Genomic DNA, 72,089 nt, shown 5'->3' with positions numbered 1-72,089 from the left:
TGGTCGATTTCAGAGGCCAAAAATAAAAAAAATAAAAGTTTGAAATTTACCACTGTTTGTATCAAAGCTATTTCTTAAAACACCAATAAAACTAACGGTAAATACGTTTTTGCTCTATCCCATTCGTAGGGGCTACGAAAAGCGAGAGAAATGAGACAATAGAAACACGCGGAATGTGCAGTGGAAATAGCTTAAAAATTATCTCTTATAATTAATTAAATTGTAATATAAAATCGTGTTTAATCCCCATAAATCGAAATGAGTATTGATAACAAAGGTATATGTTATATAAAAAGTGGTTTTCATGTAATAATATGTTGTTTTATTATTTTAAAACAATTGTTTTATAAGTGCCCTTTTGAGAGGTATGTTTTTCTTTATACATCGATTTAAGGTATACAAAAAGTTGTGATCCCTGTCTCGCCATCAAATGAATCAAGTTTGTTTATACTCGTATCAGTTAATGGTTTCTAAATCTAGGCTTTTGATTTCAGCTGCAACTTTTTGCAACTTTCTTTGTTATTCGTGTTATCCTACCAGGCATGCGATATGATTTTTTGTAAACCTCGTACTGAGCAGTTGAGTTAGCGTCTTTCTCTGAGTTTATAGCTATTCAAATAGCTCTCTTTCGGTGTTTTTTTTTTTGCACTACGGTCTGCTTACTTAAGTAACGCGATTTATTCTTATTTTAAGTGAGAAAATTAAATCCAATACTTATTTAAGTGTATTATAATTTTTCCACTATGCCCCCGGTGGGCTTCCAGTTCAGGGACAACAGGTTTGCTGCGCTGGCCCAAGGTCCCCAACCAAAACGTAAAAAATCGTATCAAAAACTGCAAGATGCTTTTCCTGACTTACCGCCAATAAAAAGTGATGACCCAAAGTATATTGTGATTAAATCCGACGAGAATTCTACACCCCTTTCGAAGGTTTCTTGTTTTCGTGTTTACAATGCCTTACTTACCGTGAGCAAAGATATAAACAAAATTAGTGAATTACGCGACGGCAGCTGCTAGTGAAAAATAAGCAAGTAGCAGAAAAGTTTATAAAAACGAAATGTCTTTTCAACATTGGCGCTGTTAGCGCTAGCTATCATCAACATCTTAATTGCAACAAAGGCACCATTTATGCACCGTTTTTAAACGATGTGCCTCAAAGCGAAATAATAGAAGGACTGAGTTCTTACGAAGTTTCCGCGGTTTATAAGTTCACTCGCAAAGTTGAAGGTGTTATAAAGCCTACTGGTGTTATGCTAATATCATTCAACAGTTATTCCCTTCCAAACAAAATAAACATCGCATGGAGGATGACCTCTGTGCGACCGTACGTGCCTAATCAAATGCGCTGCAGGTCATGCCAGAAATTGGGTCATACGCAAAAACATTGCAAAGGTTCCCCAACATGCGAAATTTGCAATTTCCCTTCTCCACACGATAATGACTGCATCCGACTTACGTGTGCGAATTGTTCTGGCGAGCATCGCTCTTCTGATTATACGTGTCCAAAGTATATGCAAACCAAAGAAATTTTAAAAATAAAGACACTAGAAAAGTGCAGTATGCACGAAGCCTTCAAAAAGTATAGAGAAAATACTTCCCTCCCTTCCCTCACTGCTAGCTTTGCACATGTGCTTCAACCTACAAAGAGGTATCCTCTGTATCCAACACACCAACAAAAATTTTAGCCATCAACAATTCCACAAAATCTAAAAATACTCATACAACTGCCGATTATGACTTGCCTAGTTCATCAAAACAAAACGCAGAGGTCACCTCTGCACCCAACTCATCAATAAACTCTTTAACTAGCAAAAATCACTCACCTAACGCCAACCATAAGCATATTTCCAACAACAAGCCTGCATCGATCAATTCAGACTACAACAACGTCTCTCATTCAGCTAAAAATATCAGCGACAACTGTACCCAACAAGACTCTTTCTTATATCCCAAACTTTTCAGTCCAGCAACAGCCTCTTTCATTTCTAACTTAAATAACTCCTTAAACTCGCTTAATAAATATACTGACTTCAACAACACTACTACCAACACTACTGTGCAATCTAATCCACCTAATCACGAAAATCTCTTTCCAACAACAAGCATTTCCAACAATAATCAATACCCTACTAAACATACTGAACAAATAGAAATTGGCTCTGAATAAATACGCTTAGCTTTTACTCTCTTTTGAACTAGTACTCAATTGGTGACACTCAGCTTCAACTGACTGCTCATACGAGTTGATATTCTAGCTCTCTTCTGCTTCCCTTTTCTTTTTTTCCTACATACATCTTATGATTCCAATATTGCAATGGAATTTAAACGGCTACACTAATAATTACAATGAGCTGCAATTATTAATACAAGATCATGCCCCAGCTATTATACTCTTAAATGAAACTCACATCTCTTTCAACTTGTCGGCTTTTACTCCTAAGCAGTACATTGGCATGTTTCACAATCTTCCACATATTAGCACAGGCAAAAGAGGTATTGCGATTCTCATAAGAAGAGATATTCCACACAAAATTAATGCCATTCAATCAAACTTGCTGGCTATGTCGATCGAAATTATCTTAGTTAAAAAAATCGCCATTATCTGTACCTATATTGCACCAGATGAACATTTTACCAGTACAGACATCCTGCAATTAATCAACCAAGCTTCTACTCCTTTAATTTTCGCTGGTGCGTGGAGTCCACTATGGGGCTCTCCAATAGCCAACAAGAGGGGCAAATGCATTGAAGACGCTTTACTTTCCTCTAACTTAATATGTTTGAATAACGGATCCGCGACACACTTTTCCACTCACTCCACTTTTTCCCATGTAGATCTTACAATGTGCACCGACACACTTGCCACAGAGTGCGAATGGAGTATACTCGATCACCTGCATGGAAGCGATCACTTCCCCATTGTACTAAAATTGCACCTAGGTTCAACAACTAAAAACCACAAAATAAATAAGGTATTGAAAACTGATTACGCTGATTGGGAGAAGTTTCAGATACATTGCGAGATAAATGGCAATAATACCCCAATATCTGACAACGATAACCAAGAAAGTGCGAGGTTAACAAAAATTATCCGTTCAGCAGCGAATGTTAGCATTCCTCATACAAAGCCAACAGCAAGTTCAAAGAGTGTTCCTTAGTGGAATAAAGAAATCGCTGAATTGCGGGCAAAAAAACAGACAGCTTGGTATGAATACAAACGCGCTCGATCACTAGTCAACTTAATATCTTTCAGGAAAGCCAATGCTCTTTTCCGTCGTTCCGCGAAACAGGCCAAGCGTAAGTGTTTTCAGGATTTCACAAGCAAAATAAATCCTTCGTCTAGTCCTAAGTTAATATTGAACGCTTTAAAAAAACTTTCTGGAGTGCCTAGAAATCTAACCATTCAATGCGTAAAGGGGCCAACAGGTTTGGTAACCAATCCATCCGATATTTCCGAGTTATTTGCAAACCACTATTCTGAAACAAGCTCAGATATTTCATTCAGCACACAGTTTCAAACCTCTAAAACCACCACACTGTCCGACACTTCCTACTCTGTCTCCCCTCTTTCTTTTTCTGCTAAACAAATAGAAACCAGCATTTCACTGTCTGAATTCGAGTTCGTTGTATCTACCGTTAAGGGTAAGTCCCGGGGCAAGATAAAATTTCTTATCCAATTATCAGACATATGCCAAAAAGCCTCAAGCTCCGATTGGTAAAGCTTTATAACAAAATTTTCAATACTGGTGTCTACCCCCAATTTTGGAAAACGTCCTGTGTATCATACCAATACTTAAACCACACAAATCCTCCGATGAACTTGCTAACTATAGGCCGATTTCCCTCCTTCCATGTATGGGCAAAATTTTGAAAAGATCGTGGCTAACCGCTTGATGTGGTATGCTCATCGAAACAAGTTCATATCACCGAATCAAGTCGCCTACAAAAAGGTCAAGGCACGTTAGATGCTTTAATCCAACTAGACTACTTCATTACTAACGCTTTTGTCCAGCAAAAACCACGTGTCCATACTATCTCTTGACTTTCACAGAGCTTTCGACAATATTGGAGCCCATATTATTATTCGACAACTAAGAAAATGGAAAATAGGCCAGAATATGATACGTTTATTACTAACTTTTCACAAACAGAAAACTCAAAGTCAACGTAAATGGTTTTCTTTTCTTCAACACTCTGCTTTCTAATGGTACGCCGCAAGGCTCACCTCTTTCAGCCCTCCTTTTTATCATTGCTTTCGATGATATTAGTAGGATGATAAAAAATTACAAAGGAGTTGAGCACCAGATCTATGCTGACGATGTCCTAATCTACACAAAAGTCTCTGACGTTAATTTAGCTCAATCCTTATTTACTAATATACTCGCCAGAATTGAGACTTGGTCACTGGAGTCTGGTGCTTCACTTTCCTTAGACGAAACACATATCCTTCATTGCAACGGTATTTCACTTACCCACAACCAAACTAACATCGAATGTAAAACACTGCTGAAAATACTAGGATTAATTTTTGACTCTAATTACAACTTTAATGCTCACTGTAAATATGTCAGAAACTCGTTAATGACACGATTAAATATTGTTAAATATCTCTCGTCTAAGCATTCATTTATTCATCCGAACACACTAATCAGTGTTGTCAGAGCTTTGCTAACTTCAAAAATAGATTATGGGCTCCCCATCTATGGCAATTGCTCCAAAAGCAGTATCAACCTTTTAAATGCACCATACCATTGCGCAATACGGCGAAGTCTCCGGGCCTTTCCAACCTCGCCAATAAAAACGATAATGGCTGAATCTGGTTTACCAACTATTCAAAATAAAATTATAGATTCTTCGCTCCAAATTCTTGCGAAAACGGCTGAGAACACCAACCCATTACTAAATACAAATATCACGCATGCCACGAAAAAAAGAAAAATTCCAAGAATATAATCGGCTATTTCGAGATGCTTAAGTTTCGCTGCAGAAAATAATATTTTACGTAACGCAACATGCAAATTCACCTCTCGACATCCTCCGTGTCTGATCAATGATAAAATCTTACAGAATAAGCTTATGTTTTTGTCCAAGCAAAACACACCAAACGAAGTCTTTCAACAAACCTTTGCTGAACTGGAATCTAATTACACAAATAATGGCTGGAAGTTATTGTTTACGGATCGTCTGTACGGACAGCAAATCGTGTATGTCTGCAATAACGTCTCCTTCCAATCGCAATCCCATAATAGAAGTTATCAGGGACCCCTCAGAAAATCCAAGTAATGTGGATCCCTGGCCATGCTGGTATTACAGGCAACCACTTTGCAGACCTCGCTGCGAAAAATGTAGCCAGGACTCCTGCCTTAACATACTACGTCTCAACCAAGCAAGACATTTCTAACCTTATTAAGCACAAAAGGCATCAAAAAAACGCAAGCGAATAGAAAACGTTTAAACATCACTACGCGGTCATAAACCCAGCCAGAAATCGAATAATCTACTCGTCAACAGTTCCAACTAGCGCAATGAAGACATATACTCGATTAAGGATTGGACACACTATCATATCACACGCCCACTTACTATCGGGTAAAAGCCCATCCATTTGCCCCTTTTGCGATGACACCGCTACTATCAAACACTTACTCACACTCTGTCCGATGCTTCACTCAACAGCCCACAACTCTGGCAACATTGATCTCATAAAACTACTAAGTGAACCTTCAGAAAAAAAACGTTATGATTGTATATAGATTCTTAAAAACCAACGATTTGTTAAAACATATTTAAGCAACTTACATCTTTACTAACCCTTAGCAAATAGAATTTTTCACCTAGTTATAATTACAAGACGACTGAAGGCCTCGTAGACAGTGCTGCGCTTATGTATTTATATAATAAAACTCTTTTTTGTTATATGAATTATTATAAATAAATAAATTTTTTGTATTTATGTGCATGTATTTTCGTGCATATTTTATTGTTTTTTATGTTTTTTTTTTCATCATACATATAAGTATGTACACATATTTGAGCTTTGGTTTTCATTTTATCATTTTCTCTCTTTTATCAAATGTTTGTTTTATATGTACTTTTATTTAGGCACATCATAACTTTCACGCTTATATATAATATTTTATTTTTTAATTTTGGTGTTTAGAAAATTTGTGAAGTAATATCACTTATCACCGAAGCAAATTTAACAAAGCATCAGTATCTACTCATTAGAAAACAGCTTTCCTAAGCAAATAAATGTCTCAGAATCTGATGCTGAAGTTGAGATAAAAAAATTATTGGACCACATTGCGTCACAAAAATTTAATTAATGAACGGAATGAGTTCTCTAATTATCTATTATCAATTGGAATATGTAGCTTTGTTGGCAATTCTCAGAGCGAGCATAAGCAGAAATTTGAAAATAATAATTTGTAAGACAATAATTTGTTTGTCACGACTTATGTACTATGACCCTCTATAACTAATAATAAAATCGCAAAATGATGAAGAGCAAAATAAATTTGGAAAAACTGCAGATCTTCGTCCACCCGCTATTGCCGTCTTGTTCGAATCGAATTTTAAAAGGAATCAGTTTATTAAACCCTAAAAGCACTGGATTTGCGCTGGATCCTGCAAAGGAATCAACTTCAAAATATTCCTGGTATTATCGTCCCTCATCAGTCCGTAAAATTGTAATTCACGCTCCCATTGTTATTCAATATGCAGCAGTTTCAATTGGAGAGCTCTCATAAGAGCTGAGAACTGAGTCAAGCAATAAGGACGTTAAGATGTATCGACTCCATCATATACGAAAGAACTAACGGATCGCTACAAATCAGGACTTGCTAAACCGAATGCTTTTGAGCTTAGATCCTTTCATCACCAGTCAAAGAAACTATCATGCAAAAGTAAATAAATTTTATTAAAATCAGTTTTTGATTTAGTTGACTAATATTTAAAAAATTCCTTTTTTCGTTTATCAACTTTTTTAATTTAATAGAATTAATTAAAATTTGGTACCTTCGGGGGTTGGCGAAGTGGGAAACGAAAGATTTTAAAAAGCTTTGGCAAAAGTTTCATTTTTATTTAGGCAGTGGAAGTATTTTTAGCCACTGATTCCATACAAGACCGACCACTGTGCAATGGCATAAAGAAAACGTGGAAAGTCACATAATTCAAAAAGCGGTGAAATAAAGATAGAAATGTGAAATGTTAACTCGCCTACTCAAGTCGCAATAGCGGTGTAAAAAAATTTCGAGGAAGTTTAGGATACATTTTATTAAGATGCTTTAAGATCTGCAAGTGTAAGAATATTGTGATAACAGATGTTCCCACAGAAGAAAGTGTCAATGAAGTGCCGACTAGTTTAAGTATCATATCGATTTAAAACGTTTATTTCTTGCTGAGAAATTTTGCTTTTCTTGTGCTTATCTAGAGCTTGTATGTGTATTCCCACAAACCTTTAAGGGCAGGCGCTTCGAGATACTTTCGTGTATGTAAAAAGTATTTCGTTAAAGATAATATAAATTTATAAAACTATATGTCATATTTTCAACCCTCTAAAATATACAGTGAAGTCCACACTTTTAATAAAGGCATCGTTAAAAGTGTTCAGCTTTGTAAGCTTTTCCACTACTAAATATTTTTCAGTCCTGGTAATTACATAAAAATCAATATAGGGTATGTACTTACATTACATGACTGAAAGATGTTGAGTTTTTTGAACTCCACAATTACCAGAAAATAAAGTGATGATTACATTGAAATTATTTTGTCATTATCACTTGTTTCCGCTATTTAACAATTTCTTGTTTGCTTTCCTTGTACACGAAAAGTTGTGTGCAAGTTTTATGCAAGTCGATAAAAGTACCGGTAAGGCATTCGCAATGGCAAGGGACTTGCATTTTGTTGTTCTTGGAACCATTTAGCTTTGTGTTAATAGTCTAGGATGAATAGTGTCTGCAAGTGATTCGCCCAAAATGCACCTTAATCAATATATGCCAATTAATAGCATTAATAGTTGCGATAAGCGAGCAGTCATTAATAAGATAGAATTTGTGATTGCATTGCTTAAGTAAATATATTATGTTAAGTGGTTTCATGAAATTTTGTTAAAGTTTATGTTTATTCCTTTTGATTTAAAAATTTATAAATTTTTCGTAAACTTTTTTTTCTCAAAGTATATTAAAATAAAAATAACATATTGACAACAATACAGATTTTAGCGCCAGTATTATTTGAAATATACAAAAAAAGATTTTTCCTAAAAATGTTAATACCCCATTAGTAGTGTATATACCGTACATACATAGGTGAAACTTACAGACTGTAATTGATAATGATGTTTTCCATGAACAATGAATTGGAAAAGGGAAAATATTTTGATTAGGTTGGCTAATTTCAAAAAAAAAAATGTTGATGTTAGCAAAGACATCTTATTTTTTGAAAATTATTGATTCTCGAAGCTGCTTTTTTAGCTGGCCTTATACACAGAAATATCTTAAGCTTCAGCAGTTTCACGCCTGAGTTGTGTATATATTTATATTATGGTATACATTCTCTTACAACTGTGAGATTGAATTCAAATATTTAAATTATTTCAATCATTTAAATCTAATTTGGCTTTTCTGTTTAGTTTGATTTTTAAATAGATGTTAAACCTTTCATAAATCATTGATACAATTTATTTCCAAGGTTACAATCTGCCTTTGTTGGGTTTGCCAAAAAAAATCGTTAAAGATAGTAGAAATTTGTGACATGCTACAGCTTTAATTATAATTTGATTTTTAATATATAGTATATTAGCATTCCATATATACTTAATTATCGTTATCAGTTTACTTAACTTATGTTGAAAAAAACAGAACTAAGAAATATGATTGTCTATGTATTTAAATGTACGAACTACTAATTAATGTCCATTTAGTACTTACTTTGACCAATTTTCCTCAGTATCAGAAAATCAGGAATTAACAGACGACCGGCTAACCGACTAAAGTTTTCATTTTTAGCTTATGGTTTAAGATTGTATAGCGTTTTTTATGTTTTAGTGAATATGTGCGAAATTCTAAAATATTATATAATTTTGTCCCTCACAATTCATCCGAACGTCTGATTCCTGGGTAATTGGCGAGCTAAAGTAGTTGAAATACATAGTGTTGATAAACCACAAACCGAACCGTAATCACAGACCAATCGAGCAATCACCAACCCAAAAAGAAGCAGAAAATAAAATGAAGTTCTTACTATATTATAAATGCGACGTTGCCATTTTGGCTTTCAAAAGTAAGCTTGCTTGATATGCGAAATTGGTTTGAAGTTAATGTGGTTAAATGAAAGTCATTTTAAATAAGTAATATTTTATTTTGAATATACTCCTTAATAATCAGGGAAACATTTTTAGGTTTAGGTAAAACTTTGTTTAACCAAATACTGCATACGAATTCAACATTAATTATTCAACGAAACTATAAACGAATTACAATCATATGTATATGGTGTCGTATTCACTTATTTTTATATTAACTTTAAAGACCCCCAATAATTTACCTCAGTATTTTACGCTGACTTTATACTGATAATATTGGATTACAATATACCCGAGCCGCTGTTTAAACTACTGTATTTATTAATTTATGATAGAAGATTTAGAAAGTTCGTTTTCTGTTTGAAACGGTGTCTCTCGATCATTTACAATATTATGTTAATAATAAATACTTCATGTTACGTTTATTTAAGAGAAAAAAACGATATCTCAAAAAATGACTAACTAGTTCCCGTAACTACTATATGAGGACAGAATGAGGGTCTTCAGTATTTACTTCTTGGAAAAACTTAATATACACGCATAAGGGTATATTATTAATTTTAAGCAGAAATCCATGTATACTTTAAAACTGACTTTATTAATTTTAAAATCTACAGTAAGGTAGTTTAGATACCCCCAAAGGTGATCTAGTGACCGATGCCCAGAGTATACTTAAATTATGGAGGGAACACTTCTCCAGCCTGTTGAATGGCAGTGAACGCACAACGCCAGTAGAAGGCGAACCCCATTCCCCATTAGATGACGATGAAGCAGACGTTCCATTGCCCGACCAAGAAGAAGTTCAAACAGCAATTACCCGTCTGAAGAACAAAAAGCGGCGGGGGCCGATGGATTACCGGCCGAGCTATTCAAACGCGGTGACGAAGAACTGATAAGGAGCATGCATCAGCTTCTTTGTAAAATATGGTCGGACGAAAGCATGCCCAACGATTGGAATTTAAATGTGCTATGCCCAATGCATAAAAAATTGGGATAAGCCTCATAAGGTTCTATCGAGCGTATTGTGTGAAAGATTAAAGCCCACCGTAAACAAACTGATTGGACCTTATGAGTATGGCTTTAGACCTGGAAAATCAACAACCGACCAAATATTCACCATGCTCCAAATCTTGGTAAAGACCCGTGAAAGGAGAATCGACACACACCACCTCTTCGTCGATTTCAAAGATGCTTTCGACAGCACGAAAAGGAGCTGCTTTTATGCCGCGATGTCTGAATTTGATATCCCCGCAAAACTAATACGGCTGGGTAAACTGACGGTGAGCAACACCAAAAGCTCCGACAGGATCGGGAAGGACCTCTCCGAGCCGGTTTCAGAGAAGCCGACTCTCTATCGTGCGGCTTCTTCAACCTGCTTCTGGAGAAAATAATTCGAGCTGCAGAACTAAATAGAGAAGGTAGTATCTTCTATAAGAGTGTACAGCTGCTATCGTGGCAGTGAACGAGGGCAAGACGAAATATCTCCTGTCATCAAACAAACAGTCGTCGCACTCGCTACTTGGCTCTCACGTCACTGTTGACAGGCATAACTTTGAAGTTGTAGATAATTTCGTCTATCTTGGAACCAACGTAAACACCACCAACAATGTCAGCCTGTAAATCTAACGCAGGATAACTCTTGCCAACAGGTGCTACTTCGGACTGAGTGGGCAATTGAGAAGTAAAGTCCTCTCTCGATGAACAAAAGCCAAACTCTATAAGTCGCTCATAATTCCCGTCCTGCTAAATGGATCAGAGGCTTGGACGATGTCAACAACGGATGAGTCGATGTTGCGAGTTTTCGAGAGAAAAGTTTTGCGAAAGATTTATGGTCCTTTGCGCGTTGGCCACGCGAATATCGCATTCGATGGAACGATGAGCTGTACGAGATATATGACGACATTGACATAGTTCAGCGAATTAAAAGACAGCGGCTACGCTGGCTAGGTCATGTTGTCCGAATGGACGGAAGCACTCCAGCTCTGAAAGTATTCGACGCTGTACCCGCCGGGGGAAGCAGAGGAAGAGGAAGACTTCCACTCCGTTGGAAAGACCAGGTGGAGAAGGACCTGGCTACGATTGGAATATCCAATTGGCATCACGTAGCGAAAAGAAGAAACGACTGGCGCGCTGTTGTTAACTCGGCTATAATCGCGTAAGCGGTGTCTACGCCAACTAAGAAGAAGAATTAAATTATAAGACTAATTTCCTTCGATTTTCTTTCCGTCCCTCTCTGTTTTGGATTATAAACATGGGTATAACTGTTAGGGTAAAAACAACTAAATGTGTACATGGTGTATTGTCAAAGTAGGTTTGCATGTACTTTGGTTGAAATTTTTGAAAATAACGTTAAGACCTATCACTGATAAAAGTAGTAACTTTCGTTTTGAAATTTTTCTTTGCTTAAGGCTTTGATTACTTAACACAACTAACTTTCCACTTATAGTATGTCTACTTCACTCAACCAGCAACATATTTCTGAGTTCATGCCAATGAATAAAATTGTGAAATGAACTATTTTAACGAGAAATTCAAATGTCACAAATTAGTCTTTAATGCTGCGCATGAAAAGGCTCAAGATTCATGCTTCAAAATTAATTTGTCATACTGTCAACACAACCGCAAAAAGATAGCAAACATATACTAACTTGTACAGCTGAAAGTTTAAGTGTAGGAAGTACAAGTATGGGCAGCTCGAGTTAGTTAGAGGCCTGCAATTTCATTATTTAATGAACATGTTATTTCTAATAAAAACTCCTGTAATGTTCTGACAATGAATGTACAATTTTACTTAGTTTCTAAAATTTAAAATAAATTTACAAAACCGATCGATTAAAGTAAAAAATAGTTAAAGCAAATAGCAATTACATTTTGTGGGTGAGCTCATTTTGAAACATCTGAAGTGTCAAAAAAAATATATACTTGTTTGTGTTAATATTGATTATCTTCAATACCGCTTCTGTGAAATTGAATTTTGCTTCCTTCTTTGCTCTTATGAATCGTTCTATTTTATGTTAGGTATATTGATTGACATTTTCATATGCAGCTACCGTTTTGTGTGAGAACGAAGGAATGTATAATCAGATTTTTATTGGACAGTAAATACTGCTGAGCTTAAAATTAGGAATTCTGTTGACGCAATTTATGTGCAAAAGTAAAGTAGACAACTCAATTCAATGAACTCTAAGCAAAGTTATTTTATTACTCGACAGTGTTACTCCTAGTTTGGTTCCACTAATTAGCACCAATCTGATTTCTAATATTTTAAGCAGGACGACGAAATCAGATGTAAAACAACACCGCTATCACTATTTAGCATAGTTGTTGTCACTAACTTCATTATAATTTTCGTGCTTATGTATTTAATGCATAATTTCCTCCTTTCATCAAGGCGGTTACTTTGAGTCAAGTGGTGTCAATTTTTTTAAGCAATTTGCTGCACTAAGTGGTTCAATGGATGTTGTCATAGTCAATAAAGGAGATGCGAAAATGTAAGCTTTGCCAGATCTTTAGGTAAAATACATAAAGTAAAACTTACATCTGAAGCGGATAATATACAAGCGTATATTTGTACCAAAAGATATTTCTTCATATTTTGATATGGTCCACAAATAAGATTGATCATTATAGTACTAATAAAATTTTGAAGTCAATAATATTAACATTAAGAGGTAAGACAAGGCTATGTTGAAATAATTATAATAATTAAAACCGACGAAATGGTTTCGGGTGTTGGTAAAACTTTATATTAAAATTAAAAGAAAAATGCTGGGAAGGAATTTAGCATTCATTGAGCGACGAGATCTGGAATTATTTCCAATCATTTTAGCTATCTGTTAACTTATATTGTAGGTCGTATACTTAATTTATAAACTCATTTTGCTTCCAGTTCGAGAAGTTTATATGTAAATCAATTGGGATACTCTATGTCATTTAAAACTAAAGCAAACAGGCTAAATGTGATAGGTTAGCGGTATAGGCTGAAAACATTATTATATTAACTCTTGACATCATGACACAGAAAATATTTACAAACAATTTTATGAAGTTAATTCGCGCACTAACCGATATATTCGGCATAAAGTCTGCTAGAATATCCAATTATTATAGTTATGCATTGAACTATATTGTATTCAGTATTATTTTGATACAGGGCTTTCTTAGAATCGCAATACTGAATTGCAGTACTCTCGGATTGACCAATATTTTCAGTTGTGTATCAAATTTGGTGGAAACTGGTAAATTACTTACTGATAAATCATTAAACGTCTTCGATTGGCGTTGGAGTTCTTTGGTGATCAAAACTAGTCATCTTTAAGAATAGTGCTTATAAATGGTATTTTTCTGCTGTTTCACATAACAATATTTTACTGAGAGAATTCCGAAGCTTAAAAATCTTAGCTTACAGAATAGTAATGTAATTTCCTGTTCACAGTTGGACAATTTTGTTAAATATATTAAATATACGTCAACTAAAAAGTGTGTTCATTAAACCGCAAGTTGTCACCACTGTAAATTCCAGTTACAAGTATTTTCACAATTACAAGCCAGAATATATGGATATAAATTACAAATTTTGAAACATCGACATTAAAGTTTAGCAGTGAGCAGGTTTTTTGTTTTACTGTCATAAAGGATTGTAACATATGCATATTTAGTAACAAGTAGGTACATATGTATACTGTGCCCAAAAGATAAGGTTATTTTGAAAATTCTTTATTTATTCTTCCAAATCAATTTCATCCCCTTCAAAGTAATCCCCTCCTGATGCAATGCACATATGCCGACGGATTTTCCAATTTTCGAAACACCGGTTGTAGTCACTTTCTGGGATGGCCTGCAGTTCCGTCTTCGCTGCGACTTGAATCTCCTCTATCGTATAAAAACGGTGTCCCCGAAGGTCTTTTGAGCTTGGTGAACAGCCAGAAGTCGCACGGCGCCAGATCTGGTGAATAAGGTAGTTGCGGAACGATATGGGTTGTTTTTTTGGCGATATGATCACGAATTACGAGGGCAGTATGGGATGGTACATTATCGTGGTGTAAAAACCAAGAATTGTCTTTCCACAATTCCAGCTTTTTAGGCGGATAGCGTTACGCAAACGACACATAACGTTCAAATAATATTCCTTGTTGACTGTTTGACCGGTTGGAAGGAATTCATAATGCACAACACCACGATAATCGAAGAAAACAGTCAACATGACCTTGATTTTTGAGCGACTTTGGCGCGATTTTTTTGGTCTCGGCTCTCTTTTGGCACGATATTCGCTCGATTGATCGGTTGTTTCGGGGTCGTAAGCAAAGATCCAAGTCTCATCGCCAGTTATAATGCGTTTCATAACACCCTGGTAGTCGGAAAGCATCGTTTCACACACTTCAACGCGACGCCTTTTTTTCCAAAAAATTCAATGTTTTCGGTACCAGTCGAGATTTGACGCGCTTGAGACCCAAAACATCCTTCAAAATGGTATTGGCTGAGTCTTTCGATATGCCAACTTCTTCAGCCAGGTCTCCAATTGTTAATCGACGGTTTTTCAACACCAAATCTTTGATTTGTTGAACGTGAGCTTCGTCGGTTGATGGTCGCCCTGGACGCTCTTCGTCTTCGACACGTTCACGGCCGGCTTAGAACTCACTATACCACTTGTAAATATTTTTTTCAGACATAGCCTCATCACCAAAGGCTTTTTGAACCATCCTCAACGTATCCGCAGCAGAAAATTGATTCCGTAAACAAAATTTAATGCAAATTCAATTTCGACATCGCAAAAAACGAAAAACTCACTTTTAACAGCTCACAAAACGACACGTATCTCAAACACAAATGAATATTTTGACATTAAATTTGACATAAATGTGACTGACAGTACTACCAACTTAAAAAAAAATAATTCTCCAAATCATTCGACGCGCGCAGTTTAAATTCAAATGTCATTTTATTTTTTGGATGCAGTATGAGTATTATTATTAGATATTACTCTTAATAAAAATAGTAAAAGCTCAATATCTTTATAACATTTTGGTCCCGTTAACTAAATAGTCTGGAAAGACATTGAAAATCAGTCATATTCGCTCAACATTACACAAGTAGATGCAGTTAGCGTATAAGTAAGACGGATGGAGTTTTGGTTGGGAGCTAAAGTTAAATAAATGAACAAGATATATAACTTTGAACAAAATATCTACCAATGGTTAGACTCATCACTAATAAATAAAATCTTAATAACCTAAAATCTTATTAACAACAAACAATTTTCTCTGGTCAGTTTGTATGGCAGCTGGATGGTATAGTGGTTCGATCTAAAAGATTTGCAGTATTGCATGTCAAATTTTGTGAAGATATCTTGTCAGATAAAAAGTTTAATGTAACGAAAACGTACGTGCGTAAAATTCTAGTTAAATATCTCAAAAAATTAAGAAATATTTCGTGTACATATAGACTGACAGACAGATAGATATCTATGGCTAAATGGACTTAGCTCGTCACGCTGAAACCGGACAAAATTGAACATTACAAACTTCAGCGATGGTACCAAAATTGATTATTTTTGGTACCTAAATAACCGTTCTACAATGAACCGACTAAATGAATGACCTTCAGGCTGCTATATTGCCACACAAGTGGTCGGAACCTAGACTTCGTTCAGAACGCACGTGCTTACTTGCGAAAATCTCCATTGTTCCCGAAATTGCAAGTGTTTTTTTATTGCGTGAACGGAATTCTTGAAAATATTTTTTATGGATTCAGGACAACATGGTGTGTATTGAATATTCTTCTCCTTCTTAATTGGCGTAGACACCGCTTACGCGATTATAGCCGAGTTAACAACAGCGCGCCAGTCGTTTCTTCTTTCCCCTACGTGGCGCCAATTGGATATTCCAAGCGAAGCCAGGTCCTTCTCCACTTGGTCCTTCCAACGGAGTGGAGGTCTTCCCCTTCTTCTGCTTCCCCCAGCGGGTACTGCGTCGAATACTTTCAGAGCTGGAGTGTTTTCGTCCATCCGGACAACATGACCTAGCCAGCGAAGCCACTGTCTTTTAATTCGCTGAACTATGTCAATATCGTCGTATATCTCGAACAGCTCATCGTTCCATCGAATGCGATATTCGCCGTGGCCAACGCGCAAAGGACCATAAATCTTTCGAAAACTCTTAACGTCGACTCATCGGCTGCCGTCATCGCCCAAGCCTCTGCACCATAAAGCAGGACGGGAATTATGAGCGACTTATAGAGTTTGGCTTTTGTTCGTCGAGAGAGGACGAACATTGGGTATTGAATATTAGTTTATGTAATATTTTGTTTTTTTTTTTTTCGGGAAAACAATGGATCAATAAAAAAACTAAATTTTTTTTTTAATTTTTTAGAAATTAGTGTTTTTGTTATAGTATCGGGCGAGGTCGAGTTATGAATTATTTTTCGGAGTAAACTACAGGGTTTCTACTTAACATATAAGCTTAAACAATCCCCGTCTTTCCCCCCACCCCCCGCCTAAAAAAAAGTGCGTTGAAAAAAGTTGGTCAGTTGCATAAGACGAGTATTGATTTATTAATTTTTTTTTAATTAAATACTGAAATCCTGCTTAATTATTCTATACGGATGGTATATGGATTGTATTAGAGGGCTCTATCTGAGCTCGTGTGAAAATTGGACAATGGGCGTGGCACCGCCCACTTTCTGATTAAATCCCATATCTCGGGACCCGACTGACCGATTTCGACAAAATTTGGAATGTAACATTATTTTCATTTTCCTGTGTCACTCTGTGCAAATGAGCGAAATCGGACGACAACCACGCCTACTTCCCATATAACAAAATTTTAAATTCCATTTGATCCTTTCACTTTCCAGTACACAAATAAAGAATTAATTAATATAACGGAATAAAATTTTGCGTAATTGGTAATAATTCCTTTAAAGTAAGCTACCTTTTGACCAATAATTGTCTAAATCCAACTAAAACTGTTCAAGCCCCTAGGTACCGAATATGCGAGCCCGATACCAATAGTTGACTTTTGACCGAAAATATCGTTCAATGTGTGAGATATGAAATTGAAATTCACACAGAATCCTTTTCTGACAATAGTATTTCATTGCGTCAAAAATGGGTTGAATCGGGTCAATACTTTCCTGAGCCCCCATATACCTAATATAAAGATTTTAGAACTTCTAGGTCACTTTATGTTGGATATATCCGCTAATATTTGAGTCAAGTCTCAATGAAAATTGCAGAACATATTTTATTCATAACAGTATGTCAACGATAGATGGCAAGTCTACTAAATGAGACACAGGTGGCAAGACGAGGGATGCTTGCAATAGAGTATCGAGAGCGAACGCGAGGAAGTAAGACGCGCAACTTTGGTTTTTGGAGCTTTACGTTTAATATTCTTGAATTATATACTAAATTAAACATTCTAATATTCTCAATTAAATATAAATATACTCGGTTAATAAACGGTGTTTTATTTTGATCGATACCTCACATCTCAGAAGTGGAATTTATTTATCCATACGCCTACAACGACATAAAACGTCGACGCAGTGGCAAGAGTGTACAAGTATAGTACACAAACGACGGGAGTCTTCAACGATCAACGGCAGCGCAAACGTGCACGTAATAGCAAGACGGCGCATCGTCATTTGAAGAGAAAATTCTCAACGGCGCAGCCAAGTGTAAGTGCTGCAAAACAAAGCCACAGCGAAACGCCAACGTCTTATTAGGAAAGACACACCGAGCAATTACAACGAATTGCAAAGCAGAAACAATAAAAGCAGTGTACGAGTGTAGTACACAAACGACGAGAATCTCCAAGGAAAGGGACAGCGCAAAACGAGCACCAAGTATTCCGGCAAAACAGTGCAACAGTGAAGTATTAACAACCTGAGTTTCAACGTACAGCGTGTTTGTATAGATACGCAAAGAAAGAAGGCAATTCAACGAAGGCGCAAGCGTGCAACAAACGGAGCTGACTGCGCTGCATACAACAGTCTCGACTGAGCAGATACGAAACCACGCTAATCAAACTTCTCTGCGTCTACGAGTCAACTGTTAAATTTTAAAACGCATACACACTCTAGTTGGTGCGTGTGCAAGCAGAACTTCCAATTGGGATTGGCAAAACGAATTTGAAGCAGTACCAAGCAGCGAACAGCAAGAGAAAAACAACGAAATAAAGGCAAACAAATCACAGTGCAGGCTTTAAATAAAAGGACGGTGAAATAAATTGTTTTAGGAATATTGGTTTTCTACTAATAAAATATTTCTTTTACAAACATGATAAAGTTAAATACGCTAAAGGTCATTCAACTGAATGCACTACTAAGGGCTAACGATTTACCAACGACGGGTACCAAAATAGTTAAAGTAGCCAAACTGCAAGAAGTTTTGGGTGCTGATGAGGTAGATCCGATGGAGCTTGAAGACGATGGTGCGGTATCCACAAATTATGTACGAGTGCAACTGAATAGCTTGAGAGAGGCGATGGCAAGTTTAACGTCAGCTATTGGTACAATGAATCGTAACTCAGAACCGATACCAGCGAACGATAAAATTCAACTAGCGTCAAACAACAACGATGGTGTTAGGCCAGATTCAAGCTTAGCGACATGGGAATGATGATCTACGAACAGCATCACGCCCAAAGATGAGAATTCAGGATATGATAGGTGTAATGCCTGAATTCGACCCACTCAAAGGTTCAACGTCAGGAATGAAGTTCATAAATCGAACTCAGCAACTACAACAATGCTATGGCTGGAAGGAAGATATGGTTTTGATCGCGGTTCAGCACAAAATGAAAGGCATGGCCAAACAGTGGCTGGACGCACAAGACGTTTTCAGTTCCTGGTCACAATTCGTGCACGTATTTACTGCGGACTTTCCGTCAGCACACAACGCAGCTGATACGCATAAGGCGCTTATGAAGCGCAAACGCAAACCCAACGAAGACTATTTAGAGTATTATTACTCCATGTTAACGATAGGTCGACAAGGTACGGTGGGCGATGTTTCCATCAACACACATATTATCGGTGGACTCAACGATAGTGTACTAACTAAAACATTGGCAACAATGAATTTTGCGACGTGTAGTCAACTATTGATGGCGCTCAAAAATTTAACGACAGTCAGCAACGTATCGGTGACTCCAACGGCGTTAACTCAGCAAACAGCGAAACCCGAATTGAAAGCAAATGCAAGGCCAACACAAATAAAATGTTTCAATTGTAATGATTACGGGCACATTGCAGCCAAGTGTCCGCAACCTCAACGGAAACAACGGTGTACTATATGTACAAAAATAGGTCATGAAGCGAAGAATTGCAACAAAAAGGTATTTGTTGCGAAGATTGGCGACCACGACGAACACGACGAAGCCCCTCCGGTTACAAAAATGGTGGAGCTTGAAGGAAAGCAACTGAAGGCTTTCATTGACACCGGCAGCGTATGCTCGCTGATACGTGCATCTGCAGCAGATGGTATGCAGACGAAGGAATCTAAAAGATGCTTTACAGGATTCGGCGGATCCAAGGTGCAAGTTACTGAACAAGTCAACGTTAATGTGACTATTGACAAAGTCCAACGCGAGGCGACAATGTATATTGTTGCTGATGACTTGCTGCCCTACGATATTTTATTAGGTCGTGACGTTCTAAAAAACAAGGGGTATCACATGGTGATTCATAACGGAGTGCTACGGCTAGAAGAAAACGAGAAAGCGGACTTAAATATATCTAGCTGCTTAACGGAAGAAGACAAAGGCAAGACAAGGAATCTTTTAATAATTTTTAAACAATGTTTTGCAGAAGATATTAGTCAACTTGGTAGATGCAAGGACGTACAAATGACCATAAATGTAACGACATCAGATCCTATCTTGGGCAAACGGTACCAGGTTCCGTTCTCACAACGACCAACGTTATCAAAAATTTTAAAGGAACTGCTGGACAATGATATAATCCGTCCAAGCAATTCCCCACACGCCGCATCAGTGCTTTTAGTAAAAAAATCCAACGGTGAGAGTCGAATGTGCATCGACTTTCGAGCATTGAACGAAGTCACGGTTAAGAAGAACTACGTTATGCCAATCGTGGAGGAACAGCTTTCACGTCTAGCTGGCAATAAATATTTTACGACGCTGGGCATGACCTCCGGCTATTATCAAGTACCTATGAACGAAGAATCGAAAAAGTATACTGCGTTTTTGACGCATGAAGGGCTGTTTGAACATAATGTTATGCCTTTCGGTCTAGTGAACGCTCCAATGGTTTTCCAGGAGGTAATGGTAAATTTAATTAAAACGCTTAAACAACGTGACAAAGTGGTGAACTACATAGATGAGGTCATCATAGCCACGAAGTCAGTTGACGAAGGTATTGACGTACTTCGAGAATTTCTTGAAGCTGTAAAAGCAACAGGTCTGACGCTTAGACCCTCGAAGTGTACATTTTTGACCCAGCAGGTGCAGTTTTTAGGTCATGACATAAATTCCGACGGCATACATCCTGGTGAAAACAAAACGAAGGTGATCGAAGAGTTTCCGAAACCCAAAACGATAAAATCAGTGCGACAATTTTTGGGAGTAACCGGCTATTTCCGGAAATTTGTCAAAGAATATAGCATTATAGCATATCCATTAACGACACTGCTGAAAAAGAATGCAACGTTTATCTGGAACAAAGAACAGAACGATGCTTTTGAGAAATTGAAATCGATTATAATTACGAAACCTGTGCTGACGATGTACGAAGAAACGAAACCACACGAGGTACACACGGATGCGAGTTCCATTGGGTTATCTGGTATTCTAATGCAAAACGACAAGGCTAATGAGTGGCGACCTGTGTTTTACTTTAGCAGGCAGTGCAACGACGCAGAACGTAACTATGCCAGCCACGAGCTAGAAGTTCTGGCAATAGTTGAAACTCTGCAGCGATATCGTATGTACTTAATTGGGCATAGCTTTAAGGTAATCACCGACTGCAACGCTGTAGCAGTAACTAAAGCAACTACGCCACAACTTCAGGAGTTTGACTTCCAATGCATTAACCGCGCAGGTGCGAAGAATCTGCTGGCTGATGGGTTAAGTAGATGCCCAACACTTCCCCCGATAGAACCGACAACAATTGCTGAGTCAATATATCGAGTGGTCGATATGGACAACGACTGGGTATCAGCAATGCAAAAACAAGACGAAACACTCAAAGATATCATCGAAGTTCTCAACGGAAAATCAGCATCAAACGAATGTCAGATTAAAGATGACTACGTATTGCAAGGTCAACGATTGTTTCGCAAAGTCAACGGAAACAAAAGACTAGAAGTACCACGAGGCGTCAAATGGCGTATAGTAAGAGCATGTCATGATGAAGCAGGTCACTTCGGACTGGACAAGACATGCGAGCGTGTATCGAAAGACTTCTGGTTTGCACGGATGCGATCATATGTAAAATCCTATATTGCAGCATGTCCAGAATGCGGTATGAATAAAGTTACAGGCGGTAAAAAGGAAGCGCAGTTACATGTAAGCGAAGTTGTACCGATACCCTTCAGATGCGTGCATATAGACCATCTAGGGCCATTCGTACGAAGTAAACGAGGTAATTATTATATACTCGTAATTGTATGTGCTTTTACCAAGTATGTAATACTACGAGCATTACGCAGCACGAAAACGACACCAGTGCTTACGACGCTACGAGAATATGTAAATGTATATGGAAGCCCCAGGCATATCGTTTCCGACAGGGGCACGGCCTTCACGTGAAAGGAGTTCCAGAACTTCATTCAAAGATACGAGATACGGCATGTTAAAGTGGCAGTGCGCACGCCCCGTGCCAACGGCCAGGCCGAGCTTGTAAATAAGACCATTTTAGCATCACTTAAATGCAGCATCAAAAACGAAAAAGATTGGGACGAGGCACTACCGCAACTTCAATGGTGTCTAAACTCTCAAAGCAATGCAACAACTAGGCATAGCCCGAATAGTTTAGTTTTCTACTTTAAACTACGCGACGTAACAGTAAACCGCTTGATTCAAGTTGTGCAAGATGACGATGAGGAGAACAAGGTTCAACACGAAGACTTCCGAATGAATCTAGCAGCCGAACGAATAACCGCAGAAAGGGCTAAAAGGAAGCAGAGGTTCGATGCGAAGCATCAAACACCAAGAAAGTACAATGAAGGAGATCTGGTGGTAATTGACTATGTACCTCCACCCACTGGTACCTCCCATAAGCTTGAACCATCATACAAAGGGCCATATGTCGTAACGAAGGTTTTACCCAACGACCGCTACGTCGTAGAAGATCTACCAGATGTGCCTAAGCAGCGGAAGCGTTATGCAGGGGTATTTACGAACGACAACATGAAACCATGGGTAAACCATAGTCTTGTAGATGACGACTATGAAACCGAGATACCAGATTCTTCTTCTTCTTCTTAATTGGCGTAGAAACCGCTTACGCGATTATAGCCGAGTTAACAACAGCGCGCCAGTCGTTTCTTCTTTTCGCTACGTGGCGCCAATTGGATATTCCAAGCGAAGCCAGGTCCTTCTCCACTTGGTCCTTCCAACGGAGTGGAGGTCTTCCTCTTCCTCTGCTTCCCCCGGCGGGTAATGCGTCGAATATTTTCAGAGCTGAAGTGTTTTCGTCCATCCGGACAACATGACCTAGCCAGCGTAGTCGCTGTCTTTTAATTCGCTGAACTATGTCGATGTCGTCGTATATCTCGTACAGCTCATCGTTCCATCGAATGCGGTATTCGCCGTGGCTAACACGCAAAGACCATAAATCTTTCGCAGAACTTTTCTCTCGAAAACTCGCAGCGTCGACTCATCCGTTGTTGACATCGTCCAAGATTCTGCACCATACAGTAGGACGGGAATTATGAGTGACTTATAAAGTTTGGTTTTTGTTTGTCGAGAGAGGACTTTGCTTCTCAGTTGCCTACTCAGTCCGAAGTAGCACCTGTTGGCAAGAGTTATGCTGCGTTGGATTTCAAGGCTGACATTGTTGGTGGTGTTTACGCTGGTTCGAAGATAGACGAAATTATCTACGACTTCAAAGTTATGACTGTCAACAGTGACGTGAGAGCCAAGTCGCGAATGCGACGACTGTTAGTTTGATGACAGGAGATATTTCGTCTTGCCCTCGTTCACTGCCAGACCCATTTTCTGTGCTTCCTTGTCCAGCCTGGAGAAAGCAGAACTAACGGCGCGGGTGTTGAGGCCGATGATATCAATATCATCGGCATACGCCAACAACTGTACACTCTTATAGAAGATGGTACCTTCTCTATTTAGTTCTGCGGCTCGAACTATTTTCTCCAAAAGCAAGTTGAAAAAGTCGCACGATAGGGAATCGCCTTGTCTGAAACCTCGTTTGGTATCGAACGGCTCGGAGAGGTCCTTCCCGATCCTGACGGAGCTTTTGGTGTTACTCAACGTCAGTTTACACAGCCGTATTAGTTTTGCGGGGATACCAAATTCAGACATCGCGGCATAAAGGCAGCTCCTTTTCGTGCTGTCGAAAGCAGCTTTGAAATCGACGAAGAGGTGGTGTGTGTCGATTCTCCTTTCACGGGTCTTTTCCAAGATTTGGCGCATGATGAATATCTGGTCGGTTGTTTATTTGCCAGGTCTAAAGCCACACTGATAAGGTCCAATCAGTTTGTTGACGGTGGGCTTTAATCTTTCACACAATACGCTCGATAGAACCTTATATGCGATGCTGAGGAGGCTAATCCCACGGTAGTTGGCGCAGATTGTGGGGTCTCCTTTTTTATGGATTGGGCATAGCACACTTAAATTCCAATCGTTGGGCATGCTTTCGTCCGACCATATTTTACAAAGAAGCTGATGCATGCACCTTATCAGTTCTTCGCCGCCGTGTTTGAATAGCTCGGCCGGCAATCCGTCGGCCCCTGCCGCTTTGTTGTTCTTCAGGCGGGCAATTGCTATTCGAACTTCTTCATGGTCGGGTAATGGAACGTCTGCTCCATCGTCATCGATTGGGGAATCGGGTTCTCCTTCTAATGGTGTTGTGCGTTCACTGCCATTCAGCAGGCTGGAGAAGTGTTCCCTCCATAATTTAAGTATGCTCTGGGCATCAGTGACTAGATCACCTTTGGGGTTCTACAAGAGTATGCTCCGGTCTTGAAACCTTCCGTAAGCCGCCGCATTTTTTTCGTAGAATTTTCGAGCATTACCCCTGTCGGCCAGCTTATCAAGCTCTTCGTACTCACGCATTTCAGCCTCTTTCTTCTTCTGTCTACAAATGCGTCTCGCTTCCCTCTTCAACTCTCGGTATCTATCCCATCCCGCACGTGTAGTGGTCGATCGTAACATTGCGAGGTGGGCAGCCTGTTTTATCTCCTCTGCAACACGGCACTCCTCGCCGTACCAGCTGTTCTTTTGCACTTTCCGAAAACCAATGGTTTCGGTTGCAGCTGTACGTAAGGAGTTTGAAATGCCGTCTCACAGTTCCCTTATACCGAGTTGTTGACGAGTGCTCTCAGAGAGCAGGAGTGCAAGCCGAGTAGAAAATCGTTCGGCTGTCTGCTGTGATTGCAGCTTCTCGACGTCGAACCTTCCTTGTGTTTGTTGGCGTGCGTTTTTTGCTGCACAGAGGCGGGTGCGAATCTTGGCTGCAACAAGGTAGTGGTCCGAGTCGATGTTAGGACCTCGGAGCGTACGCACATCTAAAACACTGGAGACATGTCTTCCGTATATCACAACATGATCGATCAGGTTGGTAGTTTTTCGATCCGGAGACAGCCAGGTAGCTTGATGAATCTTCTTATGCTGGAATCTAGTACTACAGATAACCATATTTCGGGCCCCGGCGAAGTCGATCAGCCTCAACCCATTTGGGGATGTTTCGTCGTGGAGGCTAAATTTACCGACCGTAGTGCCAAATATACCTTCTTTGCCCACCCTGGCGTTAAAGTCGCCAAGCACGATTTTGGCATCGTGGCGGGGGCAGCTCTCATAAGCGCGCTCCAAGCGCTCATAGAAGGCATCTTTGGTCACATCGTCCTTCTCTTCCGTCGGGGCGTGGGCGCAAATCAGCGATATGTTGAAGAACCTCGCTTTGATGCGGATTGTGGCTAGACGTTCATTCACCGGAGTAAATGATAGTACTCGGCGACGGAGTCTCTCTCCCACCACGAATCCTACACCAGACTTGCGCTCCTTTATATGGCCACTGTAGTAAATGTCACAAGGACCTACTCGTCTCTGTCCTTGTCCCGTCCATCGCATTTCTTGGATGGCGGTGATGTCAGCCTTTGTCTTTACGAGGACATCAACCAGCTGGGCAGCAGCACCTTCCCAATTAAGGGACCGGACATTCCAGGTGCATGCCCTCAATTCGTAGTCCTTATTTCGTTTGCCATGGTCGTCATCAAAAGGGGGGTCTCTCATCCGAGGCTGTTTTAACGTTTTCATTGGTATTGTTTTTTTACGTGGCGGGTCCCAAGCCCAGCGCACAACCCTTGTAGGGAATGTTTCGCCTTCTCACTTTAGCTCGCCTTCGAACGGATGTTCTTAGGCTACCCAGAGGATACTTGGTCAAAGACCGGAAGTAGTGAGCTGCTTGAGCCATGTGTAAAAGAATCGTTTCTGGCCACTCCCAAGTGAATGGCGATCAGAGAACTTTCCTCATTTGCGTGAACTTCTACACATGACTCCATCCTCCAAGATACCAGATTATGGTGAGCAAAACACTACTGAAGAAGACGATAGCGAAAAATCGTCCAGGAGAGACGATCAATCAGGAGTGGCCGAGCTGTCAACGATAGATGGCAAGTCTACTAAATGAGAAACAGGTGGCAAGACGAGGGATGCTTGCAAGGGAGTATCGAGAGCGAACGCGAGGAAGTAAGACGCGCAACTTTGGTTTTTGGAGCTTTACGTTTAATATTCTTGAATTATATACTAAATTAAACATTCTAATATTCTCAATTAAATATAAATATACTCGGTTTATAAACGGTGTTTTATTTTGATCGATACCTCACAAGTATTTCTGTGCGCCTAAAATAGATATAATTGCGTGAAAACTTAACCCCTCCAACACAACCCCCCACCTATATAACTTTTACCAAGATTTTCGCCCATCCACTTGACCTTGCTCCATATGATTGCTGATTGTATGTAAGGTACCTAAATGAAACCGAGGGAACATTTTTTTGAATATGTGGCATATTAGTAGTATGTAGCATAAGCAAAAATAAATAAAATCTGGTCGGCACTACTCCCTTCTCAAATATATTCAATATAAAATGTTCGGTTGCACCCGAACTTAATCCTTCCTTACTTGTTTTATTTTAATATATTGCACTAATATATTTAATCATGCATTTTTGTTCATTTTCATTCATAAAAGCACTTTAAATAATTTTGTCCGGTTTTTGAGACCAAATGCTCCTATGTGCGACGTTTCCTTCTGGGTTTCGTGGTGAACTTAACATATGTACTGTGTTCAGGGTACAATAACACAGTACAACAGCTAACCTGGGGGGTGAAACTGACACATACGAACGCCAAACCCTTTAAGAGTTTTACTTTACTGACCTAGTACCATCACCCTGACTTGGAATTTCTCACCCCCCAGATAATAATATTCCACAGTGTTCCGCAGTGTAATTAGTTATTTAAATGCAATTCAAATGGGTGGTAGAACTAATAGTAGCGAAAGTGATTTCAATATCTAAAGGAACAACTCTCTTGGCAATATATTTATCTTTTTAATCATTTGATTATTCTTATATTATATATAAATATCTGTGAATGCATCTTTAAACATTTTACATTAGTGAGCTAACAATAGGAACTTTGTTTTACAATAAGTAAATAATAATAATTCTGAAATATTTTGTTATTCTAAGATAATAATGTAAACAATTTCTTTAAGTGCATTTCAATAACTAAAAGTTAATAAAACCAACAAATGGGTTTTAAAGATATTGTTAAAATATGTGATTGGATCGCACCAACAGGTCCATACATATTTCTTATAAATATGATAAACTTTAGAGGAGGATAGACATTATCTCACACACACACATAATGAGCTAACTTTATTCTATTGAAGTATTCATAGGCAAACGAAAGATTTCTAAACTATCTTTCAATTAAAAATCAATTCTAAACATCGAAAATATTTATTTCAGATTAATTTGGAAAATATTTTAAGAAAACTTGCCAGTTTTACCAACTTATTTAATTTTACTTCACTATCAGATAGCTTTAATGTGAGAATACATACACACATATACATGTGCAATATTTCGAGGGAAAATAATGTACACAAACAAGCCAAAGCAAAACCTTTTTGTATAAAAGGGAAACCGAACATTTAATGCAATTTCTGCAGTTCTCGCTTTGGAATATCAGGCAATAAAATTATGGTGTATTGCTCGATGATTTTTCAATGACATCCACCGCCAGGCAATTCAATTCTAACAAAACGATATGAAAACGATATGAAAATTCATTGCAGGACATTTTCTTAAACAAGTTTTCATTAAAATTTTAACTGTTTCTAATATATGATATATTTCGATTTCTTCGATATCGATAGTTGAATTTCAAATACACATTTTCAATAAAAAAAAACTTCATAACCCTGATTGTGTGTTAATAAGATAAGTCCACAACAATTTTTTTGAATATTTATTGGGGAAATGGTTGACATATACAATGTACTTAAAGAGATAATTAGAGTATCATTTGTGGTAGACAGTACCTACGGGGTCCTTAACATTAAGTGTTAGAAATGTGACTTGAAGATTTTGAAAAAATGGGCGCGGCACGCCCTCTAATAAGTTTAATATACATATATCATAAACTACTAAAGCTACCTTAACCATATAACGGTGTTGTTAAAAAATACTAAAAGTGCGATAAATTGATAACCAAATGAGAGTGATATACACCCTGTCAAGAAAGTATTTTTCTTTTAAATCTCCCGATTTCCATAGATAGGTAAATTTTTTTTTCTAGGTTGGCACAGCCGTCCTTAATGATGATGCCAAAAATTAGCGCGATCTGTCAACTAGTGTGTTTACAGCAGCTGTTTATGTCGAAGACCTCAGCAGTGTTTGTCGAATTTTACAATCATCGAAAATATTGATTAACGTATAATTTTGTGTTGCGAACGAATTTTCGTGTGCCGATACATTGAAAATGTTGTAGAAGGCTTTTGGTGAATTACGAGTTGTACAGAGTATTCAAGGAGGGTCGGGAGACCGTCGAAGACATGCCTGATGACGTTGAGAGGGTGAAGGAAGGTGAAGGAAAATTCGTAGATTCTTCATCATCATAACGCACCATCGCACAAATCCATAATTGTGAATGAATCTTTAGATCTTCTGAAATAATTTCTTTGATAATGATAATAATAATCCTTGTGATAAAAATGAGCTGAATTGGATCAATATTTCCCATAGCCTTCATATACCTAGTATAAAAATTTTCGAATTTCCAATTGACTTAACTTATATCGCGCTTTTGGGAGTTATTTTAATGAAATTCAGAAATTGTATTTTCCCGGCTGTGTTCCTGGAAAGTTGTAAGAGTATGAAATTTTCGGTTACAACTGACCTTATTTACATTTCCCTGTTGATGTTAGAATATTTTGTTAAGATTGGTATTCTTGTATATCATACTAATATTATAAATGCGAATGTAAGTTTGTTTGTTACGCTTTCACGCAAAAACTACTTAATCGATTATCATGAAACTTTGTACATATACTCCTGAAGGTATTAGAAATAAAATAGGGTACCTTATACTAAAGAAAGATAAAAAAATTGTTTGTCAAAAAATCGTCAAATTTATCTACTTCAACGCCATCCAATATTACAGTAATAAAGTTTTAACCCTTAATACTGTAATACCGTCCCACTGTATTACCGGCGGTGACGACAATATCTAATTCAATTGAATATAGTTTCAACTGTTTCTAATTTTTCTATATTTATTGTTATTTTCTTCTGTCGTTACATGCAGTATAAAACTATTCAGCTAATATTTTAACAGGTGTCGTTAAGGGAAATAGTGTTATAATACCTCGGATACCAATTATTCCCACTGACTTTCCATTCCAATTTAAAAGTGTTCAGTTTCTCTTGAAGCTTAGCTTCGCTGTTACTGTAAACAAGGCACAAGGACAAACATTACAGGTAGCAGGAGTGCATTTAGAAAACCATGCTTCTCTCATGGTCAACTTTATGGAGCCTGTTCACGCGTATCTAATGCCCGGAATTTACACATATTTGCACCAGACGGGAAAACTTATAACATTGTCTACAAAAATATCCTAGATTAATACTTTGTATCTTATTTTTTTAAATTGTTAGAATTCAGAATTATTTATTTTTGTTACGGTGAAATATATTTTAACATTTGTTGTTGCATTTTAATACGCATAATAAGCATTTTAAGGTGTTGAAACTTCATTGCATGTAGAAATTTTTAAAAATTGTCGATCTCAGCCAAGCAATAAAATTTAGTTATCATATTGACTCATTTCTATTATTATACCCTTACCCTTTATCTCTCATACTTATTTAATGGCTCCACTGCGGGCGAAGCCGCGGGTAAAAAGCTAGTAAATACATAATTACATACTAATTATAAAATTATATTATGTGTAATTTGATTTAAGAGATAATTATACCCTGGTGGTTTAGTATGTTTGCCAAAACCCAGAAGGAAAGGAAGAAGCCTTATAAATTATGGGATATATATATAAGCTATAGAGCTAAATCAATTAAGCATACGTTTGCATGCATACACATATACGAAGCTCTTGTTCTTCTTTACTAGCGTAGACACCGTCTACACCAGTGTTTCCCAAAGTGGGCGATAACGCCTCCTTGTGGGCGCTGCAGGTATCAAGGGGGACGGTAAGAGACCCAGAAAGAAAATGGGGGCGTTGTGTAGAGGCCTGGGGGGTTATTTTATTTAGCTAGGAGGCCTCTTAGACAACTACTACATGAGCTCTCGACTCTCAACAACAACTTGTGAATATCAACTAATATGAATTAAAAGATTGCTCAAACTCGGTTCTATATTTCCCTCCGCGTAGTTCATATATCTTTCGTATTTTATTGAATATAGAACAAATGAAAATCATGTCAATCGGTCGCTCCGTTTCATAACGGGGCATCTCGACAGGACAGAATTTATAGAATACTAACTGTCAAACGTATTGCTATTGCCATTGCCAAATCTGTATGTTGGCATTTGCTATCATAATATAATCATTTGCGCAAAGGTGTAGGGTAGGTAGGTTCGAGCTGATGTAGCGAATGCTTTGAGCTCTTGAATAATTTATTTTATTACTTGCGAAATGACGCCGCGGGTAGGTAGCTGATGTAACGCACGTTTTGAGCTTTTGAACTCCTTAAATCTTTTATGTGAAAAATAAAAAAAAGGTGCGTGGAGTCCCTACGCGCGGATGAAGTTATACTTCTTAGTGATATTCCAAGAAATGCATATCATTTTGTATGAAAGAAAACTAGAAAACTTAAATTCACATTTTATAAATTTATTTTGCACATAAAATGAAGAATAAAGCAAAGTCTAAATGAAGGAACTTTGACTAGAAAAATAGTTCTGTCTCTTCGTTGGGGAAAAGAATATGCAGCAAATCATCTCTCCTTTGTAATCCATCAACACGCGTTGAAGGCCCAGCAGTTATCGGTGCGTGTTCAGAAATTGAAATCATATTTTCATCACTTATCAATAAACTTATTACATGTGCTCGCATTGACTTGCATGTTCATACATTCAGATATACTTATATGTACATATATTTGCATACATTGCCAAACAAATAATGCACAAGCATACAAACATACATATGCGTACACATATGAATATGTCACCAACAAAAAATTGATCTTCACAAGTCAATATGGCAGCCAAATTGGCGAAGAACAAGTGTAGTACATTTTACAGCAAAAACGATTTCATTCATGAACGCAGGCGCAAATTCCACAAGCGATCTCGCTTTATTCATAAAAATAGAGGCCGTAACATCTCCCCGAGCATGCCTTGCCAACAAGTCGTCTTTTCGCGACGATGGCAAAAGCTAAAAATCATAAATTGCACAACTTTCTGGTGCTTCTCGCAAAAATCTGCGTCGATATGTATTCATGTATTCATGTAGGTTCGAATCCCAACAGAATTGATTTTTTAATTGAATATGTCACCACCCAAAAATTGAAACATTGTTCTACAAAAACAACAACAGCATAAGTATGGCAACATTGTGTTGTTGGTAGAAAAGCCGACCTGTGCCGAAAGAAACGAACAAACGATCGCCGATTGTCACCGCTTCGCTTGCTGCTCGAACATCTTCGCAGACAAGGTTGCGTAGATTCATATTGAGCAAGGGGTTGCGTAGATTCATATTGAGCAAGGGGTTGCGTAGATTCATATTGAGCAAGGTTGCGTAGAATTCATATTGAGCAAGGTTGCCTAGAATTCATATTGAGCCAGGGGTTGCGTAGATTCATATTGAAGAAGGTTGCGCAACCTGAATCTATCGCAACCTTTTCCGAACTCGTATAAGAAGTATAACTTCAATAATCTTTTTACCCATCTTCGAACTTAACCTTCTTCTGGAGCCAAGGAATACGTGTACCAGGTTTCATCATGATATCTCAATTTTTACTCAAGTTATAGCTTGCACGGATGGACGGACGGACGGACAGACGGACGGACAGACGGACGGACGGACAGACAGACATCCGGGTTTCGACTCTACTCGTTGCCCTGATCACTTTGGTATATATAACCCTATATCTGACTCTTTTAGTTTTAGGACTTACAAACAACCGTTATGTGAACAAAACTATAATACTCTCGTTAGAAAACTTGTTGCGAGAGTATAAAAATGAATCGCCGAACTGTATGTACGCTCATAACTTTCATACGACTGAACCAAATTTAATAATTTTTTTTTAAACGTTCGTTGAGGTTCAAGGATGGTGTTTACGGAGAGAAAAATTCAAATAATTGCCGAAAAAACCCTAAAAACAGCCCTTTTCTTTTTCCCATACGAACGAATGAATGTTTGTTTGTTAGTAACGCTAAGAGAACGGCTGAACCAATCTTGATGAAATTTTCAGAGGTTGTTCGTTGTGGATCAAGGAAGGTTCAAAAACAAAAATGCCTTATACTTTTCATGAAGAAATATCGGAAAATTGGATAATTCCAAAAAGTACATTTTTTTTTTAAATTTTTGTTTGTTTTATTTTTCAATATTTTGATTTGTAAATTATTTAAATCGTTCAATTTCGGTCGCTTGCTTTTTTATTCCGGCTATTCAAAAGAAAAATTATTGAAAATTATTCAGTGAAAACTTTATGTGTGTTTCACCCAAAGAGGTCAATTGCAGATTGAACTTTGTTACAAGGCTACGAAGTGGTCGCCCTAATATCGGTAGGCGTTCTTTTTACCATCAACGTATGGCAGCCCAAGGCAAAGCAAGGCAAAAAGTACTTCCAGCATGCGGTGACAAACGTACAGAATTATGGATCCCGGTCAATCAGCAAGCGATCGTCACGCTGTCACAGCATGACTTTTCAAACAACAGTTACGATGTTTGATTGAATTTATCTTGAAGCAACGTATATGTGGTGCTGTTGGATAGATATACACTAATGAGTGGCAAAAGACAGGTTTGCCGCATTCTTATTTTGATGATGGTTACACCAGATCAAATTGATCAAATCATTTCCGCGGAAATTCCTGATGTAGAGAAAGATCCAGTATTATACGAAATGGTGGAAACTAATACGGTTCATCTTTTCGGTTTGTATGTCTGACAATAAATGCATGAAACACTACCCACGTGCTTTCCTTTCCGAAACACAAACTGGAAATGATGGATATCAACTCTATTGGTGTCGCTCACCACATACCACACAGAACATTCAGCAATCAACTTACAAGAGTTAATATCGAAGTTGACAACACATGGATCGTACTATATTCACCACTATTGTCTAATTCACATTCAAAACTCATATCAATCTTTAATATTGCAGTTTGGTGAAATCGATAATATACGTTTGTAAGTACGTCACCAAAAAAAGCAACATGGCGATTATTGGTCTTGAACGATACGGTCAATACGTGAACTGCAATAAAGCACTTTGTAGGATATTTACTTTTGCAATTCATGAACGATGGCCGACGGATAACCGGCCGAGTTATTCAAACACGGCGGCGAAAAACTGATAAGGAGCATGCATCAGCTTCTTTGCAAAATATGGTCGGACGAAAGCATGCCCAACCTGGCAAATTAACAACCGACCAGATATTCACCATGCGCCAAATCTTGGAAAAGACCCGTGAAAGGAGAATCGACACACACCACCTCTTTGTCGATTTCAAAGCTGCTTTCGACAGCACGAAAAGGAGCTGCCTTTATGCCGCGATGTCTGAATTTGTTACCCCCGCAAAACTAATACGGCAGTGTAAACTGATGTTGAGCAACACCAAAAACTCCGTCAGGATCGAGAACGACATCTCCGTGCCGCTCGTACCAAACGAGGTTTCAGACAAGGCAACTTCCTATCGTGCGGAAGTCGCTTCTGCTTCTGGAGAAAATAGTTCGAGCTGCAGAACTAAATAGAGAAGGTAGCATCTTCTATAAGAATGTACAGCTGCTGGCGTATGCCGATGATATTAATATCATGATATCAACCCCCGCGCCGTTAGTTCTGCTTTCTCCAGGCTGGACAAGGAAGCACACAAAATGGGTCTGGCAGTGAACGAGGGCAAGACGAAATATCTCCTGTCATCAAACAAACAGTTGTCGCACTCGCGACTTGGATCTCACGTCACTGTTGACAGTCATAACTTTGAAGTTGTAGATAATTTCGTCGATTTAGGAACCAGTATTAACACCACCAACAATGTCAGCCTGGAAATCCAAAGCAGGATTGCTCTTGCCAACAGTTGCTACTTCGGACTGAGTGGGCAATTGAGAAGTAAAGTCCTCTCTCGATGAACAAAAGCTAAACTCTATAAGTCGCTCATAATTCCCGTCCTGCTATATGGCGCAGAGGCTTGGACGATGACAGCAACCGATGAGTCGACGTTACGAGTTTTCGAGAGAAAGGTTCTGCGAAAGATTTATGGTCCTTTGCACGTTGGCCATGGCAAATATCGCATTCGATGGAACGATGAGCTGTACGAGATATACGACGACATTGACACAGTTCAGCGAATTAAAAGACAGCGGCTACGCTGGCCAGGTCATGTTGTCCGGATGGACGAAAACACTCCAGCTCTGAAAGTATTCGATGCAGTATCCGCCGGGGAAAGCAGAGGAAGAGGACGACCTAGACTCCGTTGGAAGGACCAAGTGGAGAAGGGCCTGGCTTCGCTTGGAATATCTAATTGGCGCCGCGTAGCGAAAAGAAGAAACGATTGGCGCGCTGTTGTTAACTCGGCTATAATCGCGTAAGCGGTATCTACGCTAATTAAGAAGATGAAAAATTCATGAACGTTTTTTGTTCGTCTCGCAGTTAATTTGGAGAATGGCCAAAGAGCGTATTTCAACCCAAAGAATACAGTACAGCCAGTGGAAACACCGTCAGCAACAAAATTAACATTGACGAGTTTTTTCTTAACTTTCGTCAGTGATCCATTTGCGGGCACATTGCTCTATTCGGAAATACCTTGATATTATACATGGAATGCATCGTCGAAGAAATAGTTGCGCAGAAAGCAAGTCCAACCAATAGATTGACATCCAGATGAGTTCTCAACTAATGCATTGGGACGAATTTACACAATCCAATCTGTGAATGGTACGATGTGTGCAAGTTTTGGAGAAGTAAGCCAGCAATTACAATTGCTGGAACACGTTAATCACTGGAATGAAAATGAAGCTCGCACACTTTTCGCGATAATCATTTCGACATATCAGCCATCAAATCCGCGTCAATTATGGGATAAGCACAAAAATGACATTGCCGGAGATATTTTACATCGCCTTCGCTAAAAATTGGAAATGGTACAACTTCGGCTGATACTTCCGGTGGTTTGATATCAATTCCATCTTTCCTTTATCAATTCACGAAAGATGAACTCATCACGAATGTTCGAACATTGGCCAAATTATCGTAACTACGATTCCTTAAGTGCACGCGCAATGTTAGCTTCTGAAAATGCCGATGTTGTTGACTTAAACTGGAAGATTCAAAGTCAAATTCCGGGAGACTTGCGCTCATACAAATCGATCGATCGTCTTGACAATGAGGACGACGCCGTGAATTATCCATTGGTATTTCTAAATTCTTAGGAAAGGCTTGGTATGCCACCGCATCATTTGCGTCTCAAAGTACGATCGGTCGTTATTATGTTTCGCAATCATCATGCCCCGAAACTGTGTAATGACACCCAACTGATTGTGACACACTTATCGAATACAATAGGATGTTTGATTCTACGAATTCCATTTCAGTTCTAATGTATTCCGCTTTCAGTGAAAATTGCGTTTGAGATGACAACCAACAGGACACAATGATAGTCGCATAGTATGGTGCACAAATTTGGAAACGCTATGTTTTTCACACGTTCAGATATACGTGGCGTGCTCACGAGTTGGAAAACCATCTTTTCTCTACACCGGAACAGAAATCAAAAAAAATGTTGTTTATCAAGCTGCGTTACATTGAAAAAAAATGAAATGCTATTTTCAACTTTCTTTTCATTTCAGAGCACATAATTTCATGCGGGACAACGGCTGCGGGGTCAGCTAGTGTAATATAAATACTCACTTTCATACATTTAGAAAGAATATAGATGACGAAGCACAATATTTATATTTATTTGATCATTGCTACTTGTGGAATTACTTACCCAGCCTAGAGCAGCTCAACGATAAATGATTATTCAATTTGAAAAGTAAAAGTTAAGCCCAAAGAAAAATCAACAATTAGGATAAGATAAAATTGCTGATTGTGAACATAATCGGGCTGACCCCGCAGTCGTTGTCCTGCGGAAATTATGTGTTTAGAAATGAAAAAGTTGAATTTATCATTTCACTTTTTTTCAATGTATCGCAGCTTGATAAACAACATTTTTTGGTTTCTGTTCCGGTGTATAGAAAAGGTGGTTTATAAATCGTGAGCAGGCCGCGTATATCTGGCCGAGTGAAAAACATAGCAATTCCAAACGTATACCATACACTATGTTACTACCCTTGTGCCTCAAATGCAATTTTCACTGGAAACTAAATAAGTTTGAACTGAAATGGCAAATCGTTAGAACTCAGAGGAATTCGTAGAATCAAGCATTCTGCCCCTTTGTATTCGATAGCTGCGTCACAATCAGTCAGGTTCCATTACACAGTTTCGGCGCCTGAAGATTGTGGAACATAATAACGACAGATCCAACTTTGAGACGCAAATGATATTTCCGAATAGAGCAAGTTCTCGCAAACGGTTTACTGATGAAAGTTGAGAAAAAACTCGTAAATGTTAATATTGTTGCTGGGGGTGCTATCTTTGTCTGTACTGTATTCTCTGTGTTGAAATAGACTATTTGGCCATTCTCCAAATTAACTGCGAGACGCACAACCGTCGGAAAACATTCATGAATCACAAAAGTAAATATCATACAAAGCGCTTTATTGCAGTTCACGTATCGACCGTATCGTTCAAGACCAGTAACCGCCATGTTGCTTCCTTTGGTGACATATTTACAAACGTATTTTATCGATTACACCAAACTGCCATACGCAACATTGACATGACTTTTGAATGTGAATTAGACAACAGTGGCGAATATGGTACGATCCATATGTTGTCGACTTCGATGTGTTGTTAACTTCGATATTCACGCCTCTAAATTGAATGCTAAATGTTCTGCCATTGTCATCTGGTGAGCGAGGCTGATACATTGGATATCCATCATTTCTAGTTTGTGTCACCGAAAGAAAAGCATCTGGATAGTGTTTCGTACATTTATTGTCAGACATACAAACCAAAGTGGTATTGTGATGTCCGTAAGGTACATGAACCATATTGGTTTCGCATAATTCTGCTTCTATCTCTGGATCAAGAATTTCCGCAGAAATGATTTCATCAATTTGATTTGGCGTAACCACCATCCACCATCCAAAGAAGAATATGTGCGTGCGGCAAACCTCTTTTTTGCCACTCAACAGAGTTCATCCAGCATCTAACAGCACCACATATACGTTGCTTTAAGATAAAGTTTACAAAACATCGCAACTGTTGTTTGAAAAGTTGTCCTCTAACATCGTGACGATCGCTTGCTGATTGCCAGCGATCCATAACTTCATTCGTATGTCATCGCATCCTGGAAATAGTCGGTTATGTGCCATAGGCTGTCAATATACATACTTATGTTGATGCCAAAACGAACGCGACCTCTTCGTGGCATCGTAACAAATTTCAATCTGTAATTGAGCACTTTGTGTGAAACACACATAACGTTTTCACGGAACAAATTTCAATAATTTTTTTTTTGAATAACCGGAATAAAGAAAGCAAACGACAAATTTGACAATTGAAAAACAAAAGGAAAAAAGTTGAAAAAAAATTTTTGTATGAAAAAAAGTTATTTTTTTGGAATTGTCCAACTTTCCGACTTTTCCTCACGAAAAGCATACGGTTTTTTTGAAGTTATACTTATACGAGATCGGAAAAGGTTGCGATATATTCAGGTTGCCCAACCTTGCTCAATATGAAACTACGCAACCCGTTGCTCAATATGAATGTACGCAACCTTGTCTGTGAAGATGTTCGAGCATCAAGCGAAGCGGTGACAATCGGCGATCGTTTGTTCATTTCTTTCGGCACAGCTCGGCTTTTCTACCAACAACACAATGTTGCCATGCTTATGCTGTTGTTGTTTTTGTAGAACAACGTTTCAATTTTTGGTTGGTGACATATTCAATTAAAAATAAATTCTGTTGGGATTCGAACCTACGTACCTACGTGTTCGTCATCACTTCTGAAGCGCTTACCACCAACACCACCATTGACACTTGAATTGCGTTGTCCTAATTATGGTTTGGTTATGCACGAAAGAAATATACAATAGATCGCCGATTGTTACCTCTTTCCTTGCTGCTGCTGCGCATATGTATGTTTGTATGCTTGTTCATTATTGAGTTATACTGCTTTTTCTTTCCTTTGTCTTTCATTTCTGCGAATTCTCAACTATTTTATGTGCCCTTTTGTTGAAATACCCTGCGTTGGTCAATTTTTTGGAAATCGACCCGCGATGACAAAGTATTTTCGTTTTATCTGACAGCGTGAGGTTAAGAAGTTCATTTCTAGTTTTGTCTTGTGGCATATTAGAAATGATGTTTTCTCGAAAATCGTTCGCTTACAACGGATAAAACGACTTCTGAGTGGTGATTTTAATGAATGAATTCCTATTGGTTGAAACGCTCTGCGTTGGCCGTTGAAAAGTTAAGACTATACTTCTCAGGATCATTCATTTCTTCAAAGAAATTAATGACCTTTAGAAATATGCATATTTGCATTATTTCGTTGTCATTTCCATATTCGTAGCAATAGAATTTCTATGGCATAAGTAAAGTAATGGCCGCCGATTGTCACCCCTTGCCGCTGTAGCAGCTTCGCCTACAAACATGCGTAAATATGTATGTATGCATACGTATGATCGTGAATACATATCGACGCAGATTTCTGCGAAAAGCACCAGAAAGTTGAGCAATTTATGATTTTTAGCTTTTGCCATCGTCGCGAAAAGACGACTTGTTGGCAAAGGTATGCTCGGGGAGATAATAAATTATAATAAATTTATAAAATGTGAATTTAAATTTTCTAATTTTCTTTCATACAAAATGATATGCATTTCTTGGAATATCACTAAGAAGTATAACTTCATCCACGCGTAGGGACTCCACGCACCTTTTTTTATTTCTAAACTTTCCTCGATCCACAGCGAACAACCTCTGAAAATTTCATCAAGATTGGTTCAGCTGTTCTCGAGCATTAGAGTTACTAACAGCATTCATTCGTTTGTATGGGAAAAAGAAAGGGGCTCTTTTTAGAGGTTTTCCGGCAATTATTCGATTGTTTTTCCGCCATAAAAACCATCCTTGAGCCTCAACGAACATTTAAAAAAAAGAATTGGTGCAGGCGTTTTAGAGTTATGCGCCAGCATTTAAAATCATGTTCGTTTTTATTTCCTTTTTAAAATCGTATTTGAAAATTTATTTTCTTGATAATTTTTTTTTCGGCAAATTTTCCAGAATTTTCTTAAGTATTCTCCTTGTTTGGGCGGACACCTGTCCGAATTGGTGGTAATCACCGAAATCGGTCCAGGCGTTCTCCAGTCACTTTTTTATATATAGAGATTGTTATTTGTCTTTGGAAATATGATTGAAAATCTAAGAAAATTTTAAGTATTAACAATTTATATTTCTATTTTTAAACAATGACATTGAAAAATTACCTACTACTAAAAGCAAAATTTTATAATGGCTATTTTACCAGTGCGTCGCATACTTTTTTACGGATGTATTTTTTGGCTTAATAAAACTGAATTTTCAAATAAGTTATTACCTGTAAAATACTCATTGACATTTTACACGTTTCATCAACTTCATGTTGTTTTATGGCGACACATGTGTTTTCTCATTCAAATGCCGTTCTTAATTATTTGTCGGGTGCTTTTTTTTATCGCAACAGCAACTTTGTCTGATATGTCCTGTTTTATTTGTCGACATTTCTTCTTTCATTGTCGCTCTTTTATTACGTACTTTTTGACTTATTTCACTATGCAGCAATACAAGCATTTCCGTTTTATTATTATGTACGAGCGTAAGTATAATATATAAACAAACATAATAAAAAACGACCACATTGCAACAAAATCCTCCTTCAAGGGCACTGCTTGGCCAAGTATGTGCTTAAGTAGAATGACAGTGACAGGAACGATCTTGAGTTTTGTTGACTTTGTGCTTGGTGGCTGACTTTGTTTGTTGAAAAAAATAACGCCACTACACTTAGTTAGCACGTGTAGACGACACTTAAAGCAGACTCACATTGTGCTGCAGTAGACAACGCAAAGAATATTGTCTTTAGGGCAGTGGTCGGCATTTCATAGCACAATTGTGCCCTATCGTTTAGTCGTTGGCGAGACAGCAACGAATCAACATCGTGCTTGACTGTTGCGCTTTGTTTCTTAAATACAAAGATGCCTTGCGAGACATACTTTATGCTTGAAAATGCTTTTGGTGAAATGCAATGCATTTTATGTTTTAAGACATTAAAAAGGCAAACCAGAAATTATGCTTTGAAAAGACATTTCAAATATTTTCACAATGATTTAAAAAAACGGAATGAAGAAGAAAGACAACGTCTTTTTAATGAAGAAAGAAAATTTTTTTTGCAAAGAATTCAAGGGTGGTTAACGGAAACCGAGGGTTTGGAGGATATAGGCCGTTCAAATAAAAAATTAAAAACGGAAATTTCATGCTTAATTAGCTTTGATATTGTAAAACAAGGCAGACCTTTTGCTGATGGGGTATTTGTTAAACAAATGTGTACAAAAATTTTACAAAAATTGAATCATAATATAGTGTTTGGAGGAAAATAAGCTTTTTTATTGACCGTTTAAATGTTTTAAAAGAAAAATCACGAATTTAATTATTTTATATGTATTTTATTTAATATTGTTTAAGTGCTTGCGCTACCGCGACATTCAACTGCGACTTTCATTATACGACTAACTAAAATTAACAGCTTAACAAGTTGATTAACCTACAGCCTTTCTTTTACCTCAAGTACGGTTTTAAAGATCAGCTGAGATAGTGGTACTTGTTCTAATTCTCTGCATTTACATTAATGTACGTATGTATGCTTGCCTATGCAAGCATGATAAGAGTGCGTTATAAAAGTCACTCAAATAGACAAAACCGGTTTGGCGATTGCCGGCGCTCAGACTTAAAGCAAGCAAACATCTAGTTTCAAACAATGTTAGAGTGTTGTTGTATACAATTAAGTGCTAAGAGTGTTGGTACTTAACAAAACAAGTATAAAAGTAGGAGGGATTATTTCTACTACTAAATTCGCATATAAACTATGTATCTATTTCTAAACATACTCCGCCCGTTGAAAGGTTTAGGCTTTCAAGATATTATCATCAATTGGTAGGAGACACAGCTTTGAAACAGCTCGCTTGTATATGCCATTTGGTGTCTTTAGAACTGCGACTCGCACCACCTGGTCCTTTCCGGAAATGGTTTTTATGACTCTAGCTAAAGGCCACTTTAGCGGGGGATTGTTCTCGTCCTTTATCAAAACCACGTCCCCGAGCTTGAGATTCGACGAAGATGAGTGCCATTTATGGCGTTGTTGCAGAAGAGTTAGATATTCTGCTTGCCATTTCTTCCAGAATTGTTGTTGCAGGTAGCACACTCGCTGCCATCTGCTAAGATGATTAATATTGATAGGAGTGATGTCAGGTTCAACCACGGATGTGAAGGGTGCGCCAATGAGAAAGTGCGCTGGGGTAAGCACTTCGAGATCGTCAGGACTCTCTGTAATGGGACATAAAGGTCGTGAATTTATAATCGCGGATATTTGGCACACAAGTGTGCGAAACTCATCAAAGCTTAATTTAGAAAGGCCCACAACTCTATAAAAATGATATTTGGCCATTTTGACTGCAGCCTCCCATAAACCGCCAAAGTGGGGAGAACGAGGGGGTATCAACTTTCATTCAATTTGATCGCTCGCACACTGCTCGTGAATCATTTTCAAATGCCCTTGGCTCGAAAATAGGTTTTTCAGTTCCGATAGCTCATTTTTGGCTCCAACAAAATTGGTGGCATTGTCCGACCATATAGTTTGCGGTCTGCCACGCTTACAGATAAATCTCTTAAGGGCTGCGAGGAATGAAGAGGTTGCCAAATCTTTTACCAGCTCCAAATGAACGGCCTTGGTGGCGAAGCAAATAAAGATGCAAATGTAGCATTTGATTGGAGCTCTATTGCGTACGTCCGATTTGTAGAAAAATGGCCCACAAAAGTCCACTCCGGTAGTTAGGAATGCTCGATTGCATTTAACCCTTTCCGATGGTAAATTTCCCATTAAATGTTCCATAAGCTTAGGCTTAACATGAAAACAACGAACGCATTTGTTAATAATTCGACTTACGGTTTTACGCCCGCCAATAGGCCAATACTGTAGACGAATAGATGCTAATAGCGATTGAGGTCCAGCGTGTAAAAGTTTCCAATGAAAACTGCTAATGATTGCGTCAGTCACCGGGTGACGTTTTGGCAAAATAATTGGGTGCTTCGATGGAAAATCCAAATTTGAATACTGAAGTCTTCCACCAACTCGAAGTAAACCGCGCTCGTCGAGAAAGGGAACGAGCGAACGAATTTCAGATGAAGACTTTATCGCCTCTTTGGATTCGAGTGCTTTGTATTCATCTCGAAGATGCGCCTTTTGAATCATTCGTATAAGTATAAAGGTTCCTTCCTGTAATTCCCTTACTTTGAGTGGTCCAGAAAATCTCATTCCAGCTCTTCTGGAAAACCGATAAACATATGCATATACTCTCTGTAATTGTTCAAATGAGTTAACAAATTTGCAATTTAATGACATGTCTATAGTAGAAATAAACACAAATGCACGCTTTCGACCCTCGGGCAAGTCCTTTGTTGGTAGGAGAGGAGATTTAGGCCAGTTAGATTGATCTAAACCCAGATAAGGGGGACCGTATTTCCATAAATCCATGGTTAATAATTCCTTGGGGCTAGCTCCTCTTGAAAGAACGTCAGCTGGGTTGGAATCTGTTGGAACATGGCTCCAAACCATACCTGCTGTGAGAGTTTGAATGTTGTTAATGCGATTTGCGACAAAAACGTTGAAATTAGCTGGTTCACTACGCAGCCACGATAGCACTGTTGTGGAATCAGACCAGCAATATACTCCCTTTGCTTTGAAATGCGTTGAATTGATTACCTTTGCGATTAATTCAGCTAACAGTAATGCACCACATAGCTCAAGCCTCGGTATCGTTAGAGGTTTTAGTGGAGCTACGCGAGATTTGGAGCAGAGAAGATTGATTCGGATGTGTCCGCCTCTTTCAGCGCGTATGTATATGCAGGCCCCATAAGCAGCCTCACTTGCATCACAAAATCCATGTAGTTGTACTTCAGCTTCTGGCATCAGCAAGTATCGGTCAAAACTAAAACGAGTAATTAGTTTGTATTGATTGCATATTTCTAGCCATTCTGTTTGAATTGCTTGAGGTGGGCTTTCGTCCCAATGTAGCTTCTCTTTCCACAAATGCTGCAAGAATATTTTGGCTTTGGCCACCACAGGTCCGATCAAACCAAGGGGGTCGTAAAGCCTGGCTATAGCTGAAAGGATTGTGCGTTTAGTTACCTTAGCCGGTTTTCCGAAGGGTGAAAAGGAAAATATGAATACGTTTAACTTTGGGTCCCAAACCAATCCAAGTGTCTTTGTTATGCTTGTACCGTCGTCGAAGGTTAAGAAGTCCTGTTTGTCATTATCCTCAATATCCATCAAGACTCGATCATCATTCGAACACCATTTCCTCAAGTGAAAGTTTCCGAGAGATAAACACTTTTTAGTCTCATTTAATATCACCTTTGCTTCGCCCAACGAACCTGCACCGGTAATCATGTCATCCACATAAAATCCATGGTGTATCGTTTCGGCTCCAACGGGATAAACATGAGCTTCAGCGCGGCCAAGCTGCTGCATTGAACGAATGGCTAGAAAAGAAGCTGGCTTCGTTCCATAGGTGACGGTATCTAACTTAAAAATGCGAAAATCTTCATTGGGCTTGTCCCTCCATATTATGCACTGCAGGAAGCTGTCTGGATCAGTCATCCTTACACAGCGATACATTTTACAAATGTCTGCAGTAAGAACAATTTTGAAGGTGCGAAATCGAAGCAAAATATCAAAAAGTGGAGGTTGAATGGTTGGTCCTTTCATCAGGATCGAATTCAACGAAAGTCCATTACTGGTTGGCGCAGAGCCATCAAAAACCACACGCAGTTTTGTTGTTGTGCTATCAGCCGTTAAAACACAGTGATGTGGCATAAAATTCATTGGAATTTGCTTTGGCATAGTGTCAACGACTGACATATGGTTCAAATCAAAATACGCCTAAATGAATGACGAAAATTGTTGTTTTAGTTCAGCATTGCTCTGAAATTTCCGCTCTAAAGCCTTGAATCGATTGACAGCCTGTTGATACGACTCACCTAGTTCGCAAGAAGGTGATTTTGTTGGTAATCGAACCGAAAACTCACCAGATTCCAATCGCTTATGGGTTTTTATGAAATGCTCTTCGCACAAATCCTCCTCTATTGTAGTTTTTGGTGTGGAGCCAATACAGTTCTCTATTTCCCAAAAGCGTTGAACTAGGTTATGTAAGTCGTCAACTGAGTCATTTGCTAGAGCCATGTCGACGGCTGCTAAGCAAGATAGCTTCGAAATGTTGTATGTTGTTGCGCCTGATACAACCCACCCTAGCTTTGTTTTTTGTAGAAGTGGTAAATTTTCAGCCAGGCGTATCTGGCCAACGCAGAGCAGGTCAAAGAATAAACTAGCTCCAATGAGCATATCAACGCGCTGCGGTTCGAAAAAGTGTGGGTCTGCTAAGCGTATGTTTTGTGGTATATTCCAATTAATACCCTTTAAAGAACGAGATGGTTGAACATCGGTGATGGTGGGGATGATAACCGCAGACAATTTGGCAATGTAATCGTCAATGCGCGAATGCAGGTCGAAATTAACGATATGAAGGGCAACGAAATCATTTTGGCCTATACCAAAAATGAACTGTGAAGATTTGACCTTCTTTAATTGTAGTTGATTAGCGAGCCGATTGGTTATAAAGTTTAATTGTGACGCAGAATCTAGCTGAGCCCTGCAAGGAATGAGGGAGCCAGATCGATTTTTTACATAAATTATGGCGGTTACTAAGAGAACGAAATCTTTTTCAGCAACGCTAGCCTGAACTTCAGATGCGACGAGTGCAGACGCTGAAGGACCGAAAGATGAAGAAGAAAACGAGTATGGGTTGAACGAATTAGACGTGGTTGGTTGTGATAGCTGCGGCAGCTTATCAGAAGCCACTGGTTGTGAAATTGTCGGAAAGGAATTTGTGTCTTGATGAAGCAGACTGTGATGCTTCGACGTGCAATGTCTACAGTGTCCGGACTTGCAGTCTTTGAGTGAATGCCCGACTCGAAGGCAATTCAAACATAGGTTTAACCGTTTTGCTTCTTTATAGCGCATTGTGGGTGAAAGGCCCAGAAACTGCTTGCACCTTGCAATTTTGTGTTCACTAGAACTGCACAATATGCATCCAGATACTGCTGCCGTTAAAAGCACCTTACGACTGATGGGATTTGACAATTTCTTGCCTACCTGTTTTTCCGGAAGTCCAAGGACAATCTCTACATTTTCCAGTTGCTGGCAGCGTTGTTCCAAAAATCTAGCCATTGAATTCCATGTAGGTATTTCGCTTACAGGTGTTTGTTCCTCCCATTTCGCGCGAGATTTGACGTCCAAATTTTGAGACACCAGTTGAATGAGTAAGCAGTCAGCAATCTGTTCCTTCGTTCCCATAGTTTGCAACGCTCGCAAGTGAGCATTTACGGTATCGCTGAGTTCTCGAAGTTTGGCAACCCTATCACCCTCTACCCTCTTGAGCTGAAAAATATCTCTGATATGAGCCTGGAAATTCAAGCGTTTATTATCAAATCTTGCTTTTAGCAAATCAATAGCCTTATCATAATTTTGTTCACTTATCTATAATTAACGAATGGTGACCAACGCTGCATCACGTAGACTTAACCGAAAGTGCTGGAATTTCTCAATTCTTGTCAAATCTACGTCTTGATGTACAACGGTGTTGAACATCGAAAAAAAATCTGGCCAATCCGAATATTTACCGTTGAACGTTGGAATTTGCAGGACCGGTAACCTCTGTTTTGGCTGAGAGACAATAATTGAAGTTTGATCGCCAGCAAACGACTGCGTCGTAGAGCTGTGAGCTTCGTAAGCTCGGCAAGCGTGCCACTGACGTGTCAGCTTGGTTTTTACCTCGATATAGTGGTCGCTAAAAAATCGTCAGCATCGTTGTCCTCTAGTTGCGTGTAGAGAGCATCGAACCTTTTTTCCAGCCTATCCACTTGCTCGATACGTACCTCCACTGCAGCTTCGTCGAACTCACGCAAGACATCGAAAGTCAACGTGTTGTTGAGTAGGGTAACTTGTTGGACAAATTAATCCAGCTTCTTCTTAGAGTCAGCTGATTCCATTTTCTTGGGTGCCATTTTTTTGTCAAAGACCGCAAAGTTTTAATTAAATTTGCGAAAAGTTTCGTTTTATTAATACGATATTAATTCCACGATCACGTCGGGGTCACCAAAATGTTTGGAGGACAATAAGCCTTTTTATTGACCGTTTAAATGTTTGAACGAAAAACCACGAATTTAATTATTTTATATGTATTTTATTTAATATTCTTTAAGTGCTTGCGCTACCGCGACATTCAACTGCGACTTTCATTATACGACTAACTAAAATTAACAGCTTAACAAGTTGATTAACCTACAGCCTTTCTTTTACCTCAAGTACGGTATTAAAGATCAGCTGAGATAGTGGTACTTGTTCTAATTCTCTGCATTTACATTAATGTACGTATGTATGCTTGCCTCAAATAGACACAACCAGTTTGGCGATTGCCGGCGCTCAGACTTAAAGCAAGCAAACATCTAGTTTAAACAATGTCATAGTGTTGTTGTATACAATTAAGTGCTAAGAATGTAGGTACTTAACGAAATATGTATAAAAGTAGCAGGGATGATTTCTACTACTAAATTCGCTTATGAACTATGTATCTATTTCTAAACATATAGAATTATTTGAAACTATTCCTTTATCCTCACGAACTGTAGCGCGACGTACTGATCAATTAGGAATGTGCATTGAATCAGCAATATTGATAAAAATTAATGATTACAAACTTTTTTCTATATGCTTAGACGAAACCACCGATGTTAACGATCTTTGTCAATTAGCTATATGTGTTCGAACCGTAGATATAAATTACGAAGTAACTGAAACATTGTTTTCTCTTGAAGCGTTCTATGGGAATGTGACGGGAAAGCTTTTGTTCGATGTCGTTAACGAAAAGGGTTTTTCAGTTGTTGACATCAATAAATTTGCGGGAGTGTGTACAGATGGTGCAAATGTCATGACTGGAAAATATGAAGGCTTCGTAGGGCAATTGAAAAAACATGGTATTTCGGGGCATACTTTTCATTGCATAATTCACCAAGTTGCACTCGCTTCTAAATTTATCAGCAATCACCCGGTCATAAAACAAAAAATTTGTAAACTTTTTAAAAAATACGAGCGCCACTCCGACCTTAAAATGCTTACAGATGTTCGTTGGCTAAGTCGTGATGATTGTCTAAACAGATTGTTTGAATTAAGGAGGAAGTTCTGCAGTTTCTGGAAACTGAAAATGTGGAAAAATTCAAATTCGAGATTCGTTCTTTAAAAGATGAAGATTTTATTTTAGATTTGGCATTTTTAGCCGATGTCACCTTAATTTTAAACGAACTGAATTTACAGCTTCAAGGAAGGGAAAGAAGAATGCAAGATGCGGTAAAAAATCTGCATGAATTCAAAACAAAATTATTTTTACTGTTAGTCGCATGATTATTCCCATTTTCCGAAAACTGTTTTTGTTTATGCAAAACTTAAACAAGTTATTAAATCACATGATCATATTGCAATATTGGAAACACTGTTTCATAACTTTGAAGATAGATTTAAGGATTTTGATTGTTTTCAACCACTAATCGATATTTTTGAAGATCCCTTTAATTGCGATGTTAGCCAATACAAATTGGAAATCCAATCTGAGTTAATAATATTGCGAAGCGAAATGTGTGTTTCAAATAAATCGAATATTTTGGAGTTCTGGAAACATTTTATCCTCATGTAAAAAGAATTTCTTATTTGTGTTTATCACTTTTTCCTTCGACATATTTTTGCGAGCAAATTTTTTCCGACTTAAAGTTCGTTTGCTCAAAGCAACGCAACAAACTGACCTCAGCGCATTTAAAATACATTTTTTTAATAAGAAACTGCCCTAGAAATATTATTATTGATAATTTTATCACAGAAATATCATAACGTGTACATATGTATATTTTCGGAATTTGAAGCAGGCAAATGCAAATTATTTTTACAATTTTTATTATATTTTTATGTATGTAACTATGTATGTTACATAACATACATAAATCCAAATGAATTTTTGAATGTTTTATTTAAGTTTGTATCTATGCACGTATGTACACTGTATATGCAATACCTTTTTCATGTTCTCATTGAAACGCAATAAGTGATAACTTTTTTTCAATTCACGCAATTTTCGACTGGGATGCTCATGCGGAGCAGTTCGCTTGTGCTCACCAACACAGTCACAGTTTAACTTTTGCCGACCACTGACTTTAGGGCATCACGTAAAAATTTATATTAGGTTGTGTTCTGCCACTTCTGTCACTTGTTTAACCATTTCTATTATCTCCAAGAAGTTTATATACGAAATTATTGTCCCATTCTGTACTAATTTACCATTCAGGAAAGCTGTCGTTAACTTAAGGGGGGGGGTAAGGTTTGTTTCGTCGAAAAAAGACCTTTTTTCGTGAATTTTTTTAGAAAAAATTATTGTTGTAGGTTTATTTTACTTATTATTATATGAAAGTACAACATTTGAAGGATACTTAAAAAAAGTTTTATCGAAAAATAGCGAGGAATAACGGATTTATCGTCGATCTCTGCAGGCACCTCGAAAAAAATTGTTGTGCGGTGACCAGCCTACAGCATCACTGGATCATCTGAAACCAAAAAATTAAAATGCTTTCTTTAGTTTATGAGTTTATCTTTCAATTGACGTCGAGTTTTTTTTTAATTTTTCAATTTTTGGTACCATTTTCAAACCAAAAATGACGATTTTGGGCGAAAAAATCGACCTATTTGTTATTGTAATTGTTGTAGAAATTAAAATTTTTGGAAAAACTCGACGTCATTCGAGAGCTATATTTATGTAGAATATTTGTACAAAATTTCAAAACAATCGATGCAGTAGTTTTTTCTGTAGGCTGGTCACCGATTTTAAAAATGACATATTTGGGAAAATTGATTCAAAGTTTTGTACACTCAGCGCAGGTAGTTAGAGGTACCGTTATTCAACCTGCTGTAACTTCGTTAGTTTTTCTCCGAATGACCTAAAACTTTAACACAATATTCTTGACCCCCCCTTAAAATCGAGTCACTGTTCTTGCGTATTGCTTATTTTAACTGTTGAATGCAATATACGGGTTGGCATCAAATATTAATAATGTACTTAAGAGATCTCTAAAATGAGTACGCTTAAAATAACATTTTCACGTTTTCAACGTGAAAAACTAAAAATTAGGGAAATAAAATCAAACTTGAACTAAACTTATTTACTAATTTTCATTCATCTTTCACGTATTTATTTGCTAATTTTAGAAATAACAAAAATATTGTCATGGTTAAAAAATTCTATAGAAAATACTATTTTTATTTTTTGCAACATAGCTATTTGGTTAAGATAAATATTTCGTTTATTGGCGTAATTATTCTTATATATGAAATTTGCATTAAAACTAAACTGAACATTCTTATACATACAATACAGGTTTACTACGAGTAAAAAAGAACCAGAGCATTGCCTTTTCGTTATGACAGTTAAAGTTAATACCCTGATTGATTTCAGAAACTATACTGAAAGTAATTACTTTCAACGATATTAGTACTTTAATTAAGGACATACATTTTTATTTCAGCATATTTGTGAGATTAATTAAGTGTTATATAATAATAATTTGATTACTTTCCTAATTTGATTGTACATTCTGAAGTTATGTACATACATATGTGTATTATACGAGTATTGTACCGATGGATCATCCTTATATTAAGCACTCAAGTAAAAATATACTTCGCTTTGTGATTTTATTCCTTTTCTCAAGGTTGAGAATCAGTCGCAATATCCAGTGTCCATTTCGGCTTTATTCTTGACTATTTCACTACGCTTCACCATTTCCTCTCGAGAGGGTGGGTGGTAAATTAGCCACAACATGTTCCTTAAACTTTTTGACTATGCCTGGGTGTAAACCCACGATTATATCGTAATAGCAATTGGCGTATATTCAAATCTGGCCACTTCACAAATATTCTATTTTGATAGGAGTCGACGCTAATTTTTCTGTGACTCGGCTATTAAGCATCAATCGCGTTAGGACTTTGCACACTTTATACTCATTTTTAAATATATGTATATATAACTTTATTATAAATGATTGTTCAATACCGCTAAAGATATCTCAATATCGATACACTGGCGACACACATCTCGTTTGGTTATACACATTTACTGAAGGTTTTATATTACATGTGCCTATAGTCTCCCAAAATTTTCAGCGATGAAAAGAAAGCTACATAAATACCTACATATTATATTATGTTATTATGAAAAATAATTATAGAGAAACTTTCTAAGTTATATGTTATAATTACATGTTATTTTCTTAAACCTCAAATACATATATATTAGGCCGGGTCGATTTGTGGGGAGGCAAAAAAGTCGCCCATTGCTCTATGAAAATCATATTCTAGGGATCAAAATAAGAAACTTTGCCGAAGGAACCATACCTCTGAAATGAATTCTGATGTCCCCCAATTTGGGTCGAACTTTTGGGTAGGGGAATTTTGAATTAGAATTGAAATTACCATTTCGTTCTTATTACCTCTGAAAGTGAGGAGAACTAAAGCAATAACCACTATGATATTTCAAAAAAAATAAGAAGTGAAGTGACCATTCCAAATCAAAAAGTTTACAATGAATCCACCATCCTCTACACCGCAAGATGAAGCAACTACATCAACAACTATCGAAAACCTAATGAGTCATATACCCAAGCATGATGTTACTGTTTTTGGTGTGTCTACTGATTTGACTGATCTTAATTTACCAACCCATCTGGATATCTTGAGATATTATTTTTACTTAAGCGAACGTGCTAAAACAGAACAAAAAAGTTTTCCCATAAATCATTCACTATTCAAGTACAAGATAAGTTGATTGGAATTTGGGAAAAACTTGTTATGGAAATAATGCAGAAAAAAAGTGTATGTAATAAATTGAATAAATTGGTTGACAAGTATCAAGAGCAAATCAAGAGAAAAAACAACACCCAACAATTTACAGAGTATGTAAAATCTCTGGAAACAATTTTTTCCATTGGAACATGTGAATGCGATTTGAAGGCAGCTCCATGTGCATGCGGCTGGGTTCCCGAACGCCTCAAAGAGTTCATGCACGATCAACATAATCAGAGAAGACTAACAATGAATGCATTTATGATGGAAACTGAAGAGCAAGGAGCAACGTCACCACCGGTTCAAGAAGATATGGATAGAAGCACAAGTTCACAATACACAGAGAGATACGATTGTTTTAACTTTGCCTTGGTATGTGACAGATTTGGTGTGCATTGACTAACGAGGTAGCATCAGCATTGGGAACCTACGCTCTTTTGCAAGATTTTAAAATTAAAGATAACCATGGGAAACCTTTCATCAAGGATAAATCGAAAGTTCGCAGAGAAAAAGAGAAATGCAGACAAGAAGTGCTTCGCAAACGGTTAGATGATACCAATTTGTTAGCGTTTTCATTCGATGGCAGAAAAGATGATACTTTAACGATAGATAAAATTGATGAGAAGTATCATACTAGGATGGTAAAAGAACCTCATCTTGTTATTTTGAGAGAACCCAATTCTGAATTGATTGGATACGTAAGGCTGGAAAATGAAACCGCTGAATTCAAAACAACCAAATTAAATGGTTTTTTCAACGATAAAAATATATCACTGGATACATGAATTGGAATATGCACTGACGGTGAGCCAACAAACACTGGCCCACACGATGGAATTATACGACGATTCGAATTGCTGTTAAAAAGACCATTGCATTGGTTTGTTTGCCTTTTACACTTCAACGAACTTCCGTTTCGGCATTTGTTTGAAGCTTTGGATAAATCAACCAGCACTGGACCAAGATCGGCAACCGGAAAACTGAGCCGTCAAATCGAAACTTGTGAAACTCTTCCGGTAAGTTATTGCTATCACTCATTTATTATAATTGTCAACCATTTTTAATTATTTTATTATTATATATTTTTAGGTGGTGGACGGCTTCCAGAAAATTGAGTTGCAAAATATGCCCCCTGCTCCAGAAAAAAAAAGAATTTTCCACCGATTCGAAGTACTTATACGACATGGCCCATGCAATTTCTAGCGGCGTGGTTCCGGTGGATCTGGCTAACATCAAACCAGGGAAAATTGTACATTCTCGGTGGCTCACCAAGGCTGCTAGATTATTGCGATTATATGTGACAACGGAAAATCCAGATGCAAATTTAAGAATTCTGGTTGAATTTATATTTAAATGTTATGTGCCAACGTACTTCAATATCAAGTATTACAGCTCTGTCGTGTACGGCAGTGCATTATTTTTCAAGTTCATTGGTTGGTCACGATTTCTAGAACCTCGTTTACGCAAAATTGTCAATCAAGTAATTAAAGATAATTCATTTTATGCGCATTCGGAAAATATCTTGTCATCAATGTTGTTTGATGATAGGAAAGAAAAGCGCGACTGTGCCATCAAGAAAATTCTACCTTATCGAACCAAGCCAATGGTACTTAGAGTTTATAAAAAACCAGATATAAACTTTAATTGCACAAGTTATACGGAAATGATCAATTTGAATGATATAAATATCGTATTTGAAACACCATTCACGCGAAGCATTCCGTACGATACATTGAAGGAATATTTAAATCAAGATGATCCACCGTTTAATGATCCAAAAATTCCATCACACATACAAGGAACGGAACGACATGTTCAATTGATAGCTAGCGTTTCCAAATGGGTTATACCGGAAAATGTAGAGGCAGTTATGGCGACGACAATAGAGAGCCGTGCGAAATTGCCCAGACTTGAAAGTAAAAAGACTTCAAACAATAATTTTTTTTAGTTTCTTTTCTATAACCCACTTAAATTCCAGGGGGTGTGCCACTGGCATGGGTAGATCGGCCGTCCAAAGTAAGTGGGGGTCGGTCATACATTTGGACTCGATTGGAGCACTCTAAATGGGTCAATGTGGGATTTTTCAAAATTTGCCCCTTCCCAAAAGTTCGACCCAAATTGGGGGACATCAAAATTCGTTTTAGAGGTATGGTTCCTTCGGCAAAGTTTCTTATTTTGATCAGTAGAATATGATTTTCATAGAGAAATGGGCGATTTTTAAATCGACCCGCCCTAATATAGATATATTAGGGTGATTCAAAAAAATTTTTTTTTTTTTTCGTTTAGTACTCGGAAAAATAGGTTCCTGGACACCTCTAAGAAAGCCTCTTCACTCATGAGTTTTTAATTGTAACGGAAAGTTCCTTCTAAATACAGTTTTCTATTTTTTCTTATTATCAGATAGAAAAATTTATATCTCGCTTCCAACTACTTGAAAAAATATCTTGTTCCTTAGATTTTGTAGGAAATTGAATGCTCCACAAAAAGGTCTCATTTGATTTTTTCGTAAACTTAAACGTTTAAAAGATATTAACAGTAAAAGTTTGATTATTTTTGGGAAAATTTTTTATTTCTTATGAATTTTATAACTCAATGAACAAAAATTATTATGAATGATAAAACTCGTAGTTTTGTAAGAAATTTACTGCTCTATACAAATGGTCTCAAATGATTTTTCGATTAAGTTAAGCGTTAAGGTGGATCAAAAAAAAATTTTTTTTTTCGTTTGATGCTCTGAAAAATAGGTTCCTAGACGTCTCTAGGAAATCCCCCGTTACAATTAAAAACTCATGTTTGGAGAGGCTTTCTTACAGGTGTCTAGGAACCTATTTTTCCGAGTACCAAACGAAAAAAAAAAAAATTTTTTTGAATCACTCTAATAGTATATACATTATACTTGCATACATAATTGTGCTTGTCATACTCTGATTCCTTATTGCGCTAGCGTTCTTCTTTATTGTCAGAGCACTAATGTTGCTTTGGGAATTTAATTTGTTAAACTTCATATTTGCCTAAAAATACAATTATCAACTTTTTGTTTCACTTCAATACAAATGTTGGAGTGATTATTTGCATTAATAATTTAATTCCAAGCATATGCGCAAATGTAAATAGCTTTCAAATATATGAGTTTATATTTGTATCTGGTCGATGTAACTTTACTCTAATTAATTTGCTAAGTTTCATTATATTTTGTGGTTTTTATTGTTTGTTCATTCGCAATTAGTTAATTAGTTATCAACTATTTTGAGGTTATTTATGTTCTGCGGTTTTAATGGTAATTAGTCTCATGAAAACGCTGGAATTCTACGTTGCATTGCCCACTTGCAATTGCAGATAAGTTTTCCAATTTTTCTGAACTAACTAACTACTGAAGGGATACAAAAACACCACAGATATGATGAATGAATGATTTCCACGGCAACGAAATTTCGCTCTACTACTCCAAGGGGAAAAAAACTACAATGTAAGACTATGCACCCGAAATGTTCAGTGAAAGAAAAACCTGTCACAAATCGCCCAAAGGAACGATTTTATATTATCACCCTGGTTTGCGCGTTTGTTCCGCTCTACGTTGAACTTGAGGGTACCTGAAAGCGTTGACCAGAAGATGATATAATCGTTTTCGGGAATTTTAAAGCAAAGTCCGAGAAAAAAGGAATCCATGATATTCATAAGGCATGGGTATCTCTTTTGAAGCCTATAATTAATTGGAGAGACAGTTCTCGTCATCGATGGGGAAAAAATGCTTGACATGGAAAATCTGCGATCACAGAAAACATATTGGTTGTTTTTACTGGTCAGCTCTCTGAAAGACAGAACCACAGCTTCCGTTCCAACGATGATTAAGGATAGTGGCCCAGATTACTTCTATACCCTTACGCTGAAAGCGTACTTTCTTTCCAACGCTCCCTCAACAAAATCAAAGGTGGGATAAAGGTGTCGCTAAGCCACTTTTGGCATACAAAAAGCAATCACGTGACCGGTACGCGAAAGATATTGGAAAACTAGGTCGGAAAAGAGGGGAATTTTTAAAGTAAAGTATAATAAAAAGAGCACGAAAAGCATAACAATGAAACGCGGTGTCTGTAAACGCGGTCCCACAATTTTTAAGTTGATACCCGCCATCGTTTTGTGAAGAATTACTTAATATTGCGCAAACTTTCTTTCAATGTATTTTGCTTTATAATTTTTGAAAACACATTGAGTGAGTAAGTCACGGTAATCAGTTTTACCATTTTTTTACGCTCTCAAATATGTATTGCTCCAGATTTACCCGATGGTTTTGAACAAATTATAAATTTTTATTGAATTATTCAATACAATTTTATACTTTGCACTACATGGATTGATTAATAGGCTGATTTATAAATAAATGGTTTAACAATGGCGTATGAGTAATTTATTTTGCCTATTTCTTGATATGAGACTACGATTACGTGCATAAGCAAATGCAGTGCGAAATATTTGCTGTAACAATACCTTTTAATCAAACATATCTTAGTGTTACTTATACTATTGAGATGCCTGTTGTTTACTAATTGATAACTATGTATTTGGGTTGCTATTGTTTGTTGTAGTAATAGTGCATTTATATTGTTCCATGATATGGTTGTTTGGATAAATTTTCTTTAATGTTGTTTTGATTCATTCTGTTCATATTATAAGGAATATGTTCCTTAACTAAAGTGAAAGTTGCCTAATTAATGTTTTCATACTCTTTCAACATGTTATTAAGGAGTATAATAGTTTTGTTTATCTATCAGTTGTGTACATGACCTAAAAATAATCGAGTTAGAATTATCAGGACGAGTTCAAATCTATCTGTCCGTCCGTCCGTGTAAGTTTTGACTTGAGTAAAAAAAACCCTTCACAGTTGGATTTCTTTTAGTAACTATGTGTTCAGTTTGTATAGAAGCTATATGCTATAGCAAGCCGATCTGAACAATTTCTTCGGAGATAACAAAAAAGCCCTTCACAGTTGCACCGCCCACTTTTTGTTGAAATTCCATATCACGTGAACCGTCTAACCGATTTCGACAAAATTTGGTACTCGGAATTCTTCTTACTTTCTTATGTCACAGTGTGAAACTGCCCATATAGCAGTATTTTAAATTCCACTTGAGACGTTCAGTTTTCAGTACATAAGTAAATCAAGAAGCAATTAAATTAATGGTATAAAACTTTGCTGGAATAATATCGTTAATATAATCAAAAATTTTTTTAATCCAATAAAAACTGTTCAAGCCCCTAATAATAATAATAATACCCAACGATTACCCTCCTCCCGACCAACCGACGCGAGGGGCGCAATCCGCGAACGAGCGGAATTAGCCGAGTCACAAAAGGCAAGAGAGTTTTAAGCGTTGCGATCTTAAGCTGCTCAGCTACAGAAACAAAAATTTCAACAGCCGAAATTAAGAATTAGATTAAAGTTTATAATTTTTAAATGTTACTTGTTAAGAGTAGATAAAATAATTTTTTTAATGGTAAAGAGTGAGTCTGTTAGATCAAATGTGCTGGAATGAAAATTGAAATCATGACATATACGGCGGAATGGTTCGTTTAACTCAAAATTTGATCTAGAAAATTTTAAAAGTAAGGGTCTAAACTGCCTGGTAGGGCGAGCGGGAACGTTAAAATTAATATCAGATAAGAGAGATGGGCTACAGACTGACCCATTCATGAGTTTTACAAGAAATATTATACCAAGCATCTCCCTACGACTAGTGAGTGTCGGGAGATTTATAAGTTTTAAACGGTTAATGTAAGGGGAAAATTTAAACTGGAATCCCAATGCAAATGATTTAAGGCAAAAAGTAAAAATTGTTTTTAAACGGACTCTAACTTATCCGAATGGACTTGGTAACTAGGGTTCCAAACCACAGAAGCATACTCCAATATAGGCCTCACCAGAGATGTAAAAAGAATTTTTGTGGTAAGCGGATCTCTAAATTCTTTAGACTAACGTTTAACAAAACTAAGAGCGCCTTTAGCTTTAAAAACCGTGGAAGATACGTGAAGATTAAAATTGAGTTTGGGGTCCATAGTTACTCCCAGATCAACAAAACTGCATACTTGCTCCAACCTAAAGTTTTGTATTGCGTATGAGGTAGGGTCTACAGCTCTACGTGAAAAGCACGTCGTTTTACATCTTTTAAGGTTCAATGGCGTGTCATTTCTATCACACCAAGAAACTAGGTTGTTTAAGTCTGTTTGCAACTGACATCTTTCACTGTTTGAAGTATATGTTTTAAAACGTTTTACATCGTCAGCATATAATAAAACTTTTGAAAACTTAACAACAGATGATATGTCGTTAATAAATAACAAGAACAGAATTGGACCAAGATGGCTACCTTGAGGAACGCCTGAAGGAACATTGATTATGTCAGAAAAAGTATCTTTAAATATGACTTGTTGAATTCTATTACTAAGATAAGAAGCAACCCATTTTAGAAATATTGGTTGAAAGCCAAGAAGATCATGTTTATTCGAAAGAATTGAATGGTTTACTTTACCAAAAGCTTTACTAAAATCTGTATATATAACATCAGTATTCTTATTCTCCCTAAAGCCCGTTGATACATGTGATACAAATTCAAGTTATGGTAGATTTCCCTTTACGAAAACCGTGCTGAGAACAAGAAATTAGTGGAGAGATCCGGAAGGTTATGTCGTCTGTTATAATTGCTTCAAAAAGCTTAGGTATTGCAGACAACTTTGCTATTCCCCTATAGTTTTCAATAGATGACCTAAATCCACTCTTATGCAAAGGAATTATAAATGACTTTTTCCATATGGATGGAAATAAGCCTTGCATAAGAGATGAGTTAAATAGTTTTGTTAGGGGTTGGTATATATATTTGGCACATTTCTTAAAAAAGCATGAGGGAATCAAGGTAACGAATATTTAGACCCCGGTACCTATAGTTGAATTTTGATCTTGAAAGTCGGTCAATGTGAAATATAACTGAAATTAAGGGATAATCAATTTCTTATAATAGTATGTCTGTATGTCAAAAATGTGTCGAATCGGACCAATATTTTCGTTAGTCCCCATACATTCAATATAAAAATTTTCAAATTTCTGGGTGACTTTATACCATATACATTAATCGGCCAATGTGTGAATTAGCCTAATGAAAATAAGAGAGAGTTATTCATAACAGTGCATATTTTTGCTTAAAATTGATAAATTTGAACAAAAACTTGGCCTAGCCTCTATATAAACAATATCAGGATTTTCGAACATTCGGTTGACTTTACTCTATGTGATTGGTTCTACATCTTATATGTAGTATTTCTCCGGCTTTGATTCTTGCAAGTTGCAAGAATTTAAAATGTTCGGTTGCACCCGAACTTAGCGATTCCTTACCTGTTTTTAGGTATTTTTGGTTCGTTCGGGATTCTCTTCAATTTTGTTTTTTAATAAGTTTTTAGTAAACAGAAGTAAACTAAATTATATTATCTCATTTAATAATAGTTTCTAATTTATAAGTATTACGTTTAATTAGTAAAACGCAAACTAGCATTTTGTACTTATACAAAAGCGGCCGATTTTCAACAAGGAAACGCTATAAGAAATATAAGTGGTTAAACTTTAGAAAATGCAAAGGGGAAGTGAGTACTGGTAGAATGAGAAAATTTGGCATATGTGAATATAAGGTCTAACAAAAATATAAAGTAGCAATGAAAAGCATGTATGCTTTGAACTTCAACATCGCCGAGTGCATATAAGGATCTTAATCGGCTTGTGTGCTTCGTACTTGTACAATTAATTGGTTATGTTTCATTGTTACTATTTTAAGAAATAAACACCCTTTCACTTAAAATAACAATAAAAAAATATTTTTTCTTCTTCCATCTTGATTTTTTTACCTTTTAAAAGTTTTCCTTAGAAAATGGAAGATTTTATTTTATGAGGAGAACTGTTTACATACTTTTCTATTGAAATTTGTCTGATTAATTTTATTAACATATTTATTTCGAAGTAATTTCGTCTTCTATTTTCAATGAATTATGTCACTTCGCCAATTCAGCTATTTATTTATGAAACTTTGTACACGTACATGTGTTGTTAATCAATCATTCATTCCTTAATACAATTTAATCATATATTATTTACTTAGGGTTTGAGTTAAGCTAATAAGGAGATTTTTTATTTCAAGCTTGTCTAGGGCAACCCGTTGATTCCGATCGTTCAGTCAATGTGGCAGTTCATATATCTATATGTATGTATATATACATACTAATGTACTTTGTTGGGTGTCCGACGTTTACTTTTGAGTGTTACAAATTTCATGGCAAACCTATTATATTCTGGTCGGGGTATAACTAAATGCGATATTTAGCGACCTTACTTGACAAAAAATTGGTATATGGTGCTGAAACTTGGTAACCGTATTTATGGACATCCATATTTGGTCTTGCAGTTCGCTGGAATCAGACAATTATCACGCCCACAATTACTTAGGTCAGTACGTCCGGAATAAGAGACAATTTCTTCAAATTATTTGAAGTTAATGTGCTTCACATTTACATATGAGTAGAACTTTTCGTTTGAACCGTATTTCTTTTTAAGTTTTTACGTGTCTACCTGGTTACTTACTTAACACGACAAAGTTTCTACTCAAGTCAACATCACTCCGCCAACCACAAATATCCGAATTCATGCCAATAATTATTGATGTGAAATAAATCAACAAGCAAACTGCCATTAATTTTTAGAGAGAAACAAGCACGTGTGCAACTGAAGGTTAAAGTGAAAGAAGAGTGAGATCAGCTCGTAGTCAGTTTCAGGTATGCAACGAACAAAGTGTTTCTAATGCTAGAGTCTACATTGTTCTAACAATTAATATATAAATTTTATTTAGTTTCTAGATGCATCAGGAGAACAATAATATCCAGTTTTCACACTTGCAAAAACTTCATTTTCATTATGTAGAGAAATACTCGATTGGTATCGGTCTCAATTTCGTAAAATTTATGAAATGAACTAAGCTCAATTAATACGCATTCAGTAGTAAATGAAGCACCTTTTGTTGTTAATATTGATTGTTTTTAATAGTATTTCTCTTCATCAGAATTTCGCTTTCCTCTTTACTGTAAAATTCTGTTCCTCTTTGTATTGATTGATTGACATTGGCGTATGCAGCTATCGTTGGAGTTCTTCTGTGAACGAATAAAATAATATTTGAATAAACTCTCATTGGACAAGAAACACAGCTGATTTTAAAATTCATAACAAAGGAATTGTTTTGAATGTGATGGAATTCGTAATCACTTTATCAAACTTTTTAGTAGTAAAAAACAAATCAAAATACAAATATGAATATGAAATTGAAAATACGAGTAAAATATCGAAATAAAATATTTTGTAGACTCTGTATACATATATGTACAAAGGTGCTAGATTATGGAATGCGAATTTTGCAATAGTTTAAAATTTTCATATGTAAATATCTTTGAGGAAATTCAACAAATATCTTCATTTTATTAATCCATATGATAACAAAGAATTCTAACAACTTTATGTGAGTCATCACATATATGTATGTATATATGTAAAAATAGTATTTAAAGCAGTTAAAGAATTTCAGTGAAAAATAAATATTAGTTACTTATAAGCTAATAAAATAAATTTCCTTGAGCAAAGAAGTCGCAGCAAGTTCACAATTACACAACATTTTCAGTTTTATTTATTTCTTGCGCTTACAATCACTACAAATTAATACATACAGCTGTGTTCATTGAAAAAGCAGTGCAAGAGAAGCGAAAATATATAACGGATTTTTTTTTTGCATATTCCTTTTTTTAGTTGATCGCTTGCACATTGTTTTTGTAAAATGGAATACACAGAATAGAAAAAAGTAAAATGCCAGTTAAATTTGATGTGTTTGGTGCTCTTTTTTGATATTTTTGCGAATGTCCACAACTTTTTGGCTGTTCACTGAAATAGCAGTTTTTAACTTTATTCAACAAAAAGTGCCGATAAAATTTTAAATTTGTGAATAATGAGTTCGATTAAGTTTACTATTTAATTTAAAATGACAATACACTTTAACGGTAAAAAAAATTAGATTTTAGTGGGTAGAGGACCTCACTTCTCCAAGGAAGATAGGCTTTTGATTGTTGAGCTCAGAAAGGAGGGGAAAACATATAAAGAAATACAAAATCGTTTATAATGTTCTGCCAAGATGTTATACAATGTCAAAAATTATGAATTTAAGCCCGAAAAACGTGATGCCCTACGCAAAACTATAAACTTAGGGGACCGACGCATAGTGCGTTTCAGCAAAAACAATCCTTTTGCATCCTCTAGGGAAATAGAAGCGGTGCTTAAGTTGGAAATCAGCGACGTTACCATTCGACGACGACTGATGAATGAAAATTTTAATGCGTGAAGCCCACGAAAGGTGCCTTTACTTAGTCAAATCCCGGTTGGAGTTCGCCAAAAGCCATTGAAACTGGCCAATATCAAAATGGCGCAATATCCTTTGGACAGATGCGTCCAAACTGGTCTTGTTTTGTTGAGCAAGCTCTAGACAGTATGTCCGTCAACCACCAAACACATAGTATATTCCAAATTACACGGTCAAGAGAGTAATGCACGGTGGCTTTAAAATTTTGATATGGGCCTGTTTTTCCTATAGCGGTGTGGGCCCAATAAATATGATCAATGCGATCATGGGTCAAAATGTGTACGTGGAGCTATTATGGAACGTTATGCTGCCATATGCCATTTGGAATATTCCTTAAAAATGGACATTCCTGCAGGATAACGATCCAAAACACACCAAAAAATTGGCTAAAAATTGGTTCAGTCAAGAAGAAATCGATTTGATACCATGGCCATCTCAATCTCCGGATGTCAACCCCATAGAAAACTTATGGGGAGACGTCAAACGCTTTGTTTCAAAGCAATCCCCGTCTTCTAAGCCGCAGCTTTGGCAGGTTGTTCAAGGGGCATGGGCCCATATTCCTCTTAAGCGTTGCCAGGACTTGGTCGGCTCCATGCCGATACACAACAAGTATTAGGACAATACAAAATGTTATTTAATATAATTAAGTGAATTAACGAGTTGTGTAGATTTTTTTCAATATTTTTTGTTAACACTGCTATTTCACTGAACAGCACAAATTAGGGCTTTTATTTTATTATTCATTCAAACTTAAAATATATAGATTAAATTAGCACAAAAGAATTTCTAAGTCATGTAAAAATAAATAATTTATCACTTCTAAAACAGTTTTTATCTCATATTGGTCTTTATAATAGAATTTGTCCATCCAAAACACACAGGTCATCTGTACTGCTATTTCAATGAACACAGCTGTATGTAATTGCCTTAAATTTTTTTAAGTCTGTTGGCGCAACGAAGTAGTTTAGACTACCAACAAAAGTAAACACAACAACGATCGATTCAGTGGTGAAAAACAATTAGAAACGAAACGAAATTTTTGTTGCCATAAGTGTGGTAAAAACGGTCATTATGCAAAAAATTGTCGTTTGAATAACCGTAATAATCACAGTGCAAACAAAAGCGAAGAGAAAAATGCTTCTCTTAGAGCAACCGAATCTGTTTTTTTGTGTCCAAATGGAATTGACAACTGGTGTTTGGACAGTGGGTGCACTTCGCACATGAGTTCTAACAAAAATAATTTTCTTGAAGTTAAAGAATTTAATCAAGTGTTAAGTTTAGCCAATAACGATTCTACGAAAATCACTGGTGAAGGAGACATTAAAGTGAAAGTAGACGAGAAAGGGTTCGAAAAGAATATAACATTAACAGGTGTGCTTTATGTGCCAGATTTACGTACAAATTTGTTGTCCGTGTCGAAAATGACGGACAAAGGGTATGAAGTACATTTTCGCAAAAACGATGCGATTGTTATTGATAAAAACGAAAAAGTGTTGTTTACTGCAGAACGAAATGGCAATTTATATTTTATGAAAGACAGTAAAAGTAGTGTATATTTAGCTCAGAATATAAGTGATATAAATCTATGGCACTGCCGAATGGGTCATCTAAACGAGCGAGATTTAAAAGAAATGGCCAAAAATGGCGATGTGCATGGAAAGAAAGTTAATCGGCATGTGAAATATGTTTGAGTGAGAAGCAAGCCCGTATAGTTTTTCCCAAAAGCTCTAATAATCGTACCAATGATTTACTAGAAATAATGCATAGTGATGTATGTGACCCTATGCGGTGCAGCTCAAACGGTGGAAAAAATTATTTTGTTACATTCATTGATGACAAATCTCGATGGTGTGAAATTCACTTTATAAGGCAAAAGTCAGATGTGCTAGAAGCGTTCAAAAAGTTTAAAAGTGCGGCAGAGACATTCACGGGTAAAAGAATAAAAGCATTGCAATCTGACAATGGGCGTGAATATTGTAATCGCGAATTTGATTTATTTTTGCAAAAATACGGAATTAAACGACGTTTAACAACCCCGTACACTTCACAGCAAAACGGAGTTGCTGAACGTAAGAACAGGACGCTGGTGGAGATGGCTAGGTGCTTGATGAAGCAAGCTGGTGTTCCTCCTTCGTTCTGGGCTGAAGCAATAAACACTTCATGCTATCGTCGCTTATCGCTTATGGTCCAAAAAAAAAACGAGACATTATCATTAGTCGTGACGTTAAATTTATAGACGAATTCGGTTTTAAAAACGAATATGAAGAAATAATCGAAATGCAAAATAATACTATTGAATTAGAAACAAAGACGCTTGAAAAATCGGTGTCAATGCAAGACTGTGATGAAACAGCAAGTGAGTTTGAAACGTGCAACAGTGACCAAAATGAAACAGAAGTTAAACGTGGTAAAGGTCGTCCGAAAAAGCTTAAGACTGGTTTGCGCGGAAGACCGAAAGAGGTTTGTCAGCATGCAAAAGAAAATAATTGCGAAACTCAGCATAAAGACGAAGAGTCTGAAATAAGTGAATTGGCGTGTATTGGTATACACGAAACTCCGTCAAGTTGGTTCGAAGAAGATACCAGTAACTATTCATTAGAATGGAAGAAGGCTATTGAAGATGAGTATTTGGCATTAATTTCAAACGAAACATGGGACATAATCAATCAACCTAAAAACAGTAAAATTATTGGTAGCCGTTTAGTACTGCGAAAGAAGAAAGCACGTCTCATTGCGAAAGGATATGCTCAACGTCAAGGGGTGGATTTCCACGATACTTACTCGCCGGTGGCACGGTATACATCAATCCGTTTGCTTGCATCAATGGCAGCTAAAATGGACTTAGAAATCCATCAAATGGATGTCGTTACTGCATATCTCAAGGGAGAACTAGAAGAAGCCGTATACTTGGAAGTCCCAGAAATGTTGATTGAAGTTTTGAACAAAATAAAATCAGGTGAGCCTACAGGTAGTCAGGGTATAACAAAGCATAGTAAAAATGTTGAAGAAACTACAGATAAGTGGCTTACAGCGATGAAAAACCGTAATCCCGTATGTTTAATAAAAAAGAGCCTTTATGGACTACGACAATCCGGTTTGATGTGGTACAATCGATTGACAACTAAATTGAAACAGCTTGGTTTGGAGGCATCTACACAAGATCCATGTCTTTTTATCAAACAAAAAGGTAAACAAATTTTAATACTAACAATATATGTAGACGATTTGTTACTAGCATCAAACGATAATATGTTACTAAAAAGTATCAAGAAGGCATTAAGCGAATCATTTGAAATGAAAGATATTGGTCCAGTAAAGCGTTGCGTTGGCATTGACTCTAAGCAGAATTTAAACTCACATCAAGTATTTTTATCACAATCAGCTTATACTGAAACTATTTTACAACGATTTAATATGGCTAATTGCAAACCAGCAAAAACACCCCTAGAAATGAACTTCCAAATTGAAAAACCAATTAAAGTCGATGAAGAAGCCATGAAGAGTTATCCGTATCAAAGACTTATAGGGACACTCATGTACTTAGCAGTTACAACAAGGCCAGACATAGCTTTCGCAGTAAATTATATGAGCCAGTTTAATACGAACTACAACGAGCAGCACTGGAAGGCCGCAAAACGAATTCTACGTTATTTAAATGGTACCAGAAATTATGGTCTCCTTTATTCGCAAAACGACAATAGTCTACATGGTGTGGTAGATGCTGATTGGGTGCAAATATAATAGACAGGCGATCCTATAGTGGATATGCGTTCATAGTGGCTGGCGCAGCAGTAAGTTGGGAGGCGCGTAAACAACGCACCGTTGCGCTCTCCAGTACCGAAGCCGAATATGTGGCAATTACAGAAGCGACGAAAGAAGCTATATATCTTCAAGGCATTTTTAAAGACTTCGGCATATCGTATAAGAACACTACATTATTCAACGACAGAAAAAGCGCTCAAAAACTAATTCAGTGCTTAGGCTACAGCTCCAGCGCCATCATTTCATCAAAGAATGCCACCAAAGCGGAAGAATCACGTTAACATATGTATTTGCCCACCGAAGATATACCAGCAGACGTCCTAACGAAAAGCTTGAGCAGCGTCAAACATTGCAAATGTTCAGCAGCGTTAGGCATGACAAGTAGCCTCACTACTTCGAGGGGAGGTGTTGGCGCAACGAAGTAGTTCAGACTACCAACGTATATTTTAGATATTACTATTTATTGCAACCTTGAATGTTCCATTCCATGCATCTATTTACAGTTTATGACATATTTTCAATTTCTATTCAGTTCAGTTATTTGTAAGCAGCCCATAAGAAAACTTGAATTAAAAGGCTTTATAATATAAAACTGCAAACTCCTCGTTTCATTTAAATAAAGTCAATATATGTATATTAGGTATTACTTTGCTTATTTCCCTTACACCCACATCATTAAGTACCATAAAGCTGTAGACATACTGAAATGAACTTTATAACCAAGCAACATGTCATTCATAAGAAATTATTAAGATTTCTTGATCAAATTTTTTTCAAGCTTTTATCGTTATTAGAGTAGTTTGTTATTAATGCTAATTTCTAAGGTTCCTGTTCCAAGATGTTCAAATATTTTATATAATAGCGAATACGTTAAGACTCAAATCAATTTTGATTCATAACATTTTAATCGTTTATTTAAACTTCAGCCACGTCCCTAAGTTTTCATTGTTTCCTTCTACGAGTTAATCAGACAGTTTGAAATTTTGTTACTTAACATATACTCAGTTAATTGAAAATTTTACGATAACCATTGTGACCAAAAAGAACCCGGAAATTGTACATAAAACGCGAAATATTTAATTATACCCCAATATTTATTTTGTCGCCTTCAAAGTAATCCCCACCAGTTGTAATACACTTATTCCAACGATTATTCCAGTCCTCGAAACAAATTTCATAAGCACTTTTTGGGATGTCAAGCTCCTTCAATGATTTTTTGTTTATCTCTTCATTCGACTAAAAACGGGTTCCATTCCGATGAAAGTTAACTTGTTTGTTTGTCAAACTCACAAACGCTTGTCTCATCGGCAACTAACTATAATGCTCTCCGTGAATTAAGCATGTCCAAAGAGACCTTTTTACGGTACTATTTTTGAAAAAATCAGCTTTATCGGGACGAGTTGTGAAAGAACGTGTTTCATACCCGAAATATCCACCAAAACCATTGGACTTGCGAGAGATTTCCAGCTCTCTTGTCACCTATCTAATACTTGCTTGACTATTTTTAAACACCATAGCATTTAGTTTTTTAGTAATTTCGTAAGTTGAAGAGGTCGAAGGTCTTGCAGATTGAGACATGTCTTTAACGATCTTTCGACCGTCTTTGAAAGCTTTGTCCCCCTCGTAGGCTTGTGTTTTTGATGAAACTGAATCACCGTTCGTTTTTTCCAACACTCCCAACGATTCCGCACACTAAATTTGGTTATAAATATCTACAAAATTTGAGACAAATTCTTTGTTCGATATTTTTATCCATTGTGAAAGTCGCAACGCACTATGAGGTGTACTGGCTTAGGCAGCTGCTGAGTAAACAAACTTTAGAATATGTAGAAATTAAGGATAGTCCTACCAACTTAGAAAAATACATTTTTTGGAAAATCATTTAGACAGGAAATTTAATTACAATTTCTGGGCGCTTTTTTGTCACAATGTAGTTTGACAGTCACTTCAAATATTTCACATGATTTTGTCTCGTACAAATTGCTGGATAGTTTGGCGTTGTCGGGATATATTTTTCTTTTTATTGTCCATATCAATCAATTTTATAATTTTTTTTCAGTGCCATCGGATTATTTATTTATTTATTTATTTATTTATAATAATTCATATAACAAAAAGAGTTTTATTATATAAATACATAAACGCAGCACTGGCTACGAGGCCTTCAGCCGTCTTGTAATTATAACTAGGTGAAAAATTCTAATTGCTAAGGGTTAGTAAAGATGTAAGTTGCTTAAATATGTTTTAACAAATCGTTGGTTTTTAAGAATCTATATACAATCATCACGTTTTTTTCTGAAGGTTCACTTAGTAGTTTTATGAGATCAATGTTGCCAGAGTTGTGGGCTGTTGGGTGAAGCATCGGACAGAGTGTGAGTAAGTGTTTGATAGAAGCGGTGTCATCGCAAAGGGGGCAAATGGATGGGCTTTTACCCGATAGTAAGTGGGCGTGTGATATGATAGTGTGTCGAATCCTTAATCGAGTATATGTCTTCATTGCGCTAGTTGGAACTGTTGACGAGTAGATTATTCGATTTCTGGCTGGGTTTATGACCGCGTAGTGATGTTTAAACGTTTTCCATTCGCTTGCGTTTTTTTGATGCCTTTTGTGCTTAATAAGGTTAGAAATGTCTTGCTTGGATGAGACGTAGTATGTTAAGGCAGGAGTCCTGGCTACATTTTTCGCAGCGAGGTCTGCAAAGTGGTTGCCTGTAATACCAGCATGGCCAGGGATCCACATTACTTGGATTTTCTGAGGGGTCCCTGATAACTTCTATTATGGGATTGCGATTGGAAGGAGACGTTATTGCAGACATACACGATTTGCTGTCGGTACAGACGAAGAACTTTCCTTTCGTCTTTTTTGCGTGATTAACTGCATGAAGGATAGCAGATCCTTCAGCGGTAAATACAGAGGTCGTTGAGGGAAGAATTCTTATGAGAATCGCAATACCTCTTTTGCCTGTGCTAATATGTGGAAGATTGTGAAACATGCCAATGTACTGCTTAGGAGTAAAAGCCGACAAGTTGAAAGAGATGAGAGTTTCATTTAATAGTATAATAGTTGGGGCATGATCTTGTATTAATAATTGCAGCTCATTGTAATTATTAGTGTAGCCGTTTAAATTCCATTGCAATATTGGAATCATAAGATCTATGTAGGAAAAAAAGAAAAAGGGAAACAGAAGAGAGCTAGAATATCAACTCGTATGAGCAGTCAGTTGAAGCTGAGTGTCACCAATTGAGTACTAGTTCAAAAGAGAGTAAAAGCTAAGCGTATTTATTCAGAGTCAATTTCTATTTGTTCAGTATGTTCAGTAGAGTATTGATTATTGTTGGAAATTCTTGTTGTTGGAAAGAGATTTTCGTGATTAGGTGGATTAGATTGCACAGTAGTGTTGGTAGTAGTGTTTTTGAAGTCAGTATATTTATTAAGCGAGTTTAAGGAGTTGTTTAAGTTAGAAATGAGAGAGGCTGTTGTTGGACTGAAAAGTTTGGGATTTAAGAAAGAGGCTTGTTGAGTACAGTTGTCGCTGATATTTTTAGCTGAATGTGAGACGTTGTTGTAGTCTGAACTGATCGATGCAGGCTTGTTGATGGAAATATGTTTGTTGTTGGCGTTTGATGAGTGATTTTTTCTGGTTAAAGAGTTTATTGATGAGTTGGGAGCAGAGGTGACCCTAGATTTTGTGGAATTGTTGATGGCTGAAATTTTTGTTGGTGTGTTGGATACAGAGGATACCTCTTTTGTAGGTTGAAGCACATGTGCAAAGCTAGCAGTGAGGGAAGGGAGGGAAGTATTTTTCTCTATACTTTTTAAGGGCTTCGTGCATACTGCACTTTTCTAGTGTCTTTATTTTTAAAATTTCTTTGGTTTGCATATACTTTGGACACTTATAGTCCGAAGAACGATGCTCGCCAGAACAATTCGCACATATAACTCGGATGCAGTCGTTATCGTGTGGAGAAGGGAAATTGCAAATTTCGCATGTTGGGGAACCCTTACAATGTTTTTGCGTATGACCCAATTTTTGGCATGACCTGCAGCGCATTGGATTAGGCACGTATGGTCGCACAGAGGTCATCCTCCATGCGATGTTTATTTTGTTTGGAAGGGAATAACTGTTGAATGATATAAGCATAACACCAGTAGGCTTTATAACACCTTCAACTTTGCGAGTGAACTTATAAACCGCGGAAACTTCGTAAGAACTCAGTCCTTCTATTATTTCGCTTTCAGGCACATCGTTTAAAAACGGTGCATAAATGGTGCCTTTGTTACAATTAAGATTTTGATGATAGCTAGCGCTAACAGCGCCAATGTTGAAAAAAAATGAAATGTTGAAAAGCATCTTGCAGTTTTTGATACGATTTTTTACGTTTTGGTTGGGGACCTTGGGCCAGCGCAGCAAACCTGTTGTCCCCGAACTGGAAGCCCGCCCGGGGCATAGTGGAAAAATTATAATACACTGATATAAGTATTGGATTATATTTCTCACTTAAAATAAGTATTAATCGTGTTACTTAAGTAAGCAGACCGTAGTGCAAAAAAAAAAAGAACACCAAAAGAGAGCTATATGAATAGCTATAAACTCAGAGAAAGACGCTAACTCAACTGCTCAGTACGAGGTTTAGTCGGTGACTGCATCGGATTATTTAACTTTACAACATAGAACAAATTCACCCCTAGCATATGATAGCTATCATCTATTGTACAAAATACCGGTTAGCGCCTTCTTATTTACACTTTCCCTAACGTAAGACAAAATTGTGGATAAATCTGAGAAATATTTTAATTAAAGCGAGTGAAAACATATTTTAAGTTAATTATTATTATTTTTGGTTTTTATTGTCTAATTTCGGATATATACATACATATTTATGTTTATTTAAAAATTCCCTGAAGCCATGCGACTTCATGAAATTTGAGCAAAATTAATCCCACGTGGAATTAATATTCATAGTTACACATAACCAGATGTAACGCAATACCGATATCGCTATACCGCTTCTTATCACCATTATTGTTGAGATTCTTTAAATCTTCGTGCTTATGCATTTAATGCCTCATTTCCTCCTTACAACTAAACAGACGCCGAAACAATGATTTCCTGCCAAACGATTTTTAAAACGATTACTACAAGTCAAGTGATGAAATGTTTTAAGTCAATTTGCCACACTAATACGTTCACTGGATTTTGACTTAGTGAGTGAAGGAGATGAAAAAAAATAAGCGGGATCTGATAAAGATATCTTCAATTTTTGATATAGCTATGACCCACAAATAGTTTGTGAGAACGCACTATTGTATTAATATAGATTAGAAAGGCAACAGATTTTCAGCAACTCATAAAAATTCAATAAACGTAACTTATTAATTCCTACCTGCATATTAATTCCTACCTACATTAGTATTCTTAAGTATAGTTTACCGGTATTAACTTAGCAACAGAAATCGCTACCATGTATACATATCAAGCTGATATCTTCGAAGAAATTCCGTATTTTAAGAAGCATTTACATTTAAATTAAAAATAATGTAATGTTCTAAACTCTATCATAAATGGTTCTTTATAGTTAAATGTATCTGTCAACAACTGCGATAACTTAAGAAAATACTGTTTATTAGGATAATATTTCATGTCATTCAATTTCTTGACGTAAGCATTGACCAAACTTAAATTGGTTGTACTTAGCACTAATAATAATATTTAATTTTTTTGCTCTACTGCTGCAGTTAATACAGACTAAATAAAAAATAATCTTATCTGTTCTCTTTTTTAAGTGTATACGAGTATAATATACATTAATAGTAAAGTAAGTTGTACAACAACCGTGTTCATAATCAAATTAAATTCTATATATTCAAGTAAAAATACTTATATTTTGTTTATGTGAACTCCCCTTAATAAACGGCAAACATGCAATAATTATTGCACCTAATTAGGTATAGTATATTCTTGGTTGGCGGTTGCTGTATTGGTGCTATGGATACACAGAGAAACAGTGAGCATCAATCAAGCTTTAACAAATTAGACAGAATTAGTTTATAATCACTTTGACTTCTCAGCCAGCTGATGCAGCATCAGCCTATTTATTTAGTATTTAAAGATGCCGCCTTTGTGCATATGTGTGCATGCTTGCTCGTTTATAGCATCTAATTAGGAATATACATATCATTAGATAAAAAAACAAACATGCAGGTGTAACTCGCCGAGAATGGTGACATGGGCCATCTGTATAGACTAAAGTAAATTGATGAAAGGCTGATTTATTATAAGTATAGTTATGAAGAACAGTACGTATCTTGTATATATACTATACATCAGAATGCGTAAAAAAACGAATAT

General features: G+C 36.9%; 2 protein-coding genes and 1 pseudogene across 2 annotated transcripts; 2 read left to right on the top strand and 1 right to left on the bottom strand.

Annotated features, from left to right (window-relative positions):
- Positions 1–18,950: 18,950 nt before the first annotated feature.
- On the top strand, positions 18,951–22,751 carry LOC120774625. The gene is made up of 3 exons (XM_040104349.1): positions 18,951–20,067; positions 20,113–21,906; positions 22,123–22,751. The coding sequence occupies exons 1-3, from the start codon at positions 18,951–18,953 to the stop codon at positions 22,749–22,751; spliced, it is 3,540 nt and encodes a 1,179-aa protein (XP_039960283.1).
- A 15,778-nt stretch (positions 22,752–38,529) lies between these two features.
- LOC120776216 lies at positions 38,530–38,732 on the top strand (annotated as a pseudogene).
- Positions 38,733–42,067: 3,335 nt separating this feature from the next.
- On the bottom strand, positions 42,068–44,221 carry LOC120774624. The gene has a single exon (XM_040104348.1). The coding sequence runs from the start codon at positions 44,219–44,221 to the stop codon at positions 42,068–42,070; it is 2,154 nt and encodes a 717-aa protein (XP_039960282.1).
- Positions 44,222–72,089: the final 27,868 nt, after the last annotated feature.

This window comes from Bactrocera tryoni, chromosome 4 (genome assembly GCF_016617805.1).
Source record: "Bactrocera tryoni isolate S06 chromosome 4, CSIRO_BtryS06_freeze2, whole genome shotgun sequence".
In the NCBI taxonomy this organism is placed as follows: domain Eukaryota; kingdom Metazoa; phylum Arthropoda; class Insecta; order Diptera; family Tephritidae; genus Bactrocera; species Bactrocera tryoni.
Note: the sequence above shows the minus strand (reverse complement) of the source record. Positions and strands in the feature narration are given on the sequence as shown.

Excerpts from the sequence above, each read along its gene's own strand:
- LOC120774624 (XM_040104348.1), bottom strand. The coding sequence starts at position 44,221 with ATGACTGATCCAGACAGCTTCCTGCAGTGCATAATATGGAGGGACAAG.
- LOC120774625 (XM_040104349.1), top strand. The coding sequence starts at position 18,951 with ATGAGAATTCAGGATATGATAGGTGTAATGCCTGAATTCGACCCACTC. Across the intron at positions 20,068-20,112 it reads CTTAACGGAAGAAGACAAAG|AAGATATTAGTCAACTTGGT; the intron begins GCAAGACAAGGA and ends AATGTTTTGCAG. Across the intron at positions 21,907-22,122 it reads ATTCGTACGAAGTAAACGAG|TGGCAGTGCGCACGCCCCGT; the intron begins GTAATTATTATA and ends GGCATGTTAAAG.